Raw genomic sequence first — 72,089 nt, 5'->3', positions numbered from 1 at the left:
TATCGTAGACGTAAGGTTGGCTCCATGCATTGTTGCCATTTTCTTTTTCCCTCAGTTACTGATACGCCTACATTATGGCCGCTGCCAAATAATTAGATTGCTCATTTTGTAGACGGTCTAATAATGTTGTGATCCGATCTTTAGGTGTTCAGTCGTGGTGAAGCAAATGTGTGTGCATGTCTTAATGTAGTGATGGTCTTCTAAATAGAAACGTTGTGTTTGGCCCAATAATTCTAGAATGAAAAGGCCATTACGTCAAAGATGTGTGGTTATCTTAAAAGGAATAATGCATACCCATGGCCAATTGGAATCTTATATTCTCTGAGGCCGTGGTCTAATAAATTATCATTCAGTATAACAAAATATTGGGTTATACATTTCACCACTTTAGGAGGAGAACTGTGAGCGGTGAAGAACATTTCCTAATATTCTATTGCTGCTAAGCATCATTTAATGGCGGGATACCACATATTAGCATAATATTCAAGTTGGTTGTTTTGCCTATGATTTGGGCAAGAAATGTTTTCTGATGAGAAATACAAAGCTGATCCTTTGAGCCAGACAAAGGCAAGTATAAACATTGTATAAAGTTCTCTGTGTCCAGATATATTCAATGGCAAAAACAAATGCTTGGTTAAGTCAGGCACTCAGTCTGCTTCTGTTACTTGGAATTATCTCAACAAAGTATTTGCCTGAGGTCCAGCAAAGGCTTCTGGAAATGTGACTGTGATGTCAAGACATAGAAACTTGATGGGGATTAGTATAGTAAATGAAGGGTTTCAAATATCATAGAGCAATAAATGAAAGGAATGTGGCCACAGTTGTTACTTAAGAATTCCAATAGATCCATCTTTGGTCCAGTTATGTTAATCATATTTTGTGGTATAAAAAAAGCCATTTGCTCTACCACGAGGGAATACTATTAGGATAGATTAAAGACCATTGCATAAACACACCTGATAAATGGTGTACCAAAGAAAACGGTGTCAGCAAAAATCTGATTAGCATTTTTGGATTTTTCTTCTGCTGTGGCTCTGCAAGAGACTAACTGTGTGTGTGTGTGTGTGTGTGTGTGTGTGTGTGTGTGTGTGTGTGTGTGTGTGTGTGTGTGTGTGTGTGTGTGTGTGTGTGTGTGTGTGTGTGTGTGTGTGTGTGTGTGTGTGTGTGTGTGTGTGTGTGTGTGTGTGCACATGCGGCCAATCTCGCAAACCACTGCACTTATCATTCAGTGTCAAATGTCTTGTGCACACTGCCAGTACATACAATAAGTACTACTCTATGTCTTTCACATATGTTACTTTTTGAAATACTAGACTGTTGCCCGGCTGTAGAGAACAGAGTCTGTAACGATGGAAGTTGGAGATCCATGCCCCACTCGGCTATGCAATACCCGTTGTACCCGTGTCAGAGTACCCGTTCAACCCATTTGTGTGGGTCCCTTTTATGCCCATATATGGAGATTTCTGTATCTGTCTCTCTGCGTCCCTTTATTACTATATATGGAGTTCTGTGTCAGGCATGCCCAAATATGTTGTGATGTCAGAACAGGCCAGCTCTATATGGAGCCTGGGCAGGGGCCCTGTCCAGAGCCCGGGCAGAGGCCTTTTGTGGCGGTTCTGGACAACCGTGGGTCCGACGGACTAGACACCGGGAACTGCACTCCCTGTGGGCGTGTGGAACGAGTGTGTCGAATTTGAAGTCGGTGGGGCGAACGGTTCTCATTACCTGCATTACAGCCGTACACAGCCGGACAAACCACATTACTTGCGCGCTCTGTTTGCGCATGTAATAAACTGGGGAGTGCATTGATTCGTGACAGGAGCACTAGCACCATCTCCATTGCATTTGTGAAAGGGCCCCACAATTTTTCTCTATGCCACTGGTGTTACCGGCTTATACTTTTTTTTATTTTTTTGGCCAGTACTCAGATATGGCGTTATTAGCTTTTCCATGTTGTGAAGTCAAGTCTGATGCACAGTAAAATCCTGAGTGTCAATTTGACCCTTATGGGACCCTTTGGGTATATTTGGGTCCGTGGTTGCTTAGTCAATAAAGACTCAGGGTTTTACAGTGTGGGTTTGATTCCACTACACTTTTGATTCTATCACCTTGTATGTCTTTCCAGCCCAGTTGTTGACCAAACATTGCATCAATATTTTCACTGAATAAGATACAAAATTGCTATGTGCCGTGTGCCAAAGGGTATAGCTCGATAGTGGTTATTTACGGTCAAAATAGAGAGCTTAACGGTATTCAAGTATACAAATAGAAGTATCTAAATGTAACAGAACTAAGCAGAACTTCAATTTCCAGTTGGGCATGGTATTTTTAAATAAATAAGTCAATCCTGTTGGGAAATGTGTCTTGGTATCGATGCACACTGAGAGATGGGTCTAAACAAAGAAAGAAAACAGAACAGGAATAAGTAGTGGGGTACATACTGTACTCCGCCCACACCACAGACTTTTAGATTTTTGGTGCACCAAACCTCCAACCTCAAATATCTATGTTGTCGGTTGCCATGCTGCTGTCCATTTACATTTAGCTGTCTCCACTGGCAACCAGCAGAAAAATGTGGCAAAGGAAGAGTTTCATACATTGCCAACAGGCATAAAGAGAATCTAGTAGTAATTATCTACACTATATGCTATAAATATCCCACTGGCCTCTGTGGATCTATATGTGTAAAGCGTAGCCTGCAGTGTTTAGTGATTGACTCTGACTGCATTGGAACATGGCACTGACTGAAGCAAAAACCACTCCGGATGGCTGGGGGTAGTAAGTGAATTAAAATGCTCACCACAAGTTGGCTGGCCGTGTGTATGCGCTTGCTTGCGCGGCTGCGTGGTTATGTGCGTGCGTGCATACTTATACGTGCGTGCGTGGTTTCTGGCAAGCGTAAATACTCCTACAGAGAGGTTTATGTCATCTATTTGTTCTCAGATTCACAGTGATACAACTTTGCATCAGTCATACCAGGGATGTTCCACATTTCACCATGAAAATGCTCCACCCACCATCATCACCAGTGATGGGGTGAGCCACTACTCATCCGATTCATCCCCTCAGCGACCAGGCAGAGGACTGCGTGTCCCAACAACGACGACCACGACCTCAAGACAATCAAAACAGTCAGACCGTTCCTCAAGAGCCACAATTAGATTTGTAGTGTTTCGCTCCAGACTTGGTCTTGTGCAATAGTCTCTCTCTCTCTCTCTTTCTCTCTCTACTCCTCCAGTCCAGACAACACCCTGCTATGAGTTCATTAAGAGCCTAGCCACACTACACCCATTCATCTCCATCACCAGGGTATGCAGGAAACCATAGCCCTGTTTCCACTGTGGACCGCCAGCCATACCCGTGGAGGCAGACCCACACAATGAACCCAGCACGGATGGCTTGCATTGTTTCATTGCTTTCCTTCTGAACATGCTCAGATTTTTGTCCAAGCCCTTTTTGAGCAGTGCCTCCGCTCCATTACACAGCTATGTGAGTCCCTATGTATGTATGCGTGTCCCTGTGTCTGTCCGAGCCCGGAAAGCTGCAACACAATAACTCTGTAATTTCTCCGTTTCGGACATGGGAAGGCTCGCCGAAACAGGGCAGGCCCCCTGGGTGTGTTCCTGGGGGTCTGGATGTTCCGGGGGTCCCCGGGGGACCCCCACGCGGTAACTCTGTAATGTCTCGACCATTTTGGACGTGGGAAGGCTTGCCAGAACGGGGCCGGCCCCCTGGGCGCGTTCCTGGGGGGCCTGGATGTTCCGGGAACACCCACACGGTAGCTCTGTCATTTCTGTGTCATTTCTCAAAGACTTTTTCCAAATATAATCAAAGTACAGTACATAGCACAGTACAGTACAGTAACTATATCAATATATGTATAGTTGCACCGCTCAGTTCACACAGGTGTGATTTTTTTGCAGTTGTTTTGTCCTGTGCCTGTTGGTAACATTAAGGAAGCATACAGGTATAAACACATGGGGGAAAAAGCTGTGCATGCATTAGATGGAACATGAGAGGGCTTTATAAATAAATGGAGAAAATGGGAAGGTTAACGTGCACAGTGTAGTCAACAAGCTAAATGTAGGTCACTTGGCATTAGGCTGTTTATCTCACAGGAACATAGTGAGTACAGGACTGGAGTTGAGAGACGGGGAGAGATGGACCTTACAGTTTTCTTCCCTTGTATTTCTGCTGCATGTGCACGCACGTGTGTGCAACTATGCATGCATGTCTGTGTGAGCATGTGTGTGTGCCTGTATGTGTGCTCATATCTGTATGTGTACTGATTGTCAAAGCCCAGCAGGGGTCCTTGGTGGAGGGGGTTCCAGGGGGTCCCTAGCAAAATGTGGAAGAGTTTAACCACTTAAGCCCTATTTTTAGCCGATCTACAAGCTTGTGAGCTTTTAGCTCAGCTATTTGCATTCCTGGCACAAAGTATTTTCAAATGGGGGTCCAATTCAGGAATTTGGAAATTCGGGTCCAATTCTCCACATGAAAATGTTTGCGAACCACTGTAGTAGGCCTACAGTATGTTCAAAGACCAGAGGCACTTTCTGTCTATTCTGTCTGCACCAGCTAGCTTCGCAGTTGGGTGGGGGGGTGGGGGGGGGGGGTGCCTGGGTGCCTCATTTATAGCCGCCAGTTCGTAGAATTCCCACCCGCGTTGACTCTGCCCACAGAGCACAAAGGATGGATGGATCCTCTCCATAAATAACCAACAGAGCTTAGCCAAAAACCGCTATGTTTTTCTCTCTTCGCTTTGTTTCCGAGCTCTGAACGGCCCCTCTCCAAACGTAGCTGTCCAAACGCTCTGGCTCTGTCACCCATGCAGATGATTCTCTGGTATACATTTAAATAAGGGGTGCCAAAAACAAAAGAACGGAACTCTGCGAAGAAGAGACGAGCTGCCCTGTGGGACCAATATGGTGTCAAAACATGTTGACATCTACTGTATGCCATTGTGTATTTAAGAAAAAATTAAAATAAATGAGTCTGATTATCTCACACGGCCCTTGAATTCAGGCAGTGTGGCTCATACGGAAACATCATCAAATAATTTTGAGACCAAAACACACACGCACGCACGCATGCACACACACACACACACACACACACACACACACACACACACACACACACACACACACACACACACACACACACACACACACACACACACACACACACACACAGTGGTGGAAACTAACATGTACTCAAGTACATGTTAGTTAATAGTAGTTAATACTGTACAATTTGAGGTATTTTCACTTATTTCCTATTTCCAATACTTTTACTTCTACTCCACTACATCTCAGAGGCAAATGTTGTACTTTTACTCAACTACAAGTATTGTAAAGTTTAGTTACTGAATACTTTGTAGATTATAATTATTGTTACTGCTATTTTCAATTTTTTATACATAATGTGATAACATTCTGCATAATGAGTACTTAAACTTGTGGTACTTTTGATGGTATATTTTGATGCCAATACTTTGAACACCTGGCCAGGGTATTTCTAGTTTCTACATTGTGATATTGATACTTTTACTAAAGTAAAAATATGTAGCACTTTTTCCGCACGCACGCGCGCACACACACACACGCACACACACACACACACACACACACACACCCCCTCATAGTCTCCAGATCAGCTTAAAGTGTCTCATTTCACTCACAGTGTTGCTCTGACAATGACACTGGCTCAATGCACATGGGGATTAGTGGCCTCATTAGACTGTGTACTCTCTCGCTCTCACTCTCTCTCTCTCTCTCTTACACGCACGCACGCATGCATGCATTCACACACACACACACACACACACACACACACACACACACACACACACACACACACACAAACGTACGTATACAAGCATGCATACGCACCTTCCATTCAGACACAGGGATGGAGGGGGTGAGGACACAGTCTGTCACCTTGCCAACCAAAGAGCTTATCAGAGTATAGGGGCCAGGCAGGCTGTCAACTGCATAGGGACCTTCCATCAGCATAGGGACCTTCCATCAGCAGACGGGTCTGTCACATCAGACATAAGCTGTTTTCCCGAATATTTGACGATGGGATTCACAGATTGCATCAGACATCACCTGTGAATTTAATACAACCGTGCTCGATATCCTTAACACTTTTATCTGAGAGAGAGCGCAAGAAGGATGCTTTGATGAAATGACTCAGTGATGGGATTTGAGTGATACCTATCTAGTGTTCAATGCTATTCATTATGAAGATTGAATGGTATATACTGACTGTGTTTGATGGAATGAATGATTGGGGCGAGACGTAGGCCTTCTGTATCTATTACAATTTAAGCTTTTAGCAGATGCTCTTAATCCAGAGCCAGATTTACAATAAGCAAGAACTACACAAGGTAATACATCAAATGCATAGATCTCTAGGTAAGTAAACTAAGAACCTATCATCCGTCTAACAGTACGATACACGTACACTGAAACTATAAATACTTTATAGAATGCTATAGAATGCCCAATCAATAATGACCTGGCATCTGTCTACATAACATTCTACCTTTGCAAGGTCGTTGAGGCTAGGGCATGTATAATGTTAAATGAACACTGAGGAATACATTCTGAGGGTGTACGTCCGATTACGGGTCGATTTTGTTACATTTGTATACTCTCAGAGGTAAAAATGTATTAATGAACAATAAAAGAATGATCCGTTCTCGTTCCGTATACAAAGCTCGGCCTTATGCGGGTCTCTATGTCGCCGGAATTTTAAAACTCTATACTTGACGCTGAAGTATTATCCTGCAGAAGCCGGTGACAGAATGATGAACAGTTGGCTCTGCACCACAAAGCAAGACCAATCCAGAAGTGAGTAACCCGCAAGGGAAGGTGTGCAGTTGCAGTGTACAATGAATGAACAAGGGGGAGGTAGTGGGGGGTAAAAACAGGGTGAACATTGAATGCTACCTTTAAAACAGAATCCAGTTAGCATAATTTACATTCAGCGTGAATGTTTACGTGTGCTGTGCAGCACAATCAAACTCTAATGTAGACTTTTATTGCCTTGTTTTGGGGGGCCATGTATCATTTATACCACCGCCAAGTTGAAGGCCAAATAAAGGAAAGCCTTTAGCCCAGGACAAGGCACCATTCAATGCATTGAATTACAGCCGTGATAATCCAACCCTAAATAAAAATCCTTCGCATTAGTGAGTTTGGCCTTAGTTAGTGTCAAACTAAGGCCACAGAGCCCCACAGACGTTCCTATTTTTCTCTGATCTGACACTAATTTGGTAAATGATGCGGAAGGCAATCCATTTCATTGATCGAGGATATTTTCCTTGTGAGAACGGTGACAAAGAAAATTAAGCATACCACATTAGGCTCAATGAGTGGAGTTTTCAATGGAGGTACTTCGAAATGCAATGAATTGAAAATGCTAATGGTAATGTAGGATCATTATTCCAAAAGCAATAAAGAAAATATACCATTAATGAATGCACAAAGTGTCTCCGACTCCGTTTACCTCAACATCCTGATTTATCCAGAATTCCTTGACACTACCAACACTGATCCTCTGCTATGCAATGAGATAAGAAAAGAAAAATGGCTGCGACTATAGGAGCCTGCAGTTTATAGAGCAACGGTGAGAGTAAGAAATACCCTGATTTTAAAAAGCGAAGAAAAAGTAAACAACTCTGAGGCTGAGAGAGGATCAGACTGGTCCCAGTTGTGTAATTACAAACCACATGTTGTCTGTTCTGCTCTGTCTCAGCACATAGACTAGACATGTACATATGCTGTATACCGCACGTCTGGCCTCTCTATATTCTACAAAAACTCTCTCTGACGCCATCGTTGCTTACGGCGCGTCTATTCACAGCTTGACGCAACTCATAGGCATCCTAGATTGCCACGGAAACATAGTGACCCCGATTGTGTGCCGGACTCATAACTTCTCACTTGTCTGACCTGTGTGTGTGTGTGTGTGTGTGTGTGTGTGTGTGTGTGTGTGTGTGTGTGACTGTGTGTGCGTGCGTGTGTTCGGTGGGTGCGTGCGTTTTATTCTTCCACTGCCAAGCCACAAGGCCATGGAAGGTCACTGGGCACAAAGACAAAAACATTACAGAGGAATAGGGGGCTAGCCTGTCTAAAAAGCCCCAGCCATGGAGGAAGGCAGCGATGGGGTGGGGTAGTGTGTGTGGAGGTGGGTGGGGAGGGTGGGGGGTGAGCCATAAATCTGCCTGAGCGTTTGCGAGAGTGTGAGGGGACACTCATTCACAGGGGCCAGGAGTCGCTGAGGGGCCATGTCTAGCCTCTTGGCCTTGCACAGAGGAGCTGTTGTGATGCTCCTCTCTGTCAGGACTGGTCAGTCCTATGAAAGTATAAAAATGGGCCCTTATGGGTCCATTTTTACGTTGCACAGTTAAGCTAACACTAATTTTTGCTGTGTGCGTATGGCTTGGGATCCCCAATTCGAGCCTAGATTCACAGACCCCTGTGAGTGTCTCCTTATGGAAGACGTATGGCCTGTCTTGTTAAGAAACGGTTCAGATCTGTAGGGGCGCTTATGTAACCCGAATATCACACACACCTGGCAGAGATGAAACATGAAAGGCAGGCTACTCATTTTTCACTCGGACCATTACCAGTTATTTTCGTGCTGAAATGTGTGGGCTAATAGCGAGAGGGAGAGTCCCCCATCTGCAGACTGTCTAAACATTCTGCCACATTATCCTCTATATCAGTGGTTCCCAAACTGTGGTGCGTGCACCCCTTGTGGTGCGCAAGTGCCTTCTAGGGGGTTAATGGTGGTTAAAAGGCTAATGGCGGTGCTATGGTTTTATATTAAATATATTGACATATGATGCCAATATATGGCAGTATATGCAGAATATAGCCTATGCTGCATGCATATGCCATATTCAGGTTCATATGTGTGCATGTGGATAAATAGGAAATATATGTCTCTATATAGCTATTGCAATTTATATTTCCATGAGGAGGGTGCGTCAGCTAGATCGGGAGGTAACAGCCTAACAGGGGATGCATGGTCAAAAAGCTGCTCTATATATATATACTTTGTTGTGCAGTGAATAGCAAGAGTGGCTGATCTACAAGCTCACAACGCGGCACATTGCGATGCATTGTGAGCTTCAGCTATGATCAGCTATTTTAAAAAATCACACCCGTGTGAACTGAGTGGTGCAATTAACCCCCCCCCCCCCCCCCCCCCACCTCTCTCTCTCTCTCTCTCATTAGCAGGCAACATTGCAGCACTATCCCTCTCTCTGTTTCTGGCACAACAGCACCCCTACTGGTACTCATAATCATATACTGGTGCTCATTAACCAACACAGACACACATAAGTGAACACAGGCATAGGTGAACACGGACATTGCTGTTCTTTGGAGTGGTTGCACCACTCAAAAAATTTGAAAATCTTTCAATGTGTTTTTCCCCCACCTATGGGAAAATAGGGACACCAGGTTGAAAGTTGGTATTACAGTTGATGTGAGACCACAGACATTATGGCCATGTTGACAGTTGTCATGGTGACAGGCATTCAGAAGGATGTGAGCCTAAATGGCCATGAACACAAATCTTTCATTCACCGCTATTGTTTGACTTCTCCACAGACATTTCAAATAGAGGATTTGGGCCGTTACTGAAACCACTATAGACTACTTTGTAATGCAGGGCCTTCAAGAAAGAGGCGTGCAAAGATTTCTCACAGTGACCCAAGACCAGGATAGTTGTGTTACAGTAATGCAACAGTAGATACAGTATTCACCAATACTGGACAGATTTGCATGTTGTGTCGTCCACAGAGATCACTGGCTCGATCCAGCCAAATATTGTGTGTAGTGGAGATAAACAGGCTGTTTTGGCCTGTTTTACATTGTTCTCGTCTCAGTGCCGATAACAAAAGCAGGAGGAAAATGAGGTGCGTTTGTCATAGGAAACAGGTGCACACGTAGACAAAAACACGTGCCATGCACGACAAGAATACTCGTGTAACCCAGTTAGTTGCGGACCAAAGAATGGGCTCCAGCTGGGCATGGTGTGCATTACACAAATGACTGTTTTGAGTGAGGCATTCATCTAAGGATATGACTGTTTCACTGGGGACAATGGGCAGTTAGGGTCTCTCTGATTGTGATAAATGAGCTTACACAAATTAGTGGAGCATATGGAAATGCATGGGAGCTGGGATAATTAGAGGTATTTTTCCCAGTATTTGGAGTCGGCTTGTGAAGTTGTGATAGTGAAGGCAGCGACGACAACCACAACACAACTGTACACAACTGTAAGAGTTATGTTACACTGCAAATTCCATGTGTACACTCTCTGAGTTAAATTAACTTATGACAATACATGGAATATGCTGAGATCACCATGCCATGACTTTTTTTTTTAAATGCAGATCTTCACCATGGCATCTAGTGCTTTGTCTGTAGCTACTATGAGCATATAAGCATATTTGCGACCTAACTGTAAAGACCTTCCTGTCAGGGTGAGTTTCCTTCTGTCTTTATAAAACACAGCTTCTAGCTATCGAAAAATATCATGGTAAGGTTCACAACTGTACTACAGGTTGACTTCATGCTTAAATAGAGGATAATTGTGCCACTACTGAAACCACTAGACTACTTTGGAAGGTTAAGTGTTCAAAGAGTGTTGTTTTTGAAAGTCAGAATTTATTTTGGTAAGTACCGGTATTAAGCTATGTTACAGTAACATAGTTTTGATGTATGCACAATTTAATATAGCAGCTATTTAACATGAAAACTAAGCTAAACTTAAAGTAGCACGGTCGCAGCACAATTTACTTTACACCTAATTAATAAGGCGTAATTAGAAATAATGTGTTTGTTATTAGACAGAAGTTATACCCTAATTATGTACACAATTATCCCTACATTATGGTCTTATAAGAAATTGCATAAGACCTAACAAACAAACAAAATAAAATATAAACTTGATCACAAAAGACCTAACAAACATGTTCTTTATTATGCTTTAATTTATCTCATGTTATGTCCGTTTACTAGCAGGGACATTATATCTAATTTAACATCTTCTGTACTGTAAATTTACAGAACCCCAACTTCTATAGATAGATACGTCAATTTTCCCGTGAGAGAATTCCAGTCATGTTCCATGATGTTACTACACTTCATTAGAAATAATGTTCTTTATTAAATGCTATTTCTACTTACTTGCGCATGTGGTATAATACAGGGTTTGATGAGGGCCCAAGTGGGGCCGGGCCTTAATTTTCGGCCTAGTTTTCCCTGCATTTTAATTGATTATACTTCCATACCACAATCCTAATAAATGAAGTAAATGGGCCATCATGCTTGCTAAATGTGAGTGGGAGATTGCAAACATACGGAAGGAAGTCACTGTGTTTCTACTGGTAGACTATAGTGCTTCCTTTCTAGACTGAAACATGTAGTCCTAATCACTAAACCCATAACCCATATAGGATATGTAAAGAACTAGGCATATAAAAAAAGGAAATATATATTATTTTTTATATATTACAATCATTGTGGACGGTGTAAATATCTATAAAATGAACTGCTGCATGTGGCAATGACATCATATTTAAAGTAGGGGGAGGGGACAACATATTGCTTTGACCAATAAGAACCGCTTCATGCAAATGAGCTCAAAGTCCGTCATAGTAAAGTGTAATGTCTGTCTGTAAGGGAGGGGGGGAGTAAAGTATTACAGAAGAAGTGGATTTCAGCCGTGCCACAAGGAGGGAGGATTCACACAGTTCCTCGTACCCGTTCTGTTACCGCTTCTCGATGGCTCTTTAACTGCAAACAAAACAGTTCCGTATTCAGATGTGCGCTCTTTGATTCCACAAGCGGATATTTTACAGTTTCGTCCCCCCCGTGGAATTCAGAGAAGAGGTCGGCCAGGCGCTCAAAATGAAATACAAAGTAAGTGATTTTGCATGCAGTGGCATAACGGAATAAGTTATTCGAGATAATGTTATCGGTTCTTCCCTTGTATTATTGTACTCATCTGGAACAATCTAATCGCTCTATGGTTATAGTCCATCTATAATGTAAAGTCTTGCATTTGTTATTTAGCCAAGCAATTTTTAGTTCTGTGGTGATTGGTGAACCGTGAATATAATACAGCCGATACAGGCAACCCGACACACCGGGTCGCGTCCATGACAAATCTGGGAAGCCCCATTTATTTCAAGAATTAAGTTCAGATTAATCGTAACACCTTCAATGGATAGATGTTGTTGAGATGGACCAGATGGTGATGTACTCGGGTCGGGTGGGTGCTAGTTCATATAATGCGCATCGAACCCAGGTTGAATGAAATGGGTAAATTCAAGGGGGACAAATCTTCGGGGGGGGGGGGGGGGGGGGTATTCCGAAGAGAGGTCTTCACATATCTTTCTGTCTTTATTTACCTTCTCTTCAAATCGCACAGTATTTGGGGCCCATAATTCCCCTAAGTTTCCCAGCTGCCAATGACTGATGTTATTGTAGGCTACATTTGTGAGGGAATGAACGCTGCTGCAACTCAAATTACTAGGTAGCAGTTATTCCCGTGCGCCATTACTTATGTCCTTCTCAATGACCCCCTTGCTGCTCCCTTTGAATGCGAGGCTCCTCCAGCTTTGTTTGGACAATATTGTTTTGTTTACATCCTTGTGTGGGCTGACGAACAAACGAGACATTCATTTAAGGTCAATTGACACCTCTGTATGTAAAGCAGGGTGAATCACTGCTTCACATTATGTCAATTCTGCATTGCTATTCTAATCTATACAGCCCTTTGAACCTTGTTGTCAAGATTATGTATATTATGGTACAGTGAAAGGGAGGATAAAGAGTTGGGCTGACAGCCTGACACACAACATAGGTCATGACTCATGAGCCATGCCACATGCCTGGTACATGATGCACAGTGACTGACAGGACAGGGGCACCAGGACATCCCACTAGCCTACAGGGAATCTTTATCACCACACTCTGCACATAGTCCAATTGCTAGTCTTATTTTAGATGCAACTGTTGCTCACTAAGGTCTGTCTTGTGACAGGTTAGCCATTGAGTAGTAATAACTTGCTGGCTGTGAGGTTTATCAGAGAGAGGAAGCATTTGGATTGGCAAATGGCACCCATGGAAAATTGGCATCTTGTGAACATGTAGGCCTACCATTCAGTACAGTCATGCTCTGCACAGCACTACAGCTCAGAGATATAATGAGAAGATTCACTTCCGACTTTGGACGGATGCCTGAACCCGCGCTGTTCATGAATGGAATTCTTTTGTCTGCTCAACAGTATGTGTGGAATATAGGACAGTTGGCAAGAGATGTCCAGGACAGGTACTCTACACAGTATGGTGCCATTTCTAAACCACCCACTCATACTAAAATAAGCAGTACCCTACCCCGTGTTACCCTCTTATTGCCCTTTATAGTGCTGTTCTCTGCAAGTGTAATGTTTCTCTTTACTTCATTAGATGCATGTGTTTCATCCTGTGGTCTGATTTCAGAATATCATTATATGATGATATGATATGATATATTCCCCCAGTTTATTCATTTGTAGCTCTGAGAGAGTTAAACATTCAGAGTTAAACATTCCACAGTGTTAGTGTCATTGGTTTGGTTCTGTGTCCTGTCCAACAATGACCTGAGACCGGCCTCCCAGAGGACTCTGTGATTGTGTGGGTGTGTGCGCCATGTGCCTGCGTCATGTTGACTCATTGCCCTGGTCCGTGTACCATACACATACACAGCAGTGACTGAGATAATGGTGGTGGTGATGGTTTGCATTCAGTTGAGAAGACCAAATAGTTCTGGGAATAAATATACAGTAAACGCAATCTTAGTCTGAGAAGTACAGTACTAAAGATTGTGTACATTTGTACACACTTACAAATGGATAAATTCACTCAGAGGATTTCATTATATAGCATCACCAACCTGCTCCCCTTCAGAATTATTATATTTCATAACGGAAAGGGTAAATCATGTGTTATTTGTCTGCTAGACTACAATCTGTACAGCATATTACACACACATATAACACTATTATCCAACTATGCATTCTTTGTGACATAAACTACTCCACCTCTGTCTCTTCAACTATCTCTTTCTCTGCCTGTTTGAGATATGGAAAGCATAGCAAATAGCAGTCACCAAATTATGCAACACACAGAGAGAGAGGCCAGTGTACTATGTGGTAACAGGGATAGGTCTGCCCTGTTTGAAATGCACATTTCATGGCGTGTCAGTATATCCTATCCTCTTTTTTGACACAGATTCCACCCTTGCTGATCTTAACCCAGTCTAATTCTTGTTAAATATTTACAAAAGGCTTTTTATGCTCCCTTATCAGATCTTGGCATTTGCTCATCGTCCTCCTAGCTGAGGTGAATTATCCACAGCTATATTAAGTGCTGAATTCCTTGCGGAGGGCGGTTATGTTTCCACACAGGCTTAACTAAGTGCAGTGGCTTGTTGGCAGCATCTCACATGTCCTGACGTACGGTGGCGGCACGTCAAAAGTGAAAACCCAGGGGTCAGCCAATCAGCTGGCTTGGGGGAGACACTGTCGCCCTTTCCTGTGACGTCACAGAAGTTTCCCAACAGGCGTGCAGGTGTGAGGGGATTGCTTGTCACTCCATAGGTCATCTAATGCGTATAATCCCCAAGTTGAGAGACCATACACAGACATATTTATTTACACCCGGAAGCAGAGAGAGAGGGGGAGGTCTGAGGTAATTGACCACTTTCAACCTGGTCTGGTGTCCCTGTTTTGGGCATGTCATTACAAGCGAACAATTTTCACACACATTTCCGATATAGGTTGTATTGGTCACGCCACGTCATGACTCATACGCCAAGAGTATAAAATAGTGTTAAGAGCACTGGAGCAAAAGTAGGATATGAGTCTTAGTTTGGTTCCCCCCCCATCTTCATTCTGACAGTACACACACACACACACACTAGGAGTCCTCTTCCTTTTCAGTCATTCTTTTGTAGCTTACGTAACTGTGGCAGAAATAGCTTCAGGACCAGAGTGAAGAGTGATTAGGTGAACCAAAGTTATACAAAGTCCAAGCCTGTGTGTGTATGTTTTTTTTTCCTGGGCCCAGGTTCCAGGCAGCAGTCCAAAAAGAGAGTTGAGTTGGAAGCGAGCGAGGCAGACATTGTTCTCTCTCCCAGTCTGTGACCATGGAGGGCAGAGGAGGAGGAGGCTCTCTCGGATACTGAAAGGGAAAGAATATGAAAGGGAATAGGAAGTTAGTGGGTGGGGGGGTTGTTGGATGCATGGGGGGATGGGAGACCTGTGAGAATGAAAAAATAAAATACATTCCAGGGCACTGGTTCAAGAGGGGGCCAGGGACACCTAGACTAGAGGTCCTTGAAGGGGTTCCAATGGGTCCCCAGCAAAATGAGAATTTTTAGACTAATTTTCAAAACCTTTAACAAATCATCTCTTATGTAAAAAAATACAAAAAAAATAATCAAATGGTGGTCCACGGCCATATCACTTTGGGGGTCCTTGACAAAAATGTATGAGAACCACTCTGCAACTATGCCAAGGGTTGCACATAATTGTTTCAAGGTGCGCCTTGTTAATGAGGGTTTGTTTGGGGGGGGGGGGTATACTCGTCTCTGTGAGGCTTCGTACACACATAAAGAACAACTGTGCTGTGCTCTGCCTGTGTTTCATGGCCGCCCCAAATCCCCAATGCTTTTCCAATGGAAGTCACGTGGTTTGACCAAACACTTGTGTTTGATTGCCCCCCCCCCCCTCCCCATCACACACAACTGTTTGGTCAAACCACGTGACTTCCATTGGAAAAGCATTGAGGCGGCCATGAAACACGGACAGCACAGAGCATGTTCGTCTGACGTGTGTGTACGAAGCCTGAGACTGTTTGTGTGCACACGCTCTTGTATGTGTACCTTTTGATATGGGGTTCCATTGTGTGGAAAGACCACTTCTCCAGAGACATTTGTATTCTCCATGAGAAGAACAAGGTTCATTCATGACCAAACTTCAACCCCCCCCCCCCCCTGTATTACTTGGCCTCTCTCTCACAGTTGGCCTTATAGCCCACACATGTTTTTTACTAACTTATTGAAGCACAATAATTTGGATTTAATATTAGACGTGCATTTAATTTATCACGTCCTGCGTTATTCTTTCCTTGCCTTTATTGGTGAAAATAAGAAGAAGACAACATTTTTAGGTCTGCATTATGTGTCTAGATTTGTCTAATTTGGCTTCTCAGTGGTGTGTGAGATGAAGCTTCTACCATTTATCCCAAGATTTTCCAGGATTTCCTCTGCCCCCTTGGGCAACCCTCACCCACCCCAGCACCGCGTTTTCCAAATCAAGCATGAAGAGCTTACCCCAATTCTGAATGGATAAGGGTACCCCAACCCCCTGCTGTGTCCTCGCACCATGGGCCAAGTCTTACCATTTGAAAATGGCGAGCAAGGAGAAAAAACTATCCTGCCCGACATCAGGAACAATGCTTGTAGTCATTTCCATGTTTAACCTTTTGGCGGAAATAATTTTTGACACTCCCCCTTCTCCTGAAGAATGTCAAGTATTTTGCAGTGATCTAGTCTAGTAGACCCCTGTCAACTCATTTCAGTTATATGGATGGAAAGCCTGCCCTCATGTCAAATAAGAGGAAAATTAACAGCTGGGACCATGGGGGTCTGACACAAACTGTCTGTAGTGCTTTGGTGTGACTTGTGTTTATCACATCCTTCATTCTGTCCTGTGGTTTGTTTGACTCAGTGAAGTGGCATGTCGGTTTTGATTAAAACATATTTCACTGGCTATGGTGTTGTGAAGAATTGTCTCAATTGGGCCATAGGTTAGATCCTAGCATGACCTATGTGTCCATAATCCTGGCAGATGACAAAACAATGAGCCCCAAACCAAGTCCTAATTATAGGGTAATATGAGTGTGCACTGCGTTCTACATTCCCAAAATTCATTGAGTAAACAAATTAGTCACCCTTTCCCCAAAGGCACATATGTTGGGGGGAAGGTGGTGGGATTAGTTATTTGGCAGTGTTTTTTGTGTCATGTGTGGAGTGTGAAATCGGGGGGACAGTGTGGCAAATGTGCATCTCATTGGTGATGCCTATATGTAAAACCATGAAATGTGGGCCTGTGGAGATACCATAAACATATCTCTCATCACAAGTTCACAACCAATAACCCCTTGAGGGATTATCCAGCCTATCCATGGGTTTCAATAGTGCTCTCCAGTACCACTACCCTCACTTGGCTTGATCTACACACCCAGTCTTTCAAAAATCCGCCTCCCTCCATCTTCACTCGTTGAGCTCTTTTTTGGGAGCCCCAGAGTATGTGCATAGTGCATACCATCCGTAACGTAGGGTTTACCATTGCATTGTCCTGGCACGACCGGCGTGAGAGACCGTTACGTAACATGCAAGCCTAAAGCCTGATTTATACTTGGTTGTGGACTGTAAATAGCCAATCAACAAGCTGCGAGCTTTGTAGCTATTTTATTTTCTGCATACGACACCGCCGTATGAGGCCCTCCCTATCACAGAATATGATACACACTTGAAAGAGTGTAAGTTCATCTGTAGGCTACATAGAACTGTGCTTCCATGACCAGAGCAAGGCAGGTCAGGAAGATATTGTGAGAAGGAAGGCAAGGTCCCAGTGACCCACTCTAAATTCCTCAAGGTGGTGCAGAGCATAGGAATTGCTGCAGGCTAAGGAGGGCTGGGTGGACATCAAGTTACCTTTTGAATGTGACGGTAAATTAATACCACCTCGAACGAATGGAGAGGGAATAGAGGGCAGTTAAGGGAAGACGAGCGGCTTTATTAAGCAGTTACAGTAACTCATAGTCCCCGTGATTTAGTAGTCAATGGCTGTCTTGTCTTCTTGTGAAGCTACCAGTATGTCCAGCCCATAACGTATTTCATGTGGACTTTTACTGCTGTTGATAAAGGTTGCCTGACTGTTGTATTGCGGTTTCAATGTGCAATTTGACAAAAGGAATGTGCTGGGTATTTGGATGCGAGTGGAAATGCACCGATGGTAGCATGCTGTGTCTGACTCTGTGGAAAGGTCGGATAAAAATCTAAATCATTACAACTCTGGGGGGAGGGAGGGGTAAAACAAAATGTTGTATGCTATTTTCATCTGTGACTTGAAAAATTAATAAAGAAACTTTGATAAAAAAAAATCTAAATCATTATTGTTTCATTATCGTTTCCAGTTAATGACGAGAGAGCCTTTTGATGCTGTCAGACTTGACATCAAATTGGGAAGGTAAGTTATGGGTTGTGCATGCTGTGGGTTGTCACAGCACGCACTGTGGTTAGGCCCAACATGGTATTGCATATATCCTGTTGAAGATGGTTGCCTTGGGGGAAGCAAGTATGATTAGATGGGGTTTTTTTGGGGGGGGAGGGGGGGTGGGATGGGGAGATGTGATCCGTCATAGGGGTGTTATTACTCAATGCACTAAGTAGGGCCATTTGTTCTGTTCTAAATGTGGTTGAGGATATTACGCTCTATCCAGACATTTTATCATGCTGCAAACGTGTTGGAATGAAATTCAAGAACTCCTAGTCTATACATATTTCAGTGCAATGACTTCTGTTTTCTACAAAATGGATCGTATGTTGACATGTTCATTGGTCTGAACTCTGAACTGAGTGTTGTTTACTGTTTAGTGATTACAATTCTTCTCTGTTTCATAAGCTGTGAATCAGCTCTCCATAAATGACTGAATCATAGAAAACATAACGGAGGTCCCATGCTCTGAATAAAGCTACAGAAGGATGGTGTAGCTTTATTCAGAGTGCAGGGCTTTGCTATATTGATATCAGTTCGCTACCATTGCTTTCATGTTACTGTAATTCCATTGACTTTAGTGCGTACACGAGGCATCAGTCAATATGCAACTATGCCGTTGTGCGGTAAGTGATGAAGTTGAATTATGCTAGTTGAAAGTGGAAACACTGAAGTTGTGATATGTTTCTTGGCATTGAGACTATTTCAGAAATAGAGGAGATGAGGTTTTTACCTAACCTGATGTGTAATTATGTTATTACATGGCCACTGGCAGAGGTTATAGAGGCTGTAATCAGTCGGTCAGCCTGCTAGAAAACTGCTCAAATGAAGAAATTGCCATGTAGCTCCGAACTTCTTCCCATGAGCCATTTCTACCCAGAGCCCCTTCACACGGCCCATTTATTTGAACTGGCAATCACCCGCAGCAGCCTTACACTCAGAGGAACGGCCCGTGAAAGTCATCAGGTCCTCATTATCGTCATTACTATAATTATTTTCTATATTTACCTATGTGAAATGAGGCCAAATGAGTGTGCTGGTTCACCCATTCCATGCACTACCCGAGGGCATGTGTTACAGTGGTATGGCCCTAATTCTTATACCAGCCCACTGCTGATGTACTCCATGGAGTTTTATAGGTATAGCATGATGTTCTCACAGTTGGATCCAACCACTTTTTGGGGGTACAGGAGTGGCTGTGTGCGCGGAGGGTGGCTGGTTTGGACCGAACACGTCCACGCCTCTTTCTATGTGCGTCTTGCGTGACCCCTCCCGTTGCCTTGGGGACACAGAATTCATGCAATGTGGTGTGGTAGTGATTCTGGCTGAGGGTGGAGGGGGAATTTAGAGCGTTGTATTTGTGAGCTCATTTACCCAAAGCCACCTTCATTAGGCTGATGTGTACTCTAGAATCGGAGCCAAACCCACCCAGAGTGCTCTTTTACCGAAAACAGAGGCGGAGCCCTTTCAGTGGCAGTGTTACGTAAGGGCTTCTTATTTCTGGAGTGGTCAGCACAGGGTACGCACACCTTCCGCACAAATGAGCAAAGCAGACTGCTATTAGTGCTTAGACGAGACACCAGTGGAAAATGCCCTGTTGATGTAGAAGTGTGTGAGTCATCAAACCCCCCCCCCCAAAAAAAAGAAAGAAAGGGGAGAGTGGGGCTACACAGCTGTGTCTGGAACTTTACACATGCTGCTCCAGGTGTGAACCTAAATAGCTCTGCTTTGTACCGCTTTTCCTCCAATATAATTGCTTTCCAATGGCATAAACTCAAGTCTATTAGAGATTCTCCAAGGTATATATCAGTTTCCAGGTGTTAAGACTAGAGAGACTGAGACACATCAACAGGCATTAGGGGGCTCTATGATTATGGCTAAAATGATGATCCAGTTTAGGTTATTTTACTTAAACTGCTTAACGGTATACCGGCATGTCACTTACTTTAACGTTGTAGTCATGAGTAGACATGATTATTGATAATGACAATCTTTGGCGGAAAAACATGTTTTTTTTTAAATCATTTTCTTAATGCTGTTGTTGCTCATTGTGTTTATCTGTGCCATGTGTTTGGTCAAATGGTATGTTAAAGGCTCTGTGGTTTTATTGTTCCTCAGCCAGATGGATGGAGAGATGGGTTGTACACTGTTTTGGTTATATTAAATGTTGTGTTCTGCCAGGAGATGCAATGTGTAGCAACTGACCAAATATGGTGTTTGAATTAAGAGTTTCACAATTTTTGAATTATTCTCGTGTGTGTGTGTGTCCTGTGTCGCCCAGTTCTTTTCAGTCCCTTGGTCAAAGTTGAAACACTTTTTTTTATTTTTTTATGCTAAAGAATGATCAGCTATGGATCAGTTATGCAAACAAATGTTTAATGAATGCCTTGAACATGCCAGTTCACCGTCGGACCACACACACCTTGACCGCAGTATGTTTGTTTTTATTTATTTTTATGGAGGTATAGACAGTAGACTGACAGGAAATGGGGAGAGAGATGGGGGGGGGGGGGGGGGTGACATGCAGTATAAAGGCTGTCGGGATTGCCCAGTATGTTGTTTTAACACCATTAATGTCACGCAAATGCAGAAGTCAATTCATTGGCACTCTTCAGGGGAAGCAAAAAGGGAAGTTAAGTTACCACAAGTGTGTTTAACAGTGCGTAAAAGATAACTTCCGGGAAGACGACACCCATCTGTGTAGGTGAAGCATAAGCATAGGGCCCACCCCTCTGCCCACTTGACAAATGACAAACACATGTGTTTACAGGTGGATCAGTGACAAGCATCGGAGTCACCCCGTTCGGACTAACCAATGTTTATGCCTGAGATATGACATCTGTTTTAATAGTCAGTTTCACCTGCTCCAATTACAGATGTGCAATGTCCAGGAGCAAACAAAAACAAGCAAAAAAGGGTGCTGGATCTTTTCCCGCCCATGCCTCACATGAAAGGGATTTCCATGTTTCTGGTCTCCATTATGGCTAACGACCTGTTTGTATTCCCAGCAATGACACACTTAAAAAGACTCTCCAACCAAGGAGCCTCTTCTTTGCCCCAGACAGTCCTGGAAGTCTCTGAACAGTCAGATAATAGACTTTTGTAAATAATAACTTCATTTATAGAGCACCTTTCATGACATAAAAATTGAGAATCCTAATATTTAGTTATTCTGCTTGTAATTTGGTCAATATACTATACGAAAGTTATTGTTTACTTTGGCCACATCAAAATATATGGTGATGTAACTCTAAAAATACCTAGAGTTAAATTGAAACTTTACATCTGTATATTTACAAGACTAGCCCCTTACCCACATAGCCAAACTTTAGACAGAAGGATGTTGATGGTGTGAAAGTGTGTCCACCATTTTGTCTTGTCCAGGAACAAACCACAACACATGAAATGTGTTCATATGTCACCCACATGTTTCTACAAGAATTGATGTCAGACTTCTGGAAATGTCCAGCTACTCCCACAAAGTAGTAGTTCACTCATCGACCATGCCAATGATTATTTGGTCGGATGTGTCATCACTGCATGTGGTTAATTAACAATTGTAGGAAATGATTGGCTACGAGTTTGTGATATTTAACAAACGAATGAACATGTCCTCGACTCCTTACGTATAAATTATCTTGCCACACAGACAGACTATTTTAGAGTAGGCGAGTAATTGTATTCGATGAGCTCCAAGTCAAACAAATCCCTTATTCAATCGTTTCTGTTCAACGTGTTTTGATATTAAAATGTAATATATGTATGTTGTTCTAGATGGAAGAAGGCTGAAGGAGTATTAATAATAATTGCACAGCTGTGTTGATTTTTGAACAGAGAAATACTGTACTCACTCTGGCAGCAGTTCACACCAGATATTAAAAAAGGTATTCAAAATGATTCTGAATTGATAAATGGAGTGACATTTAGATTCAAGATTTGATCAAATCCTTTTTGAACACCCAACCCTATACTTGTTCCTTTATATTTCCTTTGTGTTTAGAATGCTTTTTTGTTTTGTTTCAGTACAATGAATGACATGTTCTCTCTCAGATCTATCATTTTGTTATTTTGTTATTGTATGCTCAGAGAGGCTTGGACCATGTGGTTTTGGGGGATTCAGACACGTGGGCGTTTTTAAGGTGTCTCACTATCATATCAGATTTTATCTTCACAAAACTTCACTGGGCTTATAGGCTATAGCTGACTCAAATAGAGGTGTTTTCTTTTTGTGCGTGCCAGTATGTCATAAGACAGAGGGTTTTGTTGTTTTGGCACTTGATTATAGTTTCTATAATTAGTGGAGACATGGGAGTAGGCAAAGAACTATGATACAGTATGTCCTTATTTTTTGTTTTGTTTATAGGAGTGGTCTTGAACTACTTTCTTTGAGTGTGTAGCATTTGGAAGTTAATCTTGTCAAGAGTCATGTGATGCAACATGAAACCAAAAAAGAAGTGACAAAGCTTTACAGTTTGAAGCTACTTTAAGTCTGGATAATCAGTGTTTAACTATTATTTCTCAAGGTTAATTTTACAGCTAAGCTAAACTGTTGACGGGGCATGAGACTTTTGCAGTAATCCTCATTTAGTTTCATCTTAGATAATTTCCCAACGAGGTCAACTTATTGTATAAAAGAAGGGTTTCAGGATCCACTCCCATTGCTCAGGGGTCAGGTTCAAGTGTGTTACAGGTCTGCAGATGAGCTAGCTGGTACCGGCCGAGGTGATTGTGGAGGGTAATTTTGTGCATTGGGTGTTTCTGTATAATGGTCATGACGCCATACTGAGACAATGAACAGGGAGAACAGACTCCCAGCAAGAGATAACAATGTTACCGGTGGAGAATGGTTCACATGGGAACGAATCTTCTGAATCAGACTGTGGAGGAAAAGGGAAGGCTGACTGTTCGTGGAGGGTTCAGCTCAACAGCAGCCCCAAAGTGGTCTTCCTGATTCTCACAGTACAGGAGAGAGTCTGCCGATAACATGCACCACTACTCGGGAGAGAGATGTGATTGTATTTGGACATTCTTCCACACAATATTTGTACTCAACCCGATCCTGGGGAGATATTTGTAAAATTGCTCCAAATATCTGTTGTGTGTCGTGGGTATCCAATGTTATCATCTTTGTTTATTTGATATGTGTGACTTTATCCGGGTACAGGCTTTAGTTTAGACATACTGTTGGTCCAACTGTTATTAGACCGACAACCTATCTCAAACCCTAACCGCAAGCATGGGAGCAGCGCATGTCTGACCGTTGTTTGTTTGGTGTGTGTAATCTGCGTGTGCATCCCACTTTATCCCAGTGAAGTTCACTGTGTTTATGAATACAAACATGTGTCTAGATGTGCATAGCTCCTCCAGTTTGATGACTTGTCATGATGATAAAAAAAATCCCATTCCACTATTTCAGTGGCAGTGTATTTTATTTGTACTGTATTTACAATGGCCATCAGATGAGTGCTTTTAGCAAGGTAATTGTTGGTAAGTGGCTCTCAGACACAATGGTGACTTCCCTTTGGGCTTTGCTATCTCCAGATCTGTGGCTTTGAGTCATTACACCACACCATTTACTAGCCTGTTAGGTAACTGTGCCCTGCAGCACCGCACGGCCTGAGAAAATCCTATCCTGTTCAAATCACTTTGAAAGACATCTGGCGGGTTGCTGAAGGGCTAATGCAATTTTGAATGCTAATTACAAGTGCACCAAGTAGTTTCTCATTGTATTCACCAGAGCGGCATAATTGGCCATATTCACATGGCGGCCATCTTTCTCTTACTTCATAGACGGGACGGGGGGGGTTGGGGTCGGAAACGGAGTTGGTTTTCCCTATAATATGCCTTAGGTGAGGGTGCTAGTTTTTGATTCGTCATAAACGTTCTTGTATGACCATGTGCTTATGCTTATGTTGCCAACATGGTGTCCGTCTGTTCTCCCTCTGCTCAGAACCTGATGGCCAAGGCGCTGTACGACAATGTGCCCGAGTCCCCCGAGGAGCTGGCTTTCCGGAAGGGGGACATCCTGACCGTCATCGAGCAGAACACGGGCGGACTGGAGGGCTGGTGGCTCTGTTCTCTGCACGGGCGCCAGGGAATTGCCCCCGGAAACCGCTTGAAGCTGCTCATCGGGCCGATGTTCGAGGCCCAGTCCCCGGCTGCCTCCTCCGCTGCCGCCGCTGCGGTTCCGTCCCCAGGTCAGAGTGCTGCCTACCAGCAGAAGGCAGGCTCAGCTCAGAGTCTGTACCAGGTGCCCCCATCCTTCCAGAGCCCGCAGCAGCAAGATCAGCAGAGCATTTACCAGGTGCCCCCTAGCCAGGATGTGTACCAAGTACCCCCCCAGAGGAGCAACTTTGCTGCTGATCACGCACCCAGCAAGGTGAGAGATACATTGTACACAGACAATAGACAACAACTCAAAGTGATATAGAGTCCAGTGACGTCAGTGGTTCCCAATCAGTGGGTCAGGGGCAGGGCCCATTTGTTTAATTTTTGTTCATTTCATAAATGAATGCCAAAAATCTAAGAAATTCCATGAATTAAAAAAACAAATGTCTAAGTATTGAAAATAGCCGACAAGCACAACAACACAACGCGTCGCATCTGAGCTTGTAGATCTGGTATTTTCGTTACATTTCTTTGACTTTTATTAGTATTTCACTGCCTGCGATGAGCTGTATTGTATGTGTATTTGACAAGTCTACTCAACACTCTTGAACCTTGAAGATGGAAATGGAGAGAGCGGTATAGTAGCGAAGAAGAGAGAGGGAGAAAGACGGTATGGTGAGATAAATTAAATGCTATAGAGCAGGGGTAGAAAATATATCCTGTACCGGAGAAAATAAATGTATTTCTGACGTAGGTGAAATGTAGATTGTTCGTTTGAAACCCGACCACCAGGCACCAGCACCGACTGCATTGTTGTAGACAGATTGTTTTGATGAGGGAGAATTGAAAATGATGTGTGGATGCATGCATGCCTTTGTGCATGCATGTGTAGATTAGACGTGATGGGACTTAACCCATTTAGACCTGAGTTAAAAACATTCACCTTGAAAGAATATATATTCAAATATTTGCAGACCTACAAGCTCGTAGCTTGTAGATCTGCTATTTTTCAATAGCTAAATTATAACATAATGTTTAAAACACCAAAATGGGTTCCCGCCCAAAAAGGGTTTTAAACAAAGCATTGTTATAGTGAATGATGCCATTGCATCAGTCTTGTTGTTGTGGAGATAGAGTCACACGGCCAGAGGGATTGTGGGTCTGCAATGTGAACTGTGGACAGGGTGTGCCTGTGCTGCTGTGGCACTCACCACAGAACAGGGTAGTGTTTTATGCACGGCTCCCATTTGGAGCTGCTTGTGTGCTGGCAGGCTCTGTGTTGCAGAGCCAGTTGAGCCACGGTGAACATGGGGAAAACTCATGGAAAAGCAAACAACACAAGGCTGTTTTTTAGCATTTTGGTGGAGTCCAAATGCCTGAATGTAGGTTGCCCTGTACTCAAATGCTATACACAGGTCGCTGGCAAGCCCATTGCAAACCCATGGCTTGGTCAATTACAGTATATATGGCTATATTTACAGTAGCAGCTTGTCCATCATGTACTATATTTGTAGCTGGAGCTGGACATTATGTCAATGAAGGCATACATCTAAGTCTGTCTGTCACTGAGAATATGGCCTGCAATAGCAGAGAAAAATAAGCACGCCATTTTCCATAGACTTTCCCATTACTTTTCATCGACCGGCAGAGAAATCATTTGGACATATGGTTACTTGGCAGTTGGCACCGGTGGGTTCAAACGTTGGACGCATGAGAAAAATGAATCCAATGCTCTTATTCATTCACCCGATTAACTAGCTGTACTGTAGCACCTCACACCAGACCATCTCTGCAGGACACGGGGATGGTAATTATATCCTGGAAAAGCTTTTTATATCCTGGGCCTGGGGTGTTTTTCTTTTCTTCTTACAGAATGGCATTAGTTGTCATAGAAATGAGCTAAGGTGACTGGTTGGTGGGTAAATAGGGAGCAGGCGCCAGGAGCTTAAGGGACTGTGATTCACAGTACAAGAACGGTTGTGATAAGCTAGACAAACCCATGAGCTGGGGGGGGGAACAGGAGACCTGGCATTCACTTGTACCCCCAAATGCACACGCACGTCACATGCACACATGCAAGCTCACACAGGAGAAGGGTCAACCAACACCTCTCCTTTGCACAAGTTGCACATACATGGGGCTTAACAACGCAGTGGTATTAAAAGCGCTCGGGGTGATAACATGGAAAATTAAATACTGTTCTTATGTAAATTCTTCTTGTGCTTGCAGTCTGTAATCATGTTGTTGAGAGATTATATTAAATCTAGGATAGTTAGCCAACCCTCCAATCTGTGGTTGTCAAAAGTGGTGCAGATTCCAGTTTCTGGCTATTTGGGGGGGAAAGTAAAGTTTGTGTGTGCATATGTATGTGTCTGTGCATGTTATGACATTTTACACATTTCTGTGTTTGCGTGCGTGCGTGCATGAATGCATAAATTGCATACATCATGGAGAATGTTCTGATCTCCAATGCACCACATGGATGGATGATGTGCCTGATGACAGGCTCTGCACATTGACGCATGTTAAATAGTCTGTTCAGGTGTCCTGTGGAGTGGTAATGGCTGGTGCAGCTTAGGGAAAGGAATGGCGTTTCCTCCTTGTCCACATTCATTGCATGCTGCAGACGCATGCTTGTCTCCTAAATAATTATGGAGACTTAATCTAATTATCCTCTCTCATATTATAGTTATGCCTGATTTATAGTTGTTTGCACATTGTGTTGCATGCTGGAAATGGCCAGTCTACAAACTGCCGTGATGTGACTCGTTTTGAGCTATTTCTGACGTGCAACACTGGCACGCATCCCCTCTCACTGATTTTTACGCTTTATGTCCTCCACTGTGCATTCTTGCATGTACACATCCTCCACTTTGTGCAGTCAGGTTGGCATTCCAACTCTGCCGTGCAAATCCTGGCGACTTGGTTATTTTCTATTCATGTGGCATAGCCATAGGGCTTTGGTTCAGTGAAGGCAAACTGAGGTTTGGCTCTTTCCGCTCCTCCGGCTGTTTGGTTTGATGCAGCAGCCTGAGCCTTGTCCTTGTGTGACCCTTTAGGGGAGCGAGCTAAAAGAGAGCCTCACAGCTGGCCCCATTCAGGGCCCCCGAAGCAAGGTCAGAGTGCGACACCCAATGCCTCATGGGGCTCCACAAAGAGTCTCCTGTCATGGAGGCCAGGAGAAGCCTTGTACCGCCATGATCACCCTGTTGTTAGAAGTCCATTTGTCATCTGAGTGCCCTTGATTCTTTTCCCCCCGCACAGCCCCAAAAGGTACATCAGTTTGTCTCACACTCCTCCGCATAGCGGTGCCTCTGGATTTCCCCACCCTCTGAGTCAGGCAATGAGTTCACGGTGCTTAAAGATGGGGCGGGGTCAGGGTTCAAAGGCCTCTGTCAAGCCTCTTATCTACTCCTACCAGACAGCCTTTTTATTTCTCACTTCCTGGCTCCTTCTATGGGCACTTCCTCCATGTGTTTCATACATCCAAGCATTCCTCCTCATTGGCCTGCCCACCGTAAAGATGTGTAGGGCAATCACAGAGGGACAAATAAACTCTCACAAAACTTAAGGACGGGCTTAGAAACGGCCAGGCGTTTTATTGACTACACTGCTGAGGGTGTGGTGTCTACCTTGATAAGCTTCTGCCAAGTTAAACTTATGTGTAATTAATGGCTTGTTTGTTTGGTTCAGGAACCACATTTATTTTCACCCTAATCATGTGCAGAACGATCTCGGCACCAGATAAATTAATTATCCCTTCCTGGAGAAAGCCGACTTCTTGCAGACACTTGTCTGCTCTCTATTGTCACAGTTGTGATGAATCACCGGTCTGTGAGATTTGACCACAGGGCCAAGGTCATAAATCCATTGTACTATCAAAAGAATTCTGCTCTGCCATTTGCACACTGGGAGAAACTCCCTGCCTGCCTGCGTGGTTCAAAGCTGCAGCTATGAAGGAATACCAGAGGTTGAGGGAGGAGAGGGGGCAGGAAATGCTTTGCTGAAAGGTAACATTTTCCCCTATTAAGATCAATGCGGGCAGGGGTCTCCTAGACATTTTTCATCTCCTGTCTCCAATTTCTGTTACTTTTCAGTTCACAGTTCAGATTATCATTTCTCTATAATAGTGTTTTGTTTTTAGGGGGGAAAAAGAAGAAGATAAAATGAAAAGGAAAACGATTATTACTATCTCAATGATCACATTAAAACAGTCTGGTCCTGGGATTAAAGCGAGAATGAATGATGGATCCTTATTACTGTCCTTATCAGTCCTTCCTCTGTGCCTAAGCCAAAATAGCTGATCTACAAGCTCGCAACACGTAATGCACTGTGAGTGAGCATGTAGATCTTCTATTTTTGGCATGTGACTTATGTTGGCGCTTAATTTAGCCCCCCCCTCCCCACACACACACACTCTCTGTTTGGGTTTGGCCACTTGCTTGCATTATGGAGACCGAGGCCTCATAGGATTCGAAACTTAATTACCTGCATTAATTAGTTTGGCACGTTAATAGGCCAGCGCCGCTCCAAGCGGTGAAAAATAATCAATGCGGCTCTGAGGAGCACCCCAGTGAAATGGTTCAGGCGTGAGAGAAAATAGCCTGGAACACGGCAAGCTACATCACTCCCACCATGATTCAGCAGTGCAGGTGTTCCTGAAAGAAAAGGTTATTATTGAACAGAACGGAGCACTGAAGAGTGACTGTCTAAGTGTCTGTGTGATAGATTGTTTGGATAGTATAGTTTCAGTATAACCGGTACATCCCCCAGCACATACACACAAAAAATAATAATAGTGCCACACAGTATAACACAATAAACGACAAAACAAAAATAAACATTCCACTTTAACTGTATCCTATTCCTGGGTGTGTCTTGACTGGACCTCCCTGCTGCACTGCTTTAAGTGACCCATGGCCACTTAATGCTAAAACAACAGCTCCGTGCTGACGGAGGCAAATGGCAGAACGGTGACGGAGGAAGGTAACGAGAAACGGGTGATTTGTACTTTGTCAGCACCTGCAGGATGGATGGATAGGGAAACGGTGGCGATGGCAGTGCAAGAAGATAGACGAGGTGAATGCATAGATGAATGCAGTCTGCATTCAATAGGGCTCAGTTGACACCTTGCCAGCAATGTCGTTGTTGCGGTGTTCTGCGATGGGCTTGTTGACTTGTATGTCAGCGGGTCATTCGATGAGCCCACTTGCAGTGCACTTCATAGTTCCAATGAAAAGGTGTGAAGTGATCATATCCTGTTGATTCTTGCTTAAACACACACACACACACACACACACACACGTCGCTCTCGTCACCATTACCTTTCAGGTCATTGAAAAACTATGTGTTCCAATGAATCCAATGTGGTTATTTTATTTTGTCACAAACTCAATTTAAACACTTAACACATGTAATTCTTGTCATTGGTTAAATATAAGAGACTTTCAACCTGCCGTCCCTATTTTGGGCATGTCATTATAGGCGAAAGACATGAACAAAAAAGATGAAATATGCCGATAGAAGGTTTCTGCCTGACAGAAAGAATATATATTTGCATAACATAGGATATAAAGCCTGTGAGGTCACTATTTGTCTTTAAATGATATACACTCTATACACTGAAAACTCCCATTCTGCCCAAACCTGAGCCCACCGGGATGCTAAGCAAACATTGTTTTGCTGAAAGAGCTATGAATCATTCAACCTGGTATAGTAACAGGAGTCTTAACAATGCTCCTTTCGGACTCCTCATGGCCAAACGTGGGATCTGATCCTTGGTTAGTCACTCCCATCATCCCCTTCTGACTCCTGCGTGATGGAATGCTAAGAGCCTGTCACCTGAGTGGGAACAAGTGTTTGCTCAGTCCCTTGGCCCTTTATGATGACATCACCGCTTTTTTCTCTTTGATCGACCTTCCCCAAGCGTCTGTAAAAGAACCGACCCCAGCGGGCCCGGTAAATATTTACCCAGCGGCAATTATAGGAGCGCCAAGTGCCCCTGACGCACGGCCTGCTGGGTAAACAGAGGGCAGAGATGTGAAATAAATGAGAAGTGCGTGTCTGGCAGTGGCTTAGAGGAGCCACTGATGGCAAGAGGATGACATATGGTACATGTGGTGTTTCAAAAATCACACCTGTGTGAAGTGAGGGGCGCTCTTATCATTATACACCATCAAACATCATCTCATGAATGAACAACTGAATTTATGTGATTCATAGGTTGGCCGATTTGCTCGTCTAAAAAGTAGAAAAATCCTTAATTAAAAACTCAAGATTTTTAATTTTAAGTCCAATGCACAGCCACGGCAGTAGTGCTAGGGTGATCTTTTTCTATCTCTGGGCCTTTTCTTTGTTGCTTTGAAAAAAGGCTTCTTCCATGGCTGGTGTGTCTGGTTACGTGTTCTGGGAGCTGTGCGTGCGTGCGTGCGTGCGCCAAACATGTGAGAAGAAGAGAAAGGAACTACAGTAAACTCTGGCTGCTTTATTTCAAGCTCCTGGCTTGACGCATTTAAAGCCTATAGTGAATGTATCAACGCTGACCCCAGTGGGCTCAGAGGGATGATGTATGTACAGACAGGAATGCCAACAATGAACACCTCAACTCACCGAGGTGATGTTCCCATTAGACTTATGAGAACCATATGGACTACCGGCAGTCCGACTCTCCTCAATAATAACTCCACTCAGATGAATGGCATTCCTCTCCATGCTAGGACACTCATATCCTCATTTTCCATTCCTCTCACTTACCTCTCTTAACTCTCTCCATAAATCTTTTGCCCCCCCCCCCCCCCCCCTTACCAGCCCACCCCACCCCTCTCTCCCCAAGGCATTAATCTCATTCGGAGCTGGTCAGCCTCGTGCCAGGGTTGCACCTCCTATCATTTGACTCTGAGGAGGTATTAGGATATTAGGTCAGCTATACAGGGACTCAGAAGGGTTAGTGAAACTTAAGTCTCCTGCCTCCCTGCAGTCTCAGTCTCTCTTTCTCCCGCTCTCTCTTTCACACAACCCCCCCCCCCCCCTCTCTGCCAAGAAGCTCTGCATAATATGGTTCCCATTTTCAAGCCCTGCTTATGAACCCTGCTACTTCCACTGTGGTGTTAGTGGAGTTTGGGGCAGAAGTGGAAGACTCTTCAAGACTGGGGTTGTTGGGGGAGGGGGGGTCACTGGTGCGCTCAGGGAAGAGCATTCCGGACATTCCTCTGTCTGTCTGATGCTGTAAGGAGGTCTACATGGTCCTATGTGGGGTTTTTTTCCTTTGGGGGAAGGGGGGTGGGGGGTTGGAAAGACTGAGATCATAAGATTAGGTGGGAATGATAAACACTGACGGGACAGAGAGGGAAAATGTGACGAGAATAAACAATTCACACCAGAAGCTGTTGTTCCAACTTAAAAATAAAGATGTACGACGTAGCTGAAGGCTAAGCCATCTAGAGCAGGGTCTGTTCCCTCAAAAAAAAAGTAGAACAATACACTATGTATATTATTGTATTACATATGTATAAAGGCAAATGTAATTGTAAATAATTAATTATTATAAAACTATAATATGAAGTTAGAAATGTAAGATTGTGACTTGGATGTGATTTGGTTTCCTGTGTCAGCGTCACAGTTCATCACAGCTCTGGACTCTGGAGGTACCATATCCATGTAGTTCCTTGTATTTAGTTTAGCATTTCATTATCAACAAGTTCTCTTATGTCATTCCCTGTATTGGCCTGCTCCTGGCCTCTGATTATCACACGGTTTGGAGGGTACTCAGTCACAAAAAGGCTGAAACATGGCACTGCAGGGACAATGTGCAACTGCCTCTGTTCATGTCAGAACTGATTTAACTCCGATGTAATTACATACCGTTGCCTGGTCGCGCGAGGACAACGAACGGAAAGCAGCTACACACTGGGTATGCCAGGCAAGAGGCACACAGGTTTTTTTTTGTTCTTTTTTTTTTAAAGACGACATGAGGAAAATGGTTAGACTTGGTGATGTTGAGCGTTAGACTTGTGAATGTCTTGTCGTGCAGCAGCTGCCATCTTAAACGGCAGTCCTCATCATCATTAAGTCTCTGCTGTCTGTCTCTCTTGCGCCCTGCTGTGGATGGACAGGTGGTGACTCCAACCAGAGTGGGCCAGTCCTACACCTACAGCCCAGGCCAGCACGACCAACAGGACCTCTATGATGTCCCTCCTATGAGATCGCAGGGGGTAGGTGTTTTTCGTGATTCAGCCTGTCCCACCGACATTTCACTGATCTGTAAACTTGCATACAACACTTTGTCATACAATGTCACTCAGTGTATAGTCATCATATAGGGTAGGTATTGGTGCCAATTGGGTGCCAATTTTGTACAATTACAGAGAACCATAAACAGTATATTGTTCAGTATACATCCATGTTTCCAGTATTTTATATTTTCTCTCTCTCTGTCTCTTTTTTTTCTCATTTTTCAGGTGTATGATATTCCACCTGGTAAAAGGATGGGATCACCTTACCCTGGTCAACATGGGAGTTCCCGGAGTCAAGGAGTCTATGACATACCCCCGTCCCAAATGGACCCCAGGACACAAGGGGTTTATGACATACCCCCCTCTACAGAAGTAAGAGAACTGTTCCACAAAACGACTAAGGCTGCCACCCAAATGAAAGGGGCACATCAACCCAGAGGACACTGGATTTATTTCTGTCAAATCAACTGAAATTAAGGAAGTAGTGGTAGCCACGTATGTCCGGAAAATAGTTAGAATGTGTTTATTGATACAGTTCTTCTTAAAAATGCCAGGGACGACAAGACGAGATTAATCCAATTATGCACTGATTGCCAGGGACGACAAGACGATTTTTATTTATATATATATATATATATATATATTATTTTTTTTCCTTTTTTTTTGGTGATGACATGCACATGACATGCACAATAGAATTACATTTTCTTTATTTTATTTATAATGGGCTTCGGTGGCAACAAGAGCCAAAACCTGTGACCACCAGGTGGCGCTTAAAACTCATTGACTGGCAGATTTGTTTCTTGCTTCGTTTAGCTTCTGCCAGGCTTTTTCGTTATAGCTTACCTTTTCAAGACACCTTGTGTTTATAATTTTTGGTTATTTAAAAAAAAAACATTCTCCCCCGGTCAATCGGCGACAGTGTGCTGTGGGCAAAAACATAATTATTCCATTTGGAGCTTGGGTTCTAGAGTTATCGTCGTCTGAAAAGAGCATGCCTCACAGAAAAAACAATTGGATTTTGCAAACACGTCTGGTTCCGTTTCCTGTGGGACTGCGACTCCAGTGTTTTTACACAAGCTGGTATGAACCCCCCACCCCACACACACACACACAGTGAGTGACTCTGGGAAAAACTTGTCCATACTCATCCATTGAATGAGTTAATTGGCTGTAATAAACGAATAATATGTCCAATGATCATATTTAGGACATTCTTGTGGCTACTCTAAATGAAAGCCTTGCCTGCCAGTAGTGTTCAACCAGAAGTCAAGAGAGCCGAGTACGGTTCCCTGCCTCTTAACCATTGAGAGCTATCCAACAAAGGAAAGTCAAGGACATAAATGGTTGCTCTCCAACCAAACCTCTAGGATCTAGGATTTCACCAGACTTCCAGACACAGCCAGGCTTCGGGCCATCAGTTTGTTTGTAATAACCTGAAATATGCTGGGACCTGTTATTTGCGTAGTTCCTAATTACAGTCTGGGCATGCCTGTCATGCTGTAAAGAGTGGATTTCAAGACTGATGGAAATCACTTGCAGTCCACCATTTTATTTATCCCACTGGACTTCTGTGCCCTGTGCCATGTACGTCATAACACATATTCAGCATAGTCAAGACCTCACAGTTATTAGTACGTGGTGCTTGTGTGCCATAGGCTGACTAACACTGAATTTAAAGGAAGGAATCGGGGGCGTTTGAGGTTTGCAAATATGGTATCTACTTGACACCAAGCAGGCCTTTCACTTCCTCTGTTTTCAAGTGCAACTGACTGTAGCACTTGGCTTTCAAACTGTGGACTGTTACCCATAAGTGGGTCACAGCAGGAGGCCAGGTGTTTATTTTGGATCGCAAAAATAACCCACTTTCTACTGCAGAGACGTTTGTCAGTAAAATATGTGTGGTCTTCACATAACTTTTCTAAAATTATTATTATTTGATGAAGACTATATTTGTGACTCTTTTCATGCAAATAAAAAAAGGAAAAAGCGGCACTCCAAAATAAAAGATGCAAGACTTTCGCGTTTCGGCAGAGCCTTCTTCAGACAGTCTGCTCTGAAGAAGGCTCTGCCGCTTTTTCCATTTACCGGTAGTTGGTTTATGAGCACCCACTGCCTCAACCAAGGGCAGTTTCCAGAGGAAGCTCACCTGTTTTTCTTTCTTTATATGTTTTCATGCACTGCGTAATATATGTTTTCATGCACTGCATAAACCTAACGTTTCTCTTTCAACAGGTGTACTCGGTGCCGCCCTGTCGAAGCAACCTCGCTCTCCAGGAGGGAAACTACGACTTCCCCCAGCCTCACAAACCAGAGGGCATCTATGACATCCCCCCGCCTACCCTCGCCAAGACCACCCAGAGCCCCGAGTCAAACTATGACTTCCCCCCAAGCTCAGAACTCTCTGCCCATCATCATCACCACCACCCTGCCGCTAATGACAATGAAGGCATTTACGATGTGCCACCTCCCACCCTTCTCTCAGCCGCGGGATCACAAAGAGATCTATACGATGTCCCCCGGGGCATGCAGCACGCGCAACACAGATCGTCCCCTGTGGACAGAGATCGAGGCAAGGGCATGTACGAGATCCCTTCCCAGGACGCCCGGGCGATAGCAGACGCGACGGACGGCGTCAACCGTCTGTCTATCTCCAGCACGGGAAGCACCCGCAGTAGCATGTCGACCTCCTCCTCTTCTACGGGCTCCAGCACAGAGGGACGGCTGGCCCTGGACCTAGATTCGGCTGTCCAGAGGCTGCACCGGTTGCAGCAGGCGATGGAGGCCTCGGTGGGAGCCCTCCAGACCATGGTCGCGTCCCCCCACTGGAGGACATTTCCCTTCATGGAGCGACATGCCAACGATGTGCGCACGGTGCTGGACAGGGTCCGCGCTGCCCTGGGGGACTTCCTCGTGTTTGGCAGAGGGGCCGCGGCAAATGCCACGGCTCTGTCGGACCCCAGCCTGCACAGTAAGCTCAGAAGGCAGCTGGCGCGGCTCGAGGACTCCCAGCTGATCCTGCTTCAGACGTACCAGGCCCTGGAGAACTGTGGCTGGGCCCTCAACGCCCTGGCCTCCTGTGGGTCCACCAAACACCACGCTAAGAGTGACGATCTGGACCGCTTTGTCATGGTTTCCAGAACCGTGCCCGACGACTCCAAGCAGCTGGCCTCCACTGTGGGCAGTAATGCCGAACTGCTCTTCAGAAGGGTACCTATGGATGGGTCCTTCTCCAGGGGAGGCACACCTGATGGTAGCATGATCCACACGCTCACATCCCCTTCCTCAGACAATGACAACTATGGGAGCCAGACCAAGCCCTTCCCTGTGTCCTCCAGCCAAGACAAAGACAATATGAATAACAGTGAAAAGTGTGTTAAAAGCTGGATGGAGGACTACGACTATGTGCATTTGCAGGTATGGATTGTACTAAGAACCCTCTGCTACAACATGCACTTCAGAAGCATTGTGTCACTATATTAATGTTGGGCAATATCCTAAATGTAATATATCTGTGTAGTCCTACATACTGCAATATGGGGATGTATTAACGCTTGAAAGATATTATTTTTTGGGGAGGGGGAGGTAACGACAATTGGTACATGCTGTTAACAGTTTTTATGCACAATTATACAATATATGTCCTGAGGGGGCGGTATGGTGATATGCTCATAACTGTGACATTTCGTGGCAAATTATCTGCAAAATCCTTTCCAATCCTAAAATGTCCCTTGATAGCCTGAATTAAACCATTTCATTCATATGCCTGTTTCTATTCTATAAATACTGGCCTGGTGTTTATCTTTGACTCAGTAAAAATAGTGACCATGGTCCTACAATGGCATGGCCTTTTCTTTATGTATCTTATTCTCAGTAGAGCGGATTATATAACAGGTTGAGCAAGGGTTTGTTTGAGCTTGCTCACATGGATGCGATACAATGTTGTTTGAGTGCCATTTTAACCTATTTTTATGCCTTCACAGGGCAAAGAAGATTTTGAGCGTCAGCAGAAGGAACTTTTGGAGAAAGAGAACATTATCAAGCAAAGCAAAGTTCAGCTGGGCCAGGAACAAGTAAGGGTTTCTCTTTCCTTTCTCTGATTTAGACTTCTAGGCTATATTATAGATCATAGATTTTGGGCTCGATTTTCGTCACCACTTATCCCTAAACTTCTTTGCCTTTTTTTTTTTTTACTATTTTGAAAAACATTTTTGGATAGTTCAACTAGCTGATCTACATGGGCTTGTAGACTGGCCATTTTACTATTAAAAAAATGTTTTGCAAAATAGTAAAAAAGGCAAAGAAAAAGATAAGGGGTTTAGCGGTGACGAAAATGGAGCCCTATGTGTCCTAGGATTTGTGCTCTGTATATAATTTTCCATTAGCCAAAGTAAGACATATGAATGTATACAATTCACAAAATAAATCTGGGTAATGGACTCGGAGAACTAAACTCGGAGAATACAGGCTTTGAGGAATCAACTACCTAGCCTTCTCTTCCACAAGCACATAGGGCAGATGGCATCTCATGGCAATACACATAGTGGAATATGGGAATCAGGAGATGAACCTTTTCACATAATTCCTTTTGATGGGCAGAACTGGCATTTGTTTATCCCTTCCACTTATACCATACAGTACTTCATAGACCGGAGTCCCCTACAGAGTCTATACTTCCCCCCTGTTCCCTTTACACAAAATCTCTTCAGTGAAAATGGCAGATCTACAAGCTCCCAATTATGTTTCAAAGCGATGTGTTGTGAGCTTGTAGATGTACTCTTGTGGCCAAATGTCTCCTATTTCACTGAATGTTTGCCTATTATGGCGTGCCCAAAATAAGGATTCTGTGGTTGTTAATCTCAGTCACTGAGACTGACTGGTTGCCCTCCAAGTTTCTATTAAAATACAACTATAAATTATGGAGCAGGGTTAAAATGAAGTATGTGAACAGAAGTTTAATTCTTTGTCTCTTGTCTTCACAGATCAACCAGTTCAAACAGCTGGAGCAGGAGGTGACCAAACCAGTGGAGAATGACATCTCACAGTGGATCTCCCACAACAACTCGGCCGAACCCTCTTCCACACCCTCTGACTCTTCTTCCTCACCGCCGCCCTCCCTGGGAGTCAGCGGGACCCACTTGTGTGCGCGGGACCGTCAGCTGCTGAGCTTCTACTCCGAGCAGTGCGAGCAGCACTTTGTCACGCTCCTCAACGCCGTGGATGCATTCTTCAGCTGCGTTGGCGCTGGGCAGCCTCCCCGCATCTTTGTGGCTCACAGCAAGTTTGTCATTCTCAGTGCGCATAAACTGGTCTTCATCGGTGACACTCTGTCCAGGCAAGCGACTGCTCCCGAGGTAGCCAACCGGGTGATGAACTCCAGCAATGTTCTCTGTGATTTATTGAAGACTGTGGTGGGCGCAACCAAGACGGCCGCCTTGAACTACCCCAACACAGCTGCCGTCCAAGAGATGGTGGACCGAGTCACCGATCTCTCACACCATTCACAGCAGTTCAAAGAACAACTACTGCAAATGGCCGGTTTGTGATCTCTGTTCTAGTGACTCACCCATTGGGGCTCGGTTATTTCACCAGGACTCCAGTGTGAACATTTAACTATATATTGCTCTTCATTAATTGTGAGTGTTTTCGATGTTGTAAATAGTTTTGTTCTTTCTGTTCTGTAAATGTATGCTCTATTTTTGTGTAGATTGTTTTCTATGATTATGGTCTGAATATATATATATAGATACAGCATTGGCGTCTCTATAGAGTGACTTGGACATATTTTCATAACATTCCTGTTGCATATTAATAAGCACCTTATGAGATGTCCTGTTTTTCATTTTCACCCATAGAATGTTGTTTAATGTCCCTACTGCTGGATATGACAGTAGATCAATGTGTAAATCATTTGATGTCAGTCTCAACTACTTGTTTTAGGGGAGGGGGGGGGGGGAGTTCTCACCAAGGACAAAGTAAAGTATTGTTCTTAATGATATGACTGTGTCGTTTGATCTCTCTTATGTGACTGTTACAGTGCACAAGACGGCCTTCTCAATCTGAATCTACTATAGAAAATGTGCAACAGGTAACATCAGTGTATCTTTTTTGCTAAAAGTGATTCATGTGTATTACATGCACATTAAATGCAGTGTGTTTTTGCACCAAAGTAGATGCCATTTTGGATGGATGGTACATAGTTAAAGGACCACTTCACCACTTTTAAACTTCTTAATCTTCATATATATACAAATGTTTTCTTCTTGGTCTTTGTCTCATAGGAGGCCTGTGGGCAGTTCAGAAACCCGTCCACCAGTGACAATATCATTGGGCAAGATTTGTTGCGCCATATTCTTTTCTTTTTTTAAATTATTGTGAGAATGATGGCTTCCATTTTTGCATTGCAACTTTTCAGGAATAGAAAGCCTGCAGTTTCTATTAGCTTGGATTCTCCATCAATGATGTCACTGGTGGACGGGTTTCTGAACTGCCTACAGCCCTCCCATGAGAGAGTTGGATAAAACTTGTGCTATTTTATCATGCCCATTAGTGAGGACCAATTATATGAACATAGGGTAGGTTGAAAAGCAATCTGAGAATCCCATCGGCAAATAGCGGAAAAACAGTGACCCCCGTTTAGTGGTGAAGTGGTCCTTAAAGTAAAATTAAACTTGGACCAGAACTAAGACCGAAATCTCTGGAAATTAAGATGAATTACAGAATGAACAGTGGTATACTTTTGCAACTGACCAGACCTGATTAACCTATTAATTATCCTATTGTGCTATCCAGCTGTGGTGTGTGTGCCAACACACAGAAAGCTGCTTTAGATTTCAGAGGAATGGGTACAGTATATCCTTGGAATTGTCAAGTAGACCCCTGGATGGATGGATGGATGGATACTAGGCACACAAAGTACATTTATCGATATAATTTCAAATTTTTCAATTTCAGGTCAGGTCAGGTCATGCCTGACGATTGTTAGGTGAACCTCATCAGAGGGGCAGATTAAAGACGAGGCTAATAGGATCTTTCTGTAAACAGAATGGGGTTGGTGGAAAGGTTCCAAAGTACAACCCTTCACTGGGCCACTGGAACATCTGATATGAAAACGGAACACTTTGTTACACATGTTCTCCAGCTCTTGATATGACAACCGTTTCTTAAAAGTTACCCTATTGGCATAAAATAACATTCTGTAGCGTTGATAAACCATTTAACCAGTCATTAGTCTTACAACCTATCTCAAACCCTCACCCTAACTTCCCACGGGGAAGCACACCTAAACCTAACCTTAACCCTCTCCCAACCCTTAACGCACCCCTCACCAACCTTAATCCGGTCGTTTTAACACACCCCTCACCAACCTTATGTCTAACCAATGACTAGTCTAAACTAAGTATGCACCCCGACTTGGCAACTTTTATGACAGAAAACAAAGACGGTTGAGGGTTTATTTTATTTTATTTACTGTGTAGAGGAGTTAAAGGAAACCGTTTTTTCCCTCACCTTCTATTTCACGACTCCTTCCTCTCTATAATCTGAAGAAAATATAGTCTTTCCCTGTGGAGCAGCCATTCTATAGTTAGACAGTACGAAATACTGATGCCCCATTCCATGGAGAGACATCCACCCCTTCAGCTCCAAATCAAACTAGATAAAGTGCCCATCGGCACAGGTCTCCACCAGGGCAGGTCAGGTTGTGGCCTCCTGGTGGCGCTATAATAGGCCAATGTGAAAAGGGTGCAATTTCTTCTTGCCTTAGATGGCAATTGGATGATTTGAGGCTTTTTGTTCAAAATGGGCCAATCCTGCAAACGTTGAAAGCCAATGTTAGCCAATTAGGATGGAAAATGATATATCGGACAGATCCGTCTTGAACACATGACTATAGAGATAGTGTGCAAGCCAATCAGTGTAGAATCTGATAAATCCAACAGACTCGTCTTGATCACATGACTACAGAGCGACTAACATAAGCAATGTGTTTTACAGAAATCGGCCTCATGGTGGCGCTATAACCGGCAGATGTGGAGGGATGCAGGGACAATGTTTTTCCATGGCCTCTAGTGCGCATACATAAGCTGTATACAGATCGATGCAGTTATATCTAAAAACAGGAATTGGCCTGTTATAGCGCCACCGTGAGGCTGATTTGGGGGGGAAATTTGTGGCATGTCGTCCTCGGCCTAGTGGAAATGTGTGTGTATAATTTCACGGAAATTGCACACTGTGTTTGTGATTTGTGGCATTTTTTCGAAACGGACCAATCGTGTGAGCTTTGGAAGCCAATCTTAGCCAATCAGGATGGAAGATGGGAAATGGTGCCGCTCCGTGTTGATCACATGGAGATAGTGTATACTGAATTGTGTGATGTATGGATAAAATGTGTACGGGTAATCTACAGAAATGTGTTTTGCCTAAATCGGCCTCATGGTGGCGCTATAACAGGCCGTTGAGGAATATTTGGGGCAGAGGTTCGTGGTTGGCATCCAGGGAGAGTGTGTGCAAAGTTTGGCATGGATCGGGCCAACGGTGGCGGAGATTAGCTGGTAACGGACGGACGGAAGGACGGACGGACGGACGGAAGGACACACGGACTGAGTGCAAAACATACTCTCCTCCCATGCCTTCGGCCTGGTGGAGACGAAAAACATACTCTCCCCCCATGCCTTTGGCCTGGTGGAGACAAATATCTCATTAAAATCCTCTAAAGAACACAGACTGGCACTTACAAGCAATCTTAACTGCTTTTTATTATCCATTGCATTCCACAACTGGTGCTTTCCTGGGAGATGAGAGAGGAAAGGAATCTGCCATGGAATGACTTTTAAAAGGGGTCTCATTTAACCCTGGCTTGTGGGATAGATAGATGCCATAAATCATGAGAAAGATGTCATTCTCAGATTCTAACTGGCTGACAATCTTAGGTTTCCTTCTTGTGGCTCCAGAACAAGTGAGAGAAATGTCTCTTGGCTGGAGTTGATGCTTGAGACCTCGGGAGGGCATGATGAATCAATGAGCTATTTTAGGCTTGGCAACCGCAGGCCCTATTGCACCTCTTTTTCAGTCTGGGGTAGATAGTCCTTGACTGGGGGGCAGAAAAGCAGTGGAAACTTATATTTTTCTGTCACAATAAAGGGCAGCTCACCAAACAGCTGTCTGTGTCACCATAACCCCAACATAACACTAGTATCCCTACTTTGGGCATGTCGTTATGTTGAACATTTGCGAAAAAGGTTTTGTGAGCGTGTAGATTGGTTATTTTTGGCATATGATGGTGTCACGCTTAAATGGTTATGGTGCTGCAAAGTTTGAGGCTTGAATTACTTTTTATTTTTTATCTCACATCCCGCCGGAGCAGTTTTCTCTGAGATGCTGTCTAGTCACAATGGGAAACAATGAGCTGTGGGATGGAAATGTAAAGTGATATACAACCGGAGCTGTCCAGTGGCTATCAAAAAGTCTGTTGAGAGAATTGAAACAGAAAGGTCATTGCAAAGGCAATGCTGTGCTATGCCTCAAGTGGATGAAAGAAGGAGAACTTGGTTCTCACTGTATATATATATAGTTAGAAGAGCAGTGGAGAGTCAATGTCATTTCCTTGGGTTACCACAATCATTTCCTGCAAAGTATTTGCAGGCTCTAAAATTACAGCTTTCTTGCTCAGGACCTCCTCTCTTAAAAGTGCCCAGCTACAGACAGTAGCTCTTAAAATGTACTAGCGATCTGAGAGAGATGTGACATTATTAACATGTCTAAAGCTAAGAGGGCGGTAGTTGGGCTTCAAGGGTGTTTCTCATTTTCATTATCTGTAGCCAGGCCTATATAACATAGAGGTATGCTAGATAGGTTGAGGCCAGACGTATAAAGCACAGTGCGTTTTCAAACTTATTTTGAACACATGAACACTAGCCCCATTCTGGGAGTGTCGTGATAGGCAAACATTCAGTGAAAATATCTACAAGCTGCCATTGCGTTGCGAGGCAGGGTTATTTTCATAAATCTAAAGTAGCTACAACCCTGTTGCTGGAGATAATGTGGGCATTTTATGCTTCTACAAAACAACAGCAATTTCTGATTAGGCTTTTCTGTTATTTTCCCCTCACAATTGTTGGCATTTCGCTTGTATGCATTAATGTGTTGGTGAGACCCTGATGAAGAATATACGGTCAAAACATTCGTCCAATAAATATTATTTGTAATTTCATGTAGAACTTGAGTGAACAATTCTTCCTCTTTTTCCCCATAGATGTTAGCTGTTACATGTTAGTTATTTAACTTAAACGACCAATGCATTATCAATGGCAATAGCACAAACTTTGGCATGCTACTAGTCCTATACATACACCTAGAAACCCCATTCAAACCTATTTAGGTTCATCTTACGGTGGTCTGTTTGCCTGAAAAGGAATCTTTGAAATGTTTCATAGTTTTAGAAATATAGTGCTTTCAAATTTGAGAAATTTACAATGGGGCTCAATGGGGACATGGGGAGATGTGAGGGTACCTACCCTAGGGGACACAGGGAGAACATGTGAGGGTACCTACCCTAAGGGACACGGGGAGAACATGCAAACTCCACACAGAAAGGACCTTTCGCCAACCCTGCCCTCGGCTATGGGCACTGACGGCGCAGAAGGGAGAACACACCCCCAGTGCCCACAGCTTCTCCAGCGGGAATCGAACCAAGGACCTTCTAGTTCTTGCTGTGAGGCGACAGCACTACCGACTGCATGTGCCACCGTGCCCCCAAATGTAGGCCTACTTAAAGACTACCAAAAGGAAAAGTAGACGACGTTATGCAGAATGTTCCATTGAAATGTATAAAAACACATCAAAATAACAGATCTACAAGGTCACAGTGCGTGAATTGGACCTACAAAATACAATAACATGTTAAAGCCCATTTTGGGCGGGAACCCCTTTTGGTGTTTTAAAGCATTATGTTATACTTTAGCTATTGAAAAATAGCAGATCTACAAGCTCATAGCGCAGCACCGAGTGCCGCGCTATGAACTTGTAGGTCTGCTATTTTTGAAAAATCGTGAAAATGCGCCTCAAATATTTGAATATATATTATTACAGAGTGAACATTTTAACTAAAATCTTTGCTTCTGGGGAGGTCCCTGGAACTACATATTTTCAGATGGTGGGCAGAGGCATATTCAATATAATTTTTGGGGTCCTTGACATGAAATATTGAGCACCACTGATACAGAAACATATAGGGTTTTTCAGAAAACTGTATTTTTTTTTTTTAATTTCGACGTCAGGTCTAAATGGGTCAACCTGTGGGCTGCTTTAAAGGTGTGGCTGTATACATGTATGCTCAGTGGTGTTCGACCAGTGGTCCAGGGACCACCAGTGGGCCTTGAGGCGGTCCCAAGTGGTCCCCCCCCCCCCCCCAACGGGTTCATTTGGTTCCATTTGGTACGCTCTTCTAAAGGATGGAGAGCTGGTAACCATTTGGTCTCATTTAGTCTCTGTGATGACCCATCCTGTTTGTGTCTGGTGTTAATGCTGTTCTCTGTTCATGTGCAGGAGGAGGGGACCAGCCTGCAGGTGTGTGCCTAGATGAGGAGGCACACCTGACTCCAATTTGGCTCAGGAGTATTTAAGCAGGCTGGTCAAAGCCATTTCCCCTCTCTCTCTCCTGCCTAGAAAACAATGTTTGTTTTTTACTCCGTTGAGTTAGTTTTGACCTAAGTTACTGCACTTGCACATACACTACACTTTCACACATCCACACATGCACAGATGCACTAAACTACTGATCCAACTGATGACTCACACCCCACTTTAACCGTAAAGTATAGGCTACTTTGTTTGATTAGTTTCAAATAAATACATGTTTTTTGGCATTTACTCCTGTGTGTTGTCTCCCATATTTGTCATGGTTAAGTCCGTTCATGACAGCTCTCAAGAGGTATAATTCAGTGTTCTGCATTACTTAATTTACATGAAATTTACCCATTTAGAGACATCATCACAGCATGGAATTGTAGACAACTTATCCAACGACAACTCATTGACTCATTCGTACTCATTCATACTGTACTGTTGGTGGCTTGCAGGCCCGGCGCCACGGTGATGCCAGAGGGTGCCCGGCACCCTCCGTTCCAAATTCTGCACCCTCACTTTTATGTACATACAGCATAGTTTTACTATATAACATTTTTATTTTCAAATGCCCCCTCAGTCATTTCATCCTGGAGCCGAGCCTGGTGGCCTGTGATTGATATTGATTGAAGTATTTATTAACAGTTTGCAGAATTACAGAACATTTCAAGCACAACTCAATACAAACTGTGAGTGGACGACCAATAAAGCACTAGACTTGTTTACCTTGTTCAATTCATCATAACATTTAGAGACATACAAATATACACTTCGAGAGAGAGAGAGAAAGGTGAAACTACATGTTTAAATTAGTTTGTCATGGACAGACTGGGAAACCGACGTTTTGCTGCCATCTAGTGTTCACCAGCAGACACTGCATGTGTCTGAGGATTATTATGGATGCAGTAGTTCTTGACAAACCTTTCATATTATATAATTTGTGGGTCCTTGTCAAGGACCCAAAAATTATATAATGTATACAATATCTATCTATCTATCTATCTATCTATCTATCTATCTATCTATCTGTCTGTCTGTCTGTCTGTCTGTCTGTCTGTCTGTCTGTCTGTCTGTCTGTCTGTCTGTCTGTCTGTCTGTCTGTCTGTCTGTCTGTCTGTCTGTCTGTCTGTCTGTCTGTCTGTCTGTCTATCTGTCTGTCTATCTGTCTGTCTGTCTGTCTGTCTGTCTGTCTGTCTGTTGGACCTATCGGTTGGTTTTGAACAGTGGTGGACTCAAGTGGTTCAATTTGAAACCAGCAAACATAAATGTATGCCTAGAGATACATATCACTATAACATTTTAAACTATAAACTATTATAAACAATATCAAACGTTTAAAAGTTGAGTCATATAGGCCTATACTTCAATTCAGTTATGCAGCCAGATAACGTCAGTCAGTCAATACAAAAAATAATACATTTTAAATAGACTGTGTGTGTTTGTGTGCGTGTGGGTGTTTGTGTGCGTGTGTGTGTGTGTGTGTGTGTGTGTGTGTGTGTGTGTGTGTGTGTGTGTGTGTGTGTGTGTGTGTGTGTGTGTGTGTGTGTGTGTGTGTGTGCGTGCGTGCGTGCGTGCGCGCCTTTGGGTCTGGGGTTGAGCTGCGGTGGGATCCAAAATAACGCACGTGCATGTATTTAAGTCATCAGGTCGTGCGCGCCACCAGTCCGCACCAGTCACACCACCACCGACACACACGCTGCTAGTGTTTGTTACAACAAGCCGTTTGTTTTAATATGAAACACCTCAGAATGTAACTTTCGTTGACATGAACATGGAGTTAATGAGAGTCGACAGTGTTTTTTACCAGGCTGTGAAAAACTAAACGAAAAACAGCTTCTACAACAAGCTGATCAAACGGAAGTAGACCTCATCAAACTCACGTGAGTGTTTGCAGGTGTAGCTCAGCTCAGTGGTTTTCAACCTTTTTTTTAATCTAGCCTAGGCCCATTTATTTATTTATTGGTCATTTGAGCCACGGACCACCATTTGATGACATTTAGCCTCTCAGACCCATTTGAGCCACGGACCACCGTTTGATGACATTTAGCCTCATTGACAATAATTTTACATCTAATTGTGTTAAATTATTAAACAATACTTTTACTGTTGACGGGTCTATTTGGTTTCATTGAATTCATTCTATCTCAACTTTTCTCAAGAGTTACAGATCTAATAAGGGTCCATTTGGTTAAACGCATATCTGCATGCGGACCACCTGGAACCACCCTCAAGGACCACTGGTGGGCTGGCTTATTTTAGCTGCTTAATTACCATTAAAGGAGTTGATAATTTCACTTTGATGTAGCAGCAAATAGTTAAGTGGTTCCCAAACTTTGTCATGTCAAGGACCCCCAAATTGACACTAATCAGCCCCGCGGACCCCCATTTGAAGAGATATGCCAGGGACCCCCATAAGATAAGATTTGTACAGCTCTAGCATTGATTCTCAACCCGTTTATAATTTCAAGGACCCCCAGTTTGACATGCATTAGTCTACGGACCCCATTTAATGGCATTTCTATCTCTGATACCCCCAATTTATATTGTAAAATCAATGTTTATTTAATTCTGAGAGTATAAATGTATACATTAGGGTCCATTTGGTTCCAAACGATAATTTAGCTGGGGACCCCCTGGAACTGCCTCGAGGACCCCTGGGGGTCCCCGCACCCCACTTTGGGAACCACTGAGTTATAGAAGCATTGTTGTTTTGTGTGATGTGATATGAAGCTTTTATTTATACTGGAGTATTTCAGAATTCAATACATTTTACTTTTCTACTCTATCTCAGAGGCTATTTTTTGTTTACTTTAGTGTGTGTGTGTGTGTGTGTGTGTGTGTGTGTGTGTGTGTGTGTGTGTGTGTGTGTGTGTGTGTGTGTGTGTGTGTGTGTGTGTGTGTGTGTGTGTGTGTGTCTCTGTGTCTCTGTGTGTGTGTCTCTGTGTCTGTGTCTGTCTGGTGAGCTTGTAGATCTGCTATTTCTATACATTTCATACAAATCGTCCCCTGGGTCCACAGTTGATATAGCTTATGATTTGGATTGGACACACGCACACACCTGAGTCAAATGACTAATTGGCATCACTCACCAGCTGGATTGGTAGTGACTGTTCAGTCATGTTGTGTTGCATCATGTTTCCTGGTGAACAACATCTAGACCATGTTTAAGTAATAATACAAGAACTAAAAGGGTTTCAATGTGTTAATTTATTGACACTGTGCTGAAGCTAAATGATGTGTGGGTCACCGGCCTCTCATGTGCAGTGTTGACACTGTGCTGAAGCTAAATGATGTGTGTGTCACCGGCCTCTCATGTGCATTGTTGACACTGTGCTGAAGCTAAATGATGTCTGGGTCACCGGCCTCTCATCTGCAGTGTTGACACTGTGCTGAAGCTAAATGATGTGTGTCACCGGCCTCTCATCTGCATTGTTGACACTGTGCTGAAGCTAAATGATGTGTGTCACCGGCCTCTCATCTGCAGTGTTGACACTGTGCTGAAGCTAAATGATGTGTGTCACCGGCCTCTCATCTGCAGTGTTGACACTGTGCTGAAGCTAAATGATGTGTGTGTCACCGGCCTCTCATGCAGTGTTGACACTGTGCTGAAGCTAAATGATGTGTGGGTCACCGGCATCTCATCTGCATTGTTGACACTGTGCTGAAGCTAAATGATGTGTGTGTCACCGGCCTCTCATGCAGTGTTGACACTGTGCTGAAGCTAAATGATGTGTGGGTCACCGGCCTCTCATCTGCATTGTTGACATTGTGCTGAAGCTAAATGATGTGTGTGTCACCGGCCTCTCATCTGCAGTGTTGACACTGTACTGAAGCTAAATGATGTCTGGGTCACCGGCCTCTCATCTGCATTGTTGACACTGTGCTGAAGCTAAATGATGTGTGTGTCACCGGCCTCTCATCTGCAGTGTTGATTGGGAAGGTGCCAAAGCACTATAGGGGGGTGTTCATGTTCGTATGGTGTTTTGTCTTTTTGATTGGTGCAACCACTCCTATAGACAGCTGTGTGTGTGTGGAAATTTATAGCGTTTGTTCACCAGCAGGTGTCACTGTTGCACAGCCACACACACAGGCCAGGGAGGAGGGCTAGTACAGTACAGTACAGTACAGTACAGTACAGTACAGTACAGACAGGTCTGATTTTTATAATTCATTTCGGAATTAATTGGGCCTTGGAAATATAGTGGAATCAGTCTGGAAATTCCTTTATGATTAAGAGTCATTTAGCCACAATTTGCAACACTTAAAGGACCACTTCACCACTTTTCAACCTATCTTCATATAATAGGTCCTCACTAATAATCATGAGAAAATGGTGCAATCCTTTTCTACTCTGTCTGTGTCTCATAGGAGGGCTGTGGGCAGTTCAGAAACTGTCCTCCAGTGACCTCATCGATGGGGAATACAAGCTAATAGAAACTGCAGGCTTTCTAGTCCTGAAAAGTTGCAATGTGAAAATGGAAGCCATCGTTCTCACGATGATTAAAATCTAAACGGGCCAGGGAGGAGGGCTTGTACAGTAGTCAGTACAGTACAGTACAGTAATCACTTCAGACGGGTCTGATTTTTTTCCAATTGTTGGAGTTTAGAAGCACTCGATGTTGTTAACTGTCCGTCATGCTGCCTCCTGCATTATGTGCAAATTCAAAAGGGTGGTGCGCTGGGGCTGTTCAGTGACTTCAACGAGCGCTTCCAACACTTTAGAAAAAATAATCACCTGCACAGAATTTCTTGACAGAAAGTAGCTCATAATAAATAACATGTCTAAGGTGTTTTAATCAGGGATTTGTCTTGAAGGGATAGTTCACAATTTGTTTTAACTTAAGTTGAATGAAATACTTTACATTAATATAGTGGTTGCAACTGTATTGATTGATTGCCCGAGTCCCGTGGTGGGAATTCTGCTCTGGTTTTGGTGAATATTAACATGGATATATGTTAATGACGATTAGAAGATTTAGAACACTTTCCTGGGGGTCCTTATGTGTTTAATATGTGGTGTTAGATTTTAGCCGTGAGCCCAGTGTCTCTGTCGACACTGCGCTCACTTCCTTCCCGGACTACAATTCCCATAATGATGTACAATGATGATGATGAGCGCCTCTCACTTCACAGTACAGTACAACTCACTTCAGACAGGTCTGATTTTTTTCTTTTCTTATACTTTTCTTGTTTGTTTTTTAAAGGAGAACGATGCCTGGTGCTCTTGTCTGGAACCCTCCTCAGAACAGCTTGGGGGAGAGGTACAGATTTGGCTCCCTGCCTCTCCCCGGCATGTGGACCCGGCAGACTGGTGAGTGTGTTGTTACAATGTTACAATTTATTAGTGTTACAATGATGTTATTACAGTGTTACAATGTTATTGCAATGTTAAAAAAACGTTTTTGAGGGAATTTGAGTACTTTCGGTCATCCCTTTAAATTTTGAGGCATTTGCACTAGTTTTTCCCCAATATTTTTAACTTCTACTAACCACTACATCTCGGACCTCCACTACACTTATTTGAAAACATTAGTTTCTAGTTACTTTGCAGATTATTTTTATATTTATTACAAAACATACATTAACCATTTAGACCTGAGGACGATTCTACAAATGCCTTCGAAATCCCTTAGACAGTTTTCTGAAAACCTCATGTTTCTATGTCAGTCGTTCTCAAACATTTTCATGTCAAGGACCCCCAAAATTATATGTAATTGGCCGCAAACCCCCATCTGATTTTTTTTTCCAGTGACAATCCCCCCCCCCCCCCACCTGCTATTGAAAAATAGCAGATCGGTGCCGCGCTATGAGCTTGTAGATCTGCTATTTTTCAATAGCTAAAGTGTAACATAATGCTTAAAACATCAAAAGGGGTTCCGGTCCTGAATGGAATTCAGCCCTGTATACATTTCGACCATTTCAAAAATAGCAGATCTACAAGCTCACATTTGAAAACTTGTAAAGGGACATTCTGCAGAATACATCCATCCATCTTCAACCGCTTATCCGATTTTTTTCCAACCAAGGTTCACGTTTTAGGTTATTAGAGAAAGTAAAAGATGAGCGTACATTTTCTTTTATTTGCTGCTTTCTTTTGTTTTAGCAATTTTAGACCCCATAAAACTACATCTGGCTACAAAAGATCACGGGATCTGTTGAATGTGACAAACTGACATCCCCCCAGTATCCTCCTTCACATTCAGTTGATCCTGTGATCTTCTGTGGCCAGATGTAATTTCCTGGGGTCTAGTAAATAATAGTCTATAGTAAATAATATTAAAGAAATCGCCATAACATTTTGTAAAAAAAAAGATATGTATTTAGCCCCATGTTCGAATGCCCCCGCCCCCCTGTCAAAAATAGCTAAAATCGTTAAAACGAAAGAAAGCAGCAAATGAAAATAAGCAGCAAATGAAAATAATAAACAGTCACGTGACCATGCCACTTCCTTCTCTAATAAACACAACCTAAAACATGAACCGTGGTTGAAAAAAACTAAAGTTGTCCAAGTCAGAAATACTAAATTCCAATCATTGCTGTTAGAAAGATTGTATTTTTTATAGCAACAGCATTGCAGTGGCAATACCTTGCACTGCGAGCTGTTGTGAGTTTGTAGATCGGCTATTTACAAAATCTTTGCCTTTCTGATGTAATTCCCAATTTGGCTAATGTTTGATAATCTTTGGTATAGTTGGTTGCTTTAGACGCAGCAATGGTCTTATTAGTTTATTTTTATTTGTCATTTCAGAGATTTAAAAATAATATAGTGGAGTAAAAGCATAATATTTGCCTCCGAGATGTAGTGAAGTAGCAATTAGGGGCGGAGCTATTTCATTAGGGCAGAGCTATGCCTTGTGTGTGTGTGTGTGTGTCGTGTGTCGTGCGTGCGTTTTATTCTTCCACTGCCAAGCCACAAGGATTTTGAAAACATCTTTTTTTAATTCAGCGTCAGGCCTAAATGGGTTAATACTTCTGCAAAACAAATGCTTACCACTAGCTTTCTTCACAAATGTGTTCATAAAGGTGTCTACAATCACAAATAAATGTGTTCCCACCCCAGGGGTCCATGGGGGGTTTCCAGGGGGTGCCCAATAAAAGTAGTTAATGCAATAAATCATTTTAACCACTATTGGTTGTTCCTGCTATTTTCTGATTTGGATAAATTCTTTCCATCTTGACCAAGTGGTGTCCGGGGACCCCCATGGGTCCGTAAGGAGTTCCAGGGGTTCCCCAGCTAAATGATGGTTAGTAACCAAGTGGACCTTTATGGGTCTGTACCTCAGTGTACAAATGGAACCAAATTGACCTGTTGGTTCCATTTGTACACTCTCAGATAAATAAATAAATAAATTGGGGGAACCAGAGATAGAAATGCCACTAACTGGGGATAGCCTAAATGCATGTCAAACTAGCCCTAACAGTAACCTCACAAAAACAAGTTGTCCGGTGTTGTTGGAAAATTATCAACGGGGCTCGAACCAGCAAAGTTATGTAGCTAGGATTCGGAGCCGGAAGTCTAATCCACTGGACCACTGAAGACACCGACAGTGTTGGAGTTCCAACTCTCTACTATGTATTGAAGCCGTGACGTCAGCGTCAGCCGCTCTTCCAGAGTCACTTCCGGGCTCAAGAAACTTCCACGTGGCTGGGTGGAGCTTCACACCAGAAGGAAGTGACGCTCCCCTCAAATACGGCTCAAGCGCGTTGAGGGGGGTTTGCTCAGTTTGTTTGGAATGCCACGTGATACACCGAGCTCGTCGTCTTCAGTTAAATAATTAATGTTATTGAATATTTAACGCTGCTGTTGTTCAAACATCTGTTATTTATATATATTACATTAGTACTATTATATTTAACTTTGTTCCTGTAGTCGAATGGTTAGCTTCGCCGCCTTGTAAACATCAGGGCCCGAGTTCTCGTCCCCGTCGATGCATGAGTTTATTTTTCTTTTGTACCAAACAAACTTATTATTTTCACATCTGGTCAATAGCTCCATTCTTTGTTCACGGACCACTGTAAGTAAGTAATCGACTAGATGTGAAAAGAGTATCGTTTGTTTGGTAAAAGAACAAACATTCTTTGAAGTTGGTGGGAAGCAAACAAACAATCTTTGTCATTGGCGGGAAGCGATGCCGCTCGCGGGCCGTGGCGTATTGTTCAGCTAAACGGCCCTAAACAGCTCCCAATGCATTCTCTATGGTAGTGGAAATTCACTACGGGCGCAGTACCCTTTCCGGCCGCAACGTGGGTGCGGACGGGCCGTGGCGCTGTCCTAAACTTCGCTACGGATGTAAAATATGTCTGGCCACAGAGTGGGTGTGGACGGGCCGTGGCGCTGTCCTAAACTTCGCTACGGATGTAATATATGTCTGGCCACAGAGTGGGTGTGGACGGGCCGTGGCGCTGTCCTAAATTTCGCTACGGATGTAATATATGTCTGGCCACAGAGAGTGGGTGTGGACGGGCCATGGAGCTGTTCTGAATGTCACTGCCGAATGACTGTCCTCTCGTTTCTCTGAGTTAGTTCCTGTGTTATGCTTAATTTGTTTCTGCTCAAGTCATCATCAGCTTTTTGTTACTTTATCGCAGCTAACGATCACATCGAGGTCCGTGGAATACTTTGATGAACAGCTGACTCTCTCGCGATTTTGGCGTTTAAGTTTTATATATTTTTGGACAAGATTAATGCCTGGATTTATGTCTCTCTCTCTGCGTTTTTTATGTTAACCGACAGCAGTGACAGGTGGGTAAAATGTATTGTCTTGACCATAGAAAAGCTGATAAAGACGTGTAACATGTGTATACATTGACAGTTTTTTTTTATTTTGCACGTCTTTGACAAAGGAAGGGATGCTAATCGAATTGAATTAGCGTGTTAGCATAATCGTAAACAGACTCAATGGGGCACGGACAGATCACTTTCTGACTTGTCAAAGGAAACGTTTTAATGCTTAGGGATCTGTTAATTTAATTGTGTACTGTGCTGACTGTTACTGTAAATGGGGCTGAACCCTGCAACCAGCAGACAAAATAACAACTCACTGTGCTTTATAGTGGCTTTAGCCTTTAGCTGATGTTGATGCTATTTAAAAAACAAAACGCAAATTCTGGGGGTCCCCGGACACCTGTGCTATTGGAAGCTATATTGTTATTATAGTTCAGTCAGTAAACACTGAAGTTGGTGCTTTCATGTAAGTACATCGATTCACAATACCAGAATGCACTTTTAATTCTAATACATGAAGCAGACAAGCCCTGTGATTAAATCTTTAGCATTACACTGCAACCACACTGTGGTTAATGTTTTATTCACAATGCAAAGTTACTGTACTCCTATCATGGTGTAGTCAAGCACAGTGGATTCATATTGTAATCGATCTGGGATGTTAACATTGTGCAAAACTGTGTTCAATGAATTGCCTCATATTGTCTACCATACAACAGTAATAATGTGTGCGATATTGAAATGCAATTTAATTGTCAATATTTATAAAACCCAGACAGCTAATGCAGTGTTTTCCAAACTGTGGGTCTCTCACTCAACAGTAAACAAGCCAACATACAGTTTAAGTGTACACTTGAGTTTTGGTGTTTAGTAAGAGTCATGACTGTACTTTTCAAGGTGTATAGCTTGCTGCAAGCAGATCTACAAGCTCGTAGTGCGGCGTTAATCTGCTATTTTTCAATAGCTAAAGTATAACGTGATCCTTAAAACACCATTTAAAAACAATATGCTTTCCCTGCCTGTTTCAGGTGTTTTAGTTGATGAGTGAGTGAGCGGCAGACCTTGGCGACGCAGTGCAGGCGTTGGGCGCTGCCTTCATGGACGCACTGGTCAAAGTCTCCTTCTGGAGGCAAGGAGGACCATATCACCTCACAGTCCAACTGTCTGTACGCCTCTACTGTGCCTGATGAACACACACACACGCGCGCGTGCACACGTACACACACACACACACGCGCGCGCGTGCACACACGTACACACACACACACACACACACACACACACACACACACACACCAGTGTTGATAAAACAAATGATTCAAACTTTTTTCATAGAGAGAGAGAATGAACTCTGAATGGAATGGAAGCACCTTAAGGAATACAAATCATTGTGTGTACACACTGTTTATACCCCTACACTGCTTACAGCAAAATACATCTGTATGAATAAATTCTGTTACATGAACAGAGCAATACATTCTTCATTGGATTTATTTTTAGGATGGGATTTCAACTGCTGCTAGCTGATACATTTGCACTATATATTGTATCCCACAGTTTCTTTTAATATTTTATCTATTTTCTAAAACTATTTATCTTTAAGAGTTGTGTAATTTCACAGTTCAACAGAAATGCTTAAAAGTATTTTACATTGAAAGAAAAAGTGATGGTGTGATGTGCTATGATTTATGGCAATGATGATGACTATATACTATTTCTAAAAAGACAATTCTTTCAAGACATGAACACAAAGTTAGGTTTGGAATACTGTTGAGCAGCAGTTGCAATGACTGCAGGGATTCCTGTTCTGTTCTTTAGCTACATAGAAGTGTCTATTTGTATGTCCCTAAATGTTTTGATGAATTGAACAATGTGGACCCGGTTGTAAACAAGTGTAATGCTTAATTGGGTCGTCCACTCACAGTTAACAGTCTTTGTATTGAGTTTGTGCTTGAAATGTACTGTAATTCTGCATGGAAACACACATTTAGCCAACGTCCACCAGAGGACGCAAAAACACAGAAAATACAGGCACAGTTATGAACGGAACATGACAATCTAGAACAGTGGTCCAAACCTTTTCATGTCAAGGACCCCCACATTGACACTAATTAGCCCGCGGCCCCCCTATTTGAAAACATATGCGAGGGACCCCCATAAGGGAAGATTTTTTTATGTCTCTAGCAGTGATTCTCAATCCATTTAATTTCAAGGACCCCCATTTTGTCATGCATTAGTCTACGGACCCCCATTTCTGGCATTTCTATCTCTGGGTCCCTCAATTAATATTTTCAAATCAATGTTAATTTAACTGAGTGTACAAATGGAACCATTTGGTTCCATTCTTCATAATAATCATAACTAAATATAAGCAGTATAGTATAGAACATCAAGGGCAGAGAAATAAGTCACAGACACAGTGGTACAATTATAACTCAACATATTTTATTATTTTACATCCAGGTATGCCATTACCAGGCAGTTAACTGATCAATAACTAACTTTAACTGTATGGATACATCTTCCATGAGGGGGAATCGAACTCCAGTCTCCAAATCCCCTAAAAAGAAAAGTGAAACATTCTGATTGGGTGAAAAAGATGGCAAAACTGCCTGGCAACAAAGGCAAGCCTTCGTTTCATTGGCTGTCCGGCTGTGCCAACTATCCGCGACCGGCCGCGCGCGGGCCCTCTTGTATTCAGACCGCCGAGACTAACCATTCGTCTACGCCAACGTATAAGTTTATCATCGGCAAGTTACATACACATTCTTCTACATGCTCTAATTGTGACGTTACTGTTATTTATATATATGTTACTACTCCCTTGATAAACCGAGAACAAGCAAACAAAAAAAGTAGCAATCTTGCTACTTAAAGGTAATAAGTAATAAGAAATATATTCCAAATATAAAGAAATTTACCCAACACTGACAATAACTTTGTAATGCTACTGATGTTTGTGTGCAACATTTGAGCAGCAGAGAGATCTCTGAATGCTGCTCCAGTTATTTGTTTTCCCTCAAACCCATCCTCAATGTGTTGGGTGAGGTTGAGCTCTGTCCAGCACAGGAGCGGCCGGGACGGAAACCAGCTTGGTCTTTAGTCAGCTTGGTGTCTGAGTGGCATGAGAGTGGTGATTTGGACCTGTAAATTATAAAACAAAAACCAAGGCACTGGTTGTGGTACTTCTGGTTTACCAGAACGGGGTTCAACTCCCTGCGGTGCCCTGCTCAATTTGTTGTTACATGGTTCATTTTAATTTTTTCATAAATAACTCAAACTATAAAACATTTCAAAGTAAAAAGTTCCAGCATGTGTCTCCACTCTCCACAGTCAGCTGAATAATAAAAAGTGTGAATGGAGTTTCTAGGTGAAAGTATTTTTTGATGTGCCAATGTCTGCCATTGAGCCCCATTGTAAATTTGAAAGCACTATATTTCTAAAACTATGAAACATTTCAAAGATTCCTTTTCAGGGAAACATGTCCACCGTAAGATGAACCTAAGTAGGCTAGAAAAATCAAAAATTAAAAAAACATGGGCTATAACCCATCGTTTTTATTTTTTCATTTTTTTCAAATCCTCAAAAATTATGAAAAACGGCGTGCTATAGTATTCCGTACGATATGGGCTATAGCCCATGGTCCAAAATGATGAAAAACGAGGATAATTTTATTTTCAAAATTAAAAAAAACGATGGGCTATAACCCATGTTTTTGAATTTTTGATTTTTTTTCAAATCCTCAAAAATGATGAAAAACTGCGTGCTATAGTATGCCGTACGATATGGGCTATAGCCCATACTCAAAAATGATGAAAAACGAGGATAATTCTTTTTTCAAAATTTCAAAAAATGATGGGCCATGTTTTTTTAATTTGTTTTTTTTTCAAATCCTCAAAAATGATGAAAAACGGCGTGCTATAGTATGCCGTACGATATGGGCTATAGCCCATACGCAAAAACGATGGGTTATAGCCCATCGTTTTTTGAATTTTTGAATTTATTTTTTATGCTCGTTTTTCATAATTGTTGACCATGGGCTATAGCCCATATCGTATGGCATACTATAGCACGCCGTTTTTCATCATTTTTGAGGATTTGAAAAAAAAATCCAAATTTCAAAAAGTTGGGTTATAGCCCATCGTTTTTTGAATTTTTGAAAAAAAAAATTATCCTCGTTTTTCATCATTTTTGACCATGGGCTATAGCCCATATCGTATGGCATACTATAGCACGCAGTTTTTCATCATTTTTGAGGATTTGAAAAAAATTCAAAATTTCAAAAAGTTGGGTTATAGCCCATCGATTTTTGAATTTTTGAAAAAAAAAAAATTATCCTCGTTTTTCATCATTTTTGACCATGGGCTATAGCCCATATCGTATGGCATACTATAGCACGCCGTTTTTCATCATTTTTGAGGATTTGAAAAAAAATCAAAATTTAAAAAAGATGGGTTATAGCCCATCGTTTTTTGAATTTTTGAATTTATTTTTTATCCTCGTTTTTCATCATTTTTGACCATGGGCTATAGCCCATAATGTATGGCATACTATAGCACGCCGTTTTTCATCGTTTTTGAGGAATTGAAAAAAAATCAAAAATTCAAAAAGTTGGGTTATAGCCCATTGTTTTTTGAATTTTTGAAAAAAAAAATTATCCTCGTTTTTCATCATTTTTTACCATGGGCTATAGCCCATATCGTATGGCATACTATAGCACGCCGTTTTTTATCATTTTTGAGGATTTGAAAAAAATTCAAATTTCAAAAAGTTGGGTTATAGCCCATCGTTTTTTGAATTTTTGAGTTTTTTTTTATCCTCGTTTTTTATCATTTTTGACCATGGGCTATAGCCCATATCGTATGGCATACTATAGCACGCCGTTTTTCATCGTTTTTGAGGAATTGAAAAAAAATCAAAATTTCAAAAAGATGGTTTATAGCCCATCGTTTTTTGAATTTTTGAATTTATTTTTTATCCTCGTTTTTCATCATTTTTGACCATGGGCTATAGCCCATATCGTATGGCATACTATAGCACGCTGTGTTTCATCATTTTTGAGGATTTGAAAAAAATTCAAAATTTCAAAAAGATGGGTTATAGCCCATCGTTTTTTGAATTTTTGAATAAATTTTTTATCCTCGTTTTTCATCATTTTTGACCATGGGCTATAGCCCATATCGTATGGCATACTATAGCACGCTGTTTTTCATCATTTTTGAGGATTTGAAAAAAATTCAAAAATTCAAAAAGTTGGGTTATAGCCCATCGTTTTTTGAATTTTTGAAAAAAAAAATTATCCTCGTTTTTCATCATTTTTGACCATGGGCTATAGCCCATATCGTATGGCATACTATAGCACGCCGTTTTTCATCATTTTTGAGGATTTGAAAAAAAAATCAAAATTTAAAAAAGATGGGTTATATCCCATCGTTTTTTTTATTTTGAATTTATTTTTTATCCTCGTTTTTCATCATTTTTGACCATGGGCTATAGCCCATAATGTATGGCATACTATAGCACGCCGTTTTTCATCATTTTTGAGGATTTGAAAAAAATTCAAAATTTCAAAAAATGGGTTATAGCCCATCGTTTTTTAAAAATTTGAATTAATTTTTTATCCTCGTTTTTCATCATTTTTGACCATGGGCTATAGCCCATATCGTATGGCATACTATAGCACGCAGTTTTTCATCGTTTTTGAGGAATTGAAAAAAATTCAAAATTTCAAAAAGTTGGGTTATAGCCCATCGTTTTTTGAATTTTTGAATTTTTGAATTTATTTTTTATCCTCGTTTTTCATCATTTTTGACCATGGGTTATAGCCCATATCGTATGGCATACTATAGCACGCCGTTTTTCATCATTTTTGAGGATTTGAAAAAATGTCAAAATTTCAAAAAGTTGGGTTATAGCCCATCGTTTTTTGAATTTTTGAATTAATTTTTTATCCTCGTTTTTCATCATTTTTGACCATGGGCTATAGCCCATATCGTATGGCATACTATAGCACGCCGTTTTTCATCATTTTTGAGGATTTGAAAAAAATTCAAAATTTCAAAAAGTTGGGTTATACCCCATCGTTTTTTGAATTTTTGAAAAAAAGAATTATCCTCGTTTTTCATCATTTTTGATCAAGGGCTATAGCCCATATCGTATGGCATACTATAGCACGCCGTTTTTCATCGTTTTTGAGGAATTGAAAAAATATCTAAATTTCAAAAAGATGGTTTATAGCCCATCGTTTTTTGAATTTTTGAATTTATTTTTTATCCTCGTTTTTCATCATTTTTGACCATGGGCTATAGCCAATAATGTATGGCATACTATAGCACGCCGTTTTTCATCGTTTTTGAGGAATTGAAAAAAATTCAAATTTCAAAAAGTTGGGTTATAGCCCATCGTTTTTTGAAATTTTTAATTTTTTTTTATCCTCATTTTTCATCATTTTTGATCATGGGCTATGGCCCATATCGTATGGCATACTATAGCACGCTGTGTTTCATCATTTTTGAGGATTTGAAAAAAATTCAAAATTTCAAAAAGATGGGTTATAGCCCATCGTTTTTTGAATTTTTGAATAAATTTTTTATCCTCGTTTTTCATCATTTTTGACCATGGGCTATAGCCCATAATGTATGGCATACTATAGCACGCCGCTTTTCATCATTTTTGAGGATTTGAAAAAAAATCAAAATTTCAAAAAGTTGGGTTATAGCCCATTGTTTTTTGAATTTTTTTTTATCCTCGTTTTTCATCATTTCTGACCATGGGCTATAGCCCATATCGTATGGCATACTATAGCACGCCGTTTTTCATCATTTTTGAGGATTTGAAAAAAATTCAAAATTCCAAAAAGTTGGGTTATAGCCCATCGTTTTTTGAATTTAAAAAAAAAAAGAATTATCCTCGTTTTTCATCATTTTTGACCAAGGGCTATAGCCCATATCGTATGGCATACTATAGCACGCTGTGTTTCATCATTTTTGAGGATTTGAAAAAAATTCAAAATTTCAAAAAGATGGGTTATAGCCCATCGTTTTTTGAATTTTTAAATTAATTTTTTATCCTCGTTTTTCATCATTTTTGACCATGGGCTATAGCCCATAATGTATGGCATACTATAGCACGCCGTTTTTCATCATTTTTGAGGATTTGAAAAAAAATCCAAATTTCAAAAAGTTGGGTTATAGCCCATTGTTTTTTGAAATTTTTATTATCCTCGTTTTTCATCATTTTTGACCATGGGCTATAGCCCATATCGTATGGCATACTATAGCACGCCGTTTTTCATCATTTTTGAGGATTTTAAAAAAATTCAAATTTCCAAAAAGTTGGGTTATAGCCCATCGTTTTTTGAATTTTTGAATTAATTTTTTATCCTCGTTTTTCATCATTTTTGACCATGGGCTATAGCCCATAATGTATGGCATACTATAGCACGCCGTTTTTCATCGTTTTTGAGGAATTGAAAAAAATCAAAATTTCAAAAAGTTGGGTTATAGCCCATTGTTTTTTGAAATTTTTATTATCCTCGTTTTTCATCATTTTTGACCATGGGCTATAGCCCATATCGTATGGCATACTATAGCACGCTGTTTTTCATCATTTTTGAGGATTTGAAAAAAATTCAAATTTCCAAAAAGTTGGGTTATAGCCCATCGTTTTTTGAATTTTTTAAAAAAAAGAATTATCCTCGTTTTTCATCATTTTTGACCAAGGGCTATAGCCCATATCGTATGGCATACTATAGCACGCCGTTTTTCATCATTTTTGAGGATTTGAAAAAAAATCTAAATTTCAAAAAGATGGGTTATAGCCCATCGTTTTTTGAATTTTTGAAAAAAAAAAATATCCTCGTTTTTCATCATTTTTGACCATGGGCTATAGCCCATATCGTATGGCATACTATAGCACGCCGTTTTTCATCATTTTTGAGGATTTGAAAAAAAATCTAAATTTCAAAAAGATGGGTTATAGCCCATCGTTTTTTGAATTTTTGATTTTTTTTTTTATCCTCGTTTTTCATCATTTTTGACCATGGGCTATAGCCCATAATGTATGGCATACTATAGCACGCCGTTTTTCATCGTTTTTGAGGAATTGAAAAAATTTCAAAATTTCAAAAAGTTGGGTTATAGCCCATCGTTTTTTGAATTTTTGAATTTATTTTTTATCCTCGTTTTTCATCATTTTTGACCATGGGCTATAGCCCATAATGTATGGCATACTATAGCACGCCGTTTTTCATCGTTTTTGAGGAATTGAAAAAAATTCAAAATTTCAAAAAGTTGGGTTATAGCCCATCGTTTTTTGAATTTTTGAATTTATTTTTTATCCTCGTTTTTCATCATTTTTGACCATGGGCTATAGCCCATATCGTATGGCATACTATAGCACGCCGTTTTTCATCATTTTTGAGGATTTGAAAAAAATTCAAAATTTCAAAAAGTTGGGTTATAGCCCATCGTTTTTTGAATTTTTGAAAAAAAAATATCCTCGTTTTTCATCATTTTTGACCATGGGCTATAGCCCATATCGTATGGCATAGTATAGCACGCCGTTTTTCATCATTTTTGAGGATTTGAAAAAAAATCTAAATTTCAAAAAGTTGGGTTATAGCCCATCGTTTTTTGAATTTTTGAAAAAAAAAATTATCCTCGTTTTTCATCATTTTTGACCATGGGCTATAGCCCATAATGTATGGCATACTATAGCACGCCGTTTTTCATCGTTTTTGAGGAATTGAAAAAAATTCAAAATTTCAAAAAGTTGGGTTATAGCCCATTGTTTTTTGAATTTTTGAATTTATTTTTTATCCTCGTTTTTCATCATTTTTGACCATGGGCTATAGCCCATAATGTATGGCATACTATAGCACGCCGTTTTTCATCGTTTTTGAGGAATTGAAAAAAATTCAAAATTTCAAAAAGTTGGGTTATAGCCCATCGTTTTTTGAATTTATTTTTTATCCTCGTTTTTCATCATTTTTGACCATGGGCTATAGCCCATATCGTATGGCATACTATAGCACGCCGTTTTTCATCATTTTTGAGGATTTGAAAAAAATTCAAAATTTCAAAAAGTTGGGTTATAGCCCATCGTTTTTTGAATTTTTGAAAAAAAAATATCCTCGTTTTTCATCATTTTTGACCATGGGCTATAGCCCATATCGTATGGCATACTATAGCACGCCGTTTTTCATCATTTTTGAGGATTTGAAAAAAAATCTAAATTTCAAAAAGATGGGTTATAGCCCATCGTTTTTTGAATTTTTGATTTTTTTTTTTATCCTCGTTTTTCATCATTTTTGACCATGGGCTATAGCCCATAATGTATGGCATACTATAGCACGCCGTTTTTCATCGTTTTTGAGGAATTGAAAAAAATTCAAAATTTCAAAAAGTTGGGTTATAGCCCATCGTTTTTTGAATTTTTGAATTTATTTTTTATCCTCGTTTTTCATCATTTTTGACCATGGGCTATAGCCCATAATGTATGGCATACTATAGCACGCCGTTTTTCATCGTTTTTGAGGAATTGAAAAAAAATCAAAATTTCAAAAAGTTGGGTTATAGCCCATCGTTTTTTGAATTTTTGAATTTATTTTTTATCCTCGTTTTTCATCATTTTTGACCATGGGCTATAGCCCATATCGTATGGCATACTATAGCACGCCGTTTTTCATCATTTTTGAGGATTTGAAAAAAAATCTAAATTTCAAAAAGATGGGTTATAGCCCATCGTTTTTTGAATTTTTGAAAAAAAAATTATCCTCGTTTTTCATCATTTTTGACCATGGGCTATAGCCCATATCGTATGGCATACTATAGCACGCCGTTTTTCATCATTTTTGAGGATTTGAAAAAAAATCTAAATTTCAAAAAGATGGGTTATAGCCCATCGTTTTTTGAATTTTTGATTTTTTTTTTTATCCTCGTTTTTCATCATTTTTGACCATGGGCTATAGCCCATAATGTATGGCATACTATAGCACGCCGTTTTTCATCGTTTTTGAGGAATTGAAAAAAATTCAAAATTTCAAAAAGTTGGGTTATAGCCCATCGTTTTTTGAATTTTTGAATTTATTTTTTATCCTCGTTTTTCATCATTTTTGACCATGGGCTATAGCCCATAATGTATGGCATACTATAGCACGCCGTTTTTCATCGTTTTTGAGGAATTGAAAAAAATTCAAAATTTCAAAAAGTTGGGTTATAGCCCATCGTTTTTTGAATTTTTGAATTTATTTTTTATCCTCGTTTTTCATCATTTTTGACCATGGGCTATAGCCCATATCGTATGGCATACTATAGCACGCCGTTTTTCATCATTTTTGAGGATTTGAAAAAAATTCAAAATTTCAAAAAGTTGGGTTATAGCCCATCGTTTTTTGAATTTTTGAAAAAAAAAATATCCTCGTTTTTCATCATTTTTGACCATGGGCTATAGCCCATATTGTATGGCATAGTATAGCACGCCGTTTTTCATCATTTTTGAGGATTTGAAAAAAAATCTAAATTTCAAAAAGTTGGGTTATAGCCCATCGTTTTTTGAATTTTTGAAAAAAAAAATTATCCTCGTTTTTCATCATTTTTGACCATGGGCTATAGCCCATAATGTATGGCATACTATAGCACGCCGTTTTTCATCGTTTTTGAGGAATTGAAAAAAATTCAAAATTTCAAAAAGTTGGGTTATAGCCCATCGTTTTTTGAATTTTTGAATTTATTTTTTATCCTCGTTTTTCATCATTTTTGACCATGGGCTATAGCCCATATCGTATGGCATACTATAGCACGCCGTTTTTCATCATTTTTGAGGATTTGAAAAAAATTCAAAATTTCAAAAAGTTGGGTTATAGCCCATCGTTTTTTGAATTTTTGAAAAAAAAAATATCCTCGTTTTTCATCATTTTTGACCATGGGCTATAGCCCATATTGTATGGCATAGTATAGCACGCCGTTTTTCATCATTTTTGAGGATTTGAAAAAAAATCTAAATTTCAAAAAGTTGGGTTATAGCCCATCGTTTTTTGAATTTTTGAAAAAAAAAATTATCCTCGTTTTTCATCATTTTTGACCATGGGCTATAGCCCATAATGTATGGCATACTATAGCACGCCGTTTTTCATCGTTTTTGAGGAATTGAAAAAAATTCAAAATTTCAAAAAGTTGGGTTATAGCCCATTGTTTTTTGAATTTTTGAATTTATTTTTTATCCTCGTTTTTCATCATTTTTGACCATGGGCTATAGCCCATAATGTATGGCATACTATAGCACGCCGTTTTTCATCGTTTTTGAGGAATTGAAAAAAAATCTAATTTCAAAAAGTTGGGTTATAGCCCATCGTTTTTTGAATTTTTGAATTTTTTTTTATCCTCATTTTTCATCATTTTTGATCATGGGCTATAGCCCATATCGTATGGCATACTATAGCACGCTGTGTTTCATCATTTTTGAGGATTTGAAAAAAATTCAAAATTTCAAAAAGATGGGTTATAGCCCATCGTTTTTTGAATTTTTGAATTTATTTTTTATCCTTGTTTTTCATCATTTTTGACCATGGGCTATAGCCCATAATGTATGGCATACTATAGCACGCCGTTTTTCATCGTTTTTGAGGAATTGAAAAAAATTCAAAAATTCAAAAAGTTGGGTTATAGCCCATCGTTTTTTGAATTTTTGAATTTATTTTTTATCCTCGTTTTTCATCATTTTTGACCATGGGCTATAGCCCATATCGTATGGCATACTATAGCACGCTGTTTTTCATCATTTTTGAGGATTTGAAAAAAATTCAAATTTCCAAAAAGTTGGGTTATAGCCCATCGTTTTTTGAATTTTTAAAAAAAAAGAATTATCCTCGTTTTTCATCATTTTTGACCAAGGGCTATAGCCCATATCGTATGGCATACTATAGCACGCCGTTTTTCATCATTTTTGAGGATTTGAAAAAAAATCTAAATTTCAAAAAGATGGGTTATAGCCCATCGTTTTTTGAATTTTTGAAAAAAAAAATTATCCTCGTTTTTCATCATTTTTGACCATGGGCTATAGCCCATATCGTATGGCATACTATAGCACGCCGTTTTTCATCATTTTTGAGGATTTGAAAAAAAATCTAAATTTCAAAAAGATGGGTTATAGCCCATCGTTTTTTGAATTTTTGATTTTTTTTTTTATCCTCGTTTTTCATCATTTTTGACCATGGGCTATAGCCCATAATGTATGGCATACTATAGCACGCCGTTTTTCATCGTTTTTGAGGAATTGAAAAAATTTCAAAATTTCAAAAAGTTGGGTTATAGCCCATCGTTTTTTGAATTTTTGAATTTATTTTTTATCCTCGTTTTTCATCATTTTTGACCATGGGCTATAGCCCATAATGTATGGCATACTATAGCACGCCGTTTTTCATCGTTTTTGAGGAATTGAAAAAAATTCAAAAAGTTGGGTTATAGCCCATCGTTTTTTGAATTTTTGAATTTATTTTTTATCCTCGTTTTTCATCATTTTTGACCATGGGCTATAGCCCATATCGTATGGCATACTATAGCACGCCGTTTTTCATCATTTTTGAGGATTTGAAAAAAATTCAAAATTTCAAAAAGTTGGGTTATAGCCCATCGTTTTTTGAATTTTTGAAAAAAAAATATCCTCGTTTTTCATCATTTTTGACCATGGGCTATAGCCCATATCGTATGGCATAGTATAGCACGCCGTTTTTCATCATTTTTGAGGATTTGAAAAAAAATCTAAATTTCAAAAAGTTGGGTTATAGCCCATCGTTTTTTGAATTTTTGAAAAAAAAAATTATCCTCGTTTTTCATCATTTTTGACCATGGGCTATAGCCCATAATGTATGGCATACTATAGCACGCCGTTTTTCATCGTTTTTGAGGAATTGAAAAAAATTCAAAATTTCAAAAAGTTGGGTTATAGCCCATTGTTTTTTGAATTTTTGAATTTATTTTTTATCCTCGTTTTTCATCATTTTTGACCATGGGCTATAGCCCATAATGTATGGCATACTATAGCACGCCGTTTTTCATCGTTTTTGAGGAATTGAAAAAAATTCAAAATTTCAAAAAGTTGGGTTATAGCCCATCGTTTTTTGAATTTATTTTTTATCCTCGTTTTTCATCATTTTTGACCATGGGCTATAGCCCATATCGTATGGCATACTATAGCACGCCGTTTTTCATCATTTTTGAGGATTTGAAAAAAATTCAAAATTTCAAAAAGTTGGGTTATAGCCCATCGTTTTTTGAATTTTTGAAAAAAAAAATTATCCTCGTTTTTCATCATTTTTGACCATGGGCTATAGCCCATATCGTATGGCATACTATAGCACGCCGTTTTTCATCATTTTTGAGGATTTGAAAAAAAATCTAAATTTCAAAAAGATGGGTTATAGCCCATCGTTTTTTGAATTTTTGATTTTTTTTTTTATCCTCGTTTTTCATCATTTTTGACCATGGGCTATAGCCCATAATGTATGGCATACTATAGCACGCCGTTTTTCATCGTTTTTGAGGAATTGAAAAAAATTCAAAATTTCAAAAAGTTGGGTTATAGCCCATCGTTTTTTGAATTTTTGAATTTATTTTTTATCCTCGTTTTTCATCATTTTTGACCATGGGCTATAGCCCATAATGTATGGCATACTATAGCACGCCGTTTTTCATCGTTTTTGAGGAATTGAAAAAAAATCAAAATTTCAAAAAGTTGGGTTATAGCCCATCGTTTTTTGAATTTTTGAATTTATTTTTTATCCTCGTTTTTCATCATTTTTGACCATGGGCTATAGCCCATATCGTATGGCATACTATAGCACGCCGTTTTTCATCATTTTTGAGGATTTGAAAAAAAATCTAAATTTCAAAAAGATGGGTTATAGCCCATCGTTTTTTGAATTTTTGAAAAAAAAAATTATCCTCGTTTTTCATCATTTTTGACCATGGGCTATAGCCCATATCGTATGGCATACTATAGCACGCCGTTTTTCATCATTTTTGAGGATTTGAAAAAAAATCTAAATTTCAAAAAGATGGGTTATAGCCCATCGTTTTTTGAATTTTTGATTTTTTTTTTTATCCTCGTTTTTCATCATTTTTGACCATGGGCTATAGCCCATAATGTATGGCATACTATAGCACGCCGTTTTTCATCGTTTTTGAGGAATTGAAAAAAATTCAAAATTTCAAAAAGTTGGGTTATAGCCCATCGTTTTTTGAATTTTTGAATTTATTTTTTATCCTCGTTTTTCATCATTTTTGACCATGGGCTATAGCCCATAATGTATGGCATACTATAGCACGCCGTTTTTCATCGTTTTTGAGGAATTGAAAAAAATTCAAAATTTCAAAAAGTTGGGTTATAGCCCATCGTTTTTTGAATTTTTGAATTTATTTTTTATCCTCGTTTTTCATCATTTTTGACCATGGGCTATAGCCCATATCGTATGGCATACTATAGCACGCCGTTTTTCATCATTTTTGAGGATTTGAAAAAAATTCAAAATTTCAAAAAGTTGGGTTATAGCCCATCGTTTTTTGAATTTTTGAAAAAAAAAATATCCTCGTTTTTCATCATTTTTGACCATGGGCTATAGCCCATATTGTATGGCATAGTATAGCACGCCGTTTTTCATCATTTTTGAGGATTTGAAAAAAAATCTAAATTTCAAAAAGTTGGGTTATAGCCCATCGTTTTTTGAATTTTTGAAAAAAAAAATTATCCTCGTTTTTCATCATTTTTGACCATGGGCTATAGCCCATAATGTATGGCATACTATAGCACGCCGTTTTTCATCGTTTTTGAGGAATTGAAAAAAATTCAAAATTTCAAAAAGTTGGGTTATAGCCCATCGTTTTTTGAATTTTTGAATTTATTTTTTATCCTCGTTTTTCATCATTTTTGACCATGGGCTATAGCCCATATCGTATGGCATACTATAGCACGCCGTTTTTCATCATTTTTGAGGATTTGAAAAAAATTCAAAATTTCAAAAAGTTGGGTTATAGCCCATCGTTTTTTGAATTTTTGAAAAAAAAAATATCCTCGTTTTTCATCATTTTTGACCATGGGCTATAGCCCATATTGTATGGCATAGTATAGCACGCCGTTTTTCATCATTTTTGAGGATTTGAAAAAAAATCTAAATTTCAAAAAGTTGGGTTATAGCCCATCGTTTTTTGAATTTTTGAAAAAAAAAATTATCCTCGTTTTTCATCATTTTTGACCATGGGCTATAGCCCATAATGTATGGCATACTATAGCACGCCGTTTTTCATCGTTTTTGAGGAATTGAAAAAAATTCAAAATTTCAAAAAGTTGGGTTATAGCCCATTGTTTTTTGAATTTTTGAATTTATTTTTTATCCTCGTTTTTCATCATTTTTGACCATGGGCTATAGCCCATAATGTATGGCATACTATAGCACGCCGTTTTTCATCGTTTTTGAGGAATTGAAAAAAAATCTAATTTCAAAAAGTTGGGTTATAGCCCATCGTTTTTTGAATTTTTGAATTTTTTTTTATCCTCATTTTTCATCATTTTTGATCATGGGCTATAGCCCATATCGTATGGCATACTATAGCACGCTGTGTTTCATCATTTTTGAGGATTTGAAAAAAATTCAAAATTTCAAAAAGATGGGTTATAGCCCATCGTTTTTTGAATTTTTGAATTTATTTTTTATCCTTGTTTTTCATCATTTTTGACCATGGGCTATAGCCCATAATGTATGGCATACTATAGCACGCCGTTTTTCATCGTTTTTGAGGAATTGAAAAAAATTCAAAAATTCAAAAAGTTGGGTTATAGCCCATCGTTTTTTGAATTTTTGAATTTATTTTTTATCCTCGTTTTTCATCATTTTTGACCATGGGCTATAGCCCATATCGTATGGCATACTATAGCACGCCGTTTTTCATCATTTTTGAGGATTTGAAAAAAATTAAAAATTTCAAAAAGTTGGGTTATAGCCCATCGTTTTTTGAATTTTTGAAAAAAAAAATATCCTCGTTTTTCATCATTTTTGACCATGGGCTATAGCCCATATCGTATGGCATACTATAGCACGCCGTTTTTCATCATTTTTGAGGATTTGAAAAAAAATCTAAATTTCAAAAAGTTGGGTTATATTATAGCCCATCGTTTTTTGAATTTTTGAAAAAAAAAATTATCCTCGTTTTTCATCATTTTTGACCATGGGCTATAGCCCATAATGTATGGCATACTATAGCACGCCGTTTTTCATCGTTTTTGAGGAATTGAAAAAAATTCAAAATTTCAAAAAGTTGGGTTATAGCCCATCGTTTTTTGAATTTTTTAATTTTTTTTTATCCTCATTTTTCATCATTTTTGATCATGGGCTATAGCCCATATCGTATGGCATACTATAGCACGCCGTTTTTCATCATTTTTGAGGATTTGAAAAAAAATCAAAAATTCAAAAAGTTGGGTTATAGCCCATTGTTTTTTGAATGTTTGAATTTATTTTTTATCCTCGTTTTTCATCATTTTTGACCATGGGCTATAGCCCATAATGTATGGCATACTATAGCACGCCGTTTTTCATCATTTTTGAGGATTTGAAAAAAAATCAAAATTTCAAAAAGTTGGGTTATAGCCCATTGTTTTTTGAATTTTTGAAAAAAAAATTATCCTCGTTTTTCATCATTTTTGATTATGGGCTATAGCCCATAATGTATGGCATACTATAGCACGCCGTTTTTCATCGTTTTTGAGGAATTGAAAAAAATTCAAAAATTCAAAAAGTTGGGTTATAGCCCATCGTTTTTTGAATTTTTGAAAAAAAAGAATTATCCTCGTTTTTCATCATTTTTGACCATGGGCTATAGCCCATAATGTATGGCATACTATAGCACGCCGCTTTTCATCATTTTTGAGGATTTGAAAAAAAATCAAAATTTCAAAAAGTTGGGTTATAGCCCATTGTTTTTTGAATATTTTTTTATCCTCGTTTTTCATCATTTCTGACCATGGGCTATAGCCCATATCGTATGGCATACTATAGCACGCCGTTTTTCATCATTTTTGAGGATTTGAAAAAAATTCAAAATTCCAAAAAGTTGGGTTATAGCCCATCGTTTTTTGAATTAAAAAAAAAAAGAATTATCCTCGTTTTTCATCATTTTTGACCAAGGGCTATAGCCCATATCGTATGGCATACTATAGCACGCCGTTTTTCATCGTTTTTGAGGAATTGAAAAAAAATCTAAATTTCAAAAAGATGGTTTATAGCCCATCGTTTTTTTAATTTTTTAATTTATTTGTTATCCTCGTTTTTCATCATTTTTGACCATGGGCTATAGCCAATAATGTATGGCATACTAAAGCACGCCGTTTTTCATCGTTTTTGAGGAATTGAAAAAAATTCAAATTTCAAAAAGTTGGGTTATAGCCCATCGTTTTTTGAATTTTTGAATTAATTTTTTATCCTCGTTTTTCATAATTTTTGACCATGGGCTATAGCCCATAATGTATGGCATACTATAGCACGCCGTTTTTCATCATTTTTGAGGATTAAAAAAAAAATCAAAATTAAAAAAAGTTGGGTTATAGCCCATTGTTTTTTGAAATTTTTATTATCCTCGTTTTTCATCATTTTTGACCATGGGCTATAGCCCATATCGTATGGCATACTATAGCACGCCGTTTTTCATCATTTTTGAGGATTTGAAAAAAATTCAAATTTCCAAAAAGTTGGGTTATAGCCCATCGTTTTTTTAATTTTTGAAAAAAAAGAATTATCCTCGTTTTTCATCATTTTTTACCAAGGGCTATAGCCCATATCGTATGGCATACTATAGCACGCCGTTTTTCATCATTTTTGAGGATTTGAAAAAAAATCTAAATTTCAAAAAGATGGGTTATAGCCCATCGTTTTTTGAATTTAAAAAAAAAAAAATTATCCTCGTTTTTCATCATTTTTGACCATGGGCTATAGCCCATAATGTATGGCATACTATAGCACGCCGTTTTTCATCGTTTTTGAGGAATTGAAAAAAATTCCAAATTTCAAAAAGTTGGGTTATAGCCCATCGTTTTTTTAATTTTTTAATTTATTTTTTATCCTCGTTTTTCATCATTTTTGACCATGGGCTATAGCCCATATCGTATGGCATACTATAGCACGCCGTTTTTCATCATTTTTGAGGATTTGAAAAAAATTAAAAATTTCAAAAAGTTGGGTTATAGCCCATCGTTTTTTGAATTTTTGAAAAAAAAAAAAATCCTCGTTTTTCATCATTTTTGACCATGGGCTATAGCCCATATCGTATGGCATACTATAGCACGCCGTTTTTCATCATTTTTGAGGATTTGGAAAAATTTCAAAATTTCAAAAAGTTGGGTTATAGCCCATCGTTTTTTTAATTTTTGAAAAAAAAAATTATCCTCGTTTTTCATCATTTTTGACCATGGGCTATAGCCCATAATGTATGGCATACTATAGCACGCCGTTTTTCATCGTTTTTGAGGAATTGAAAAAAATTCTAAATTTCAAAAAGTTGGGTTATAGCCCATTGTTTTTTGAATTTTTGAATTTATTTTTTATCCTCGTTTTTCATCATTTTTGACCATGGGCTATAGCCCATAATGTATGGCATACTATAGCACGCCGTTTTTCATCGTTTTTGAGGAATTGAAAAAAATTCAAATTTCAAAAAGTTGGGTTATAGCCCATTGTTTTTTGAAAAAAAAATTATCCTCGTTTTTCATCATTTTTGACCATGGGCTATAGCCCATAATGTATGGCATACTATAGCACGCCGTTTTTCATCGTTTTTGAGGAATTGAAAAAAATTCAAAATTTCAAAAAGTTGGGTTATAGCCCATTGTTTTTTGAATTTTTGAAATTATTTTTATCCTCGTTTTTCATCATTTTTTACCATGGGCTATAGCCCATATCGTATGGCATACTATAGCACGCCGTTTTTCATCATTTTTGAGGATTTGAAAAAAAATCTAAATTTCAAAAAGATGGGTTATAGCCCATCGTTTTTTGAATTTT

General features: G+C 40.5%; 1 protein-coding gene across 1 annotated transcript; it reads left to right on the top strand.

Moving 5' to 3' along the window:
• Positions 1-11,753: 11,753 nt before the first annotated feature.
• On the top strand, positions 11,754-39,115 carry nedd9 (neural precursor cell expressed, developmentally down-regulated 9). Its single transcript, XM_083783258.1, has 7 exons — positions 11,754-11,951; positions 24,309-24,737; positions 32,578-32,676; positions 32,923-33,069; positions 34,933-36,114; positions 36,681-36,770; positions 37,680-39,115. The coding sequence occupies exons 1-7, from the start codon at positions 11,940-11,942 to the stop codon at positions 38,241-38,243; spliced, it is 2,523 nt and encodes an 840-aa protein (XP_083639384.1). The 5' UTR covers positions 11,754-11,939; the 3' UTR covers positions 38,244-39,115.
• The last annotated feature ends 32,974 nt before the right edge of the window (positions 39,116-72,089 follow it).

Source organism: Protomyctophum parallelum, assembly GCF_964188405.1.
Source record: "Protomyctophum parallelum genome assembly, chromosome: 1".
NCBI lineage: Eukaryota > Metazoa > Chordata > Actinopteri > Myctophiformes > Myctophidae > Protomyctophum > Protomyctophum parallelum.
This window is presented reverse-complemented; position numbering and strand designations above follow the sequence as displayed.

Excerpts from the sequence above, each read along its gene's own strand:
- nedd9 (XM_083783258.1), top strand. Across the intron at positions 24,738-32,577 it reads CTGATCACGCACCCAGCAAG|GTGGTGACTCCAACCAGAGT; the intron begins GTGAGAGATACA and ends GTGGATGGACAG. Across the intron at positions 32,677-32,922 it reads CTCCTATGAGATCGCAGGGG|GTGTATGATATTCCACCTGG; the intron begins GTAGGTGTTTTT and ends CTCATTTTTCAG.